Source organism: Fringilla coelebs, assembly GCF_963513975.1.
Source record: "Fringilla coelebs genome assembly, chromosome: 2".
NCBI lineage: Eukaryota > Metazoa > Chordata > Aves > Passeriformes > Fringillidae > Fringilla > Fringilla coelebs.
Window position 1 is genome coordinate 5,876,313 of NC_140029.1, and position 69,946 is coordinate 5,946,258.

A 69,946-nucleotide genomic window follows, 5' to 3' on the forward strand; every position below is an offset into this window, starting at 1 on the left:
TATTTTTAAGAAATAATCACGCTATTTCAGGAGTCGATTCAAAGCTATCCACGAAGAATAACAAGAGGCATCAGGTGCCATTTCTTGTTGTGAGCTGTGACTGGACCTGTGATGGTCAATAATGACAAATAACCAGAGGAAGATGAAATTCCCAAACACATTACCAAGACTCTCAGCAGAGTCTTGATGTATTGTAGCACTTTCCAGCCAACGCATACATCTTCTTTTACTCTTTGGCAGCTCTCCGAAGGGTTTTTTTTCTTTTGGGTCAATAACACACAATTGCAGTCACTTCAGAACCTAGCTGCAACGGTGGTGCCCTGTCAGGGCACCCACAGCTTGGGCCAGCATGCCACCTCCAGGCACTGCCGCCTGTGGGGCTGTCACAGGTGGCATCTGTGGCTCCACAAGGCTTTCTGAACCCTCGAGGAAGGGAAGCTGTCACACAGGTGGGATGTTTGTGACAGTCCTGGCTTCCCAGCAGGATGTGGGCAACTGTGGGTGGTTCATGGCATGGCACAGGGAGCATAGTTTGTCCACCCCACTGTACTAATGTAACCCGTAAACCACATCACCCAGTGTCAGATCCAGATGTCTCCTAAACACCTGCAGGAATGGAAACTCCACCACTTCCCTGGGCAACCTATTCCAATGTCTGAGCACCCTAAACCTGCGAAAAAATCTGAATCACCTCTGCATCAGCTTAAGGCCATTTCCTCTAGTCCTCTCACTGTAGGCTTGGGGAGACTGGCCCCCACTTCACTACAATCTCTTTTCAGGTAGAAAATGCTCCTTTACTGTGCCCAGTTCTGGGCTCCTCAGGACAGGAGAGGCATGGAGCTCCTGGAGCAGGTCCAGTAGAGGGCAACAAGGACAAGTCAGGGACTGGAGCATCTCACTTATGAGGAAAGGCTGAGGCCTGTTCAGGTTCGAGAAGAAACGACTGAGAGGGACCTCATTAATGGGTATAAATATCTAAATAGGGGCTGTCAGAGCCTGGACCAGGCTCTGCTTGGTGGTGCCCAGAAAGCGGACAGAGGCGAAGGGCAGAAACTGATGGTCAGAAGTTCCACCTGAGCATGAGGAAGAACTTCACTGTGCAGTGACCGAGCACTGGGACAGACAGCCCAGAGAGAGTATGGAATGTCCTTCACTGGACATATTCCAGAGCCATACGGTAACGACCCTGTGCCATGTGCTCTGGGCTGGCCCTGCTTGAGCTCCCTTCCAGCCTGCCCCATCCCGCGCCGCCCGCAGTGCCGGGGCGCGGCGCACGCCGCTCCCGCCGTGTCCGAACCCGGGGCGGAGCGGGCCGGGCCCGGCGCTCGGCGCTCGGTGCCGTTGGCCCCGCCGGGCGGGGCGGCCGCGGGGGCGTGACCGCGTGCGCCGTTGGGTGTGCGGGGGCGGGGGGGCCGCGCCGGGGCTGCCCGCGGGTGGGTGGGAGCCGTGTCCCCTCCACAGCCCCTGGGAGCGGGCGCGCCGGCAGGCGGCCATTGGGAGCCGGCCGGTGCCCGCCTCCCCGCCTGCCTCCGTGCCGCGAGGGGTGTGTGACAGGCGGGCAGGGCGAGCGCGTCACGCCGCCCGTGCTCCGCCCCTCGCTCCTGCTCCCGGCGCCGCCACCTCGGCCCGGCGCGGGCAGGCGCGCGCGGCGCAGCCATGGAGCCGGAGTGCCGGGTGCTTTCCATCCAGAGCCACGTCGTCCGCGGCTACGTGGGCAACAAGGCGGCCACCTTCCCCCTGCAGGTGAGCGGGCGCGGACCTGCTCCTCCTCCTCTCCCTCCGCCGCTGTTCCGCGCGGGGAGCCGGGCGGGCGGTGTGACGGCAGCGCTGCCCGGCGAGCTCCGGTGCTCGAGCAGCTCCTGCCAAGCCGGGGTAAGGTAAAGGCACGGCGGGGAGATGCCCGCACGGGCGCCCTCCCCGCCCGCCCCGGTGCCGGCGGCAGTGCCCGTCCCGGGGTTCCGCGCACCCCGCGGCCGCTGCGGCTGCGCCTCCCGCCGGCTCCGCGCCGCTCCCGTTAACGGAGCTCCTCCTGGGGCTGTGGCACGGCGAGCTGTGCCAGGGGAGGGGGAGCCGGGGGTGCTGCCGGTGGGTTTGCTCGGCTCCGCGCTGCCTGCGGGGTGAGGGCGGCTCTGCTGCCGCCAGCAGGCGCATCCAGCCGGGGTTCCTGCCCTTTAAGACAGTGTCATCGCCGTGTCCCGTGTTGGGGACCCGGGGCACCGGTGTCCTTGTGCTGGCACCCAGCTAAACCTTGCCTCCCTTCAGGGGCGGTGGGGCTGGGTGATCCCCCGGCCCGGATGGTCTGGGGAAGCCGTAGTGGGGTGTAGGGGCCACTTAATGCGTGTGCAAGGCAGGGCCAGAGGAGCTGCCTGGCATGGCCCGGGGCTCGAGGGTGTAATTGGATCTTGGCCTTCGTGGCTGTCATGTGCCGCCTTCAGAGTTGTTTGTTTGGATCTCGCCGGTGGTGGCAAAACATTGGGCGGACCTTTGCACTGTTGGTTCTTTTGGAGGGTCTGTGTCCTGAAGGGCCGATGTGGGGCCTGCCCATCGGGAGGTCTTTGTGCCTTTACTCAGGAGTGTCGGTATGGAGCTCTCGGAGAGCCTCATTAGCAGTGCACGCTGTGCTGTGACATTGGTTATCTCGGTGTGTGCTTACAAACGGTGTAACTCATTTGACTAGACAGGAGAGATGATGTACTCTGATAAATTATGCTAGTGAGATCAGGTCTGCAACAAGCCACTGTCACACCCCCGTATCACCATCCAGTTATAATGTAATCAAGTCTCTTGAAAATTAATGTATGGTGAAGGGTGATGTATGTGTGTAATCCAAGTATTGTGGAAAAATACAAGTATGTAGAGCTCCAGGCCAAAAAGGTGATCATGAACTGCAGGTCGCCTGTCCTTCCTTTCCTAACAAAATGATCTCGAAATTGTACTTCTCCTTTCAATTTCTGTGTAGCAGAAGAGAGCACAGTAGTACTTATTCCAGAAATCTCCAGTCTATTAAGCTGTTCTCTCTCTCCATTCTAATTCTCTGTCAAAGGTAATCTTTACTTTTCTGTAGCTCAACCTTTCTGTGACAGGTAAGCTGTGTAACTTGGCAAATGGGTTCCTGGAAAGTGTTTTTAATTCCTTGGCTATGATGGTATAAAATATTGCTGGAGTTAAAAAAACCCTGTTGTTGGTGTAGCTGGGTTTTGTTCAGGAAGCTGTTGCACTCACACTGTGTAGTATTCCTCAGTGTATAGTGTAACAAGAAGTTTCTGGAGTGGGAGGAAAAGAAATTTACTTGGGGAGCAGCCAGACTCCTGCCACTGCTGGCTGCACTTGCAAATCCTATGTAGGCAGCCCTTAGTGAAGCTGTGCTCGTTGGAAAGTTACCTAAACCCTTGTTTTGCTAGAACATCAGATGGGGCAAGGTGCCCAAAGTGAAACTTTGCTTTTCTTTATGAAGAGAATTACAAACCTGAGTCTTTCTCTTATATTGTTGTTATATAGCCGTGAAAATGATAACCTGTATCTGTTCTTGAGGATGGGTGCAAATCTGACATGCTTTTATTTCCCATTCCCTTTTTTTACTTTATTTTTCTGAACCAGTTAAGTGAGGCTCCCTTTAGAGCTCATCACTATTGAGTTAGCAAGGCAGGGTATATGTAGATATGTCTGTGTGCTTGTGAGGTCTGATGGGCTGAAATCCTGACACAACAGTTCAGGAATCTGCATTTGGACAGCAGCTTCCAAATAGAAAACCTGGCATCGTTTCACCTGCTTTTTGCAGACTTATCCAAAAAACATCACTCATGTTTGCATGACCCGATCTTTGGTGGAAATCTGTGACATTACTATCAAGAGCAATCTGCACAGAAGGGAATTTTTTAAGATTTTTTTTAATCAGTTGGTTGCATTTTGTCAGGCTTCCACTAGAGTAAAAGCTAAAGTATTTAAAATGTAGGTATGTGGAAGGACTTCTATGGACTGTGTTGCAAATGCTTTCTATAAGGCAGCACAGCAAAACATAATTAGACCATATATTAGAGCAGTCACAATAAAGGAAGTAATAGAGCTAAGTGAGAAATATTAGAACTCTTTACATCATTTCAGGTTAAAATACATTTAAGTAATGAGGCAGTCTAGATTAACTGATAGGTCATAGAGGAAATGTGCACCTGGATTTGCCAGAGAGTGAACTGCCCTCAGCACTGCTTTGAATTCTGCCTTGTGAAGAGTTTAAATAGTTTCTACTTGCATGATCTTACTATCTCTTTTAAATGTTCTGAAAGTAGTTCTGAATTATTTTTAGAATAGTCTTAAATTATTCCACAGCTGTGTATTCTGAGCTTTTAGTATCAAGAAGTGGTTCAAGATTGTCCAGCATTGAAGCGAGTAAGAGCAGTAGGGTGTACATTAACTTGGGGAGTTGCCATTGGGAGTCAGATAAGTTATTTTAAAACACAACAAAAAACAGTTTCTAAGTTTCTAAATGTTTCTAATGTTGACTTTGATTTGTCATAGTTTTTATTATTATCACCATGATATTCAACTTCACTTTTATCATATGTGTTTTTTTTTCTTTAGAGACATCTCTTGGCTCTTAATTTTAAGTATAATTTTATCTTGCCCTTCCTGCCCCAACTCTTAGGTAGGCAGAATGTGGCAATAAGTAAAGGGAGCAGAACTGCCAAGTAGAGAGTTACAGTCCTCCTCAAACCACAGAGGATCCAGAAGTACAAGGTGATTTCTCCTCTGCAGAGGTACCTCATTCTGACCAAGAGGAAAACTTTGGTTGGCAGTGGAATTTAAGATTCATATACTGCACCCATCATAAAATCAAGTTTTGGAAATCCGTGTGTCAGTCTGTGTGCTCAGTTCTTGGGGCCTCCATGAGCTTCCAAGAAAGAATTTTGAAAGTATAAGGAAGGGGCAAGAGAAAATCCCAGCCAGTTTTACCTGGGCACTGGACATTTGCATTTGGTTGCCACTGGAATAGTTCATACCCCTGTCTGCAAACCAGAAAATGTTGATCTCTGCTTATGTCTCAGTAGCAGTGATGGTTTGGGGTGGTTTTGTTTGTTTGTTTGTTTGTTTTGTCTGCCCTAACACTCATGTAATATGAGAAAATCATACCTCTGTTTTGAGTATTTAATTCCTGACTTCCTTTTATATCTACTTATCTTGAAGAGAGAGCTAAAAGCTGAGACAAGCCCCATTAATTATTTGTGTCTGGAAAATGAAATTGTCTGTCCTAAACTGTAGAAACATAAACAGTTTCTACAATACAGCATTAAATGGCCTTTTGAAATCTATTACATTATTTTATTTTCCTTTTAACTTTTTTTCTCCTGTTAAATGGAGATAGTTGTCCAGGTATTAAAAAGGACTGATGGTTCTCAGACCAGTTCTCAGTAATTGTCCTCTGGAAAGAAAACAGTAAGTCTACATTTTAAGCTCCTTCATAATTGTAGAAAAGATGGAAAAACAACTTTGTTCAGTACTGGTGATAATTTCTAGATGATAATTTCTTTGATATTTGTGGACAGTCTTGAACTGTCCAATATATGCTGAGACCAAAACCAGTATCAGTAGATCTTTGCTAATTATCTACTGCCTTAGCAAAAAAGTTTAAGACTTTTTTTTCTTTATTTTGTTGAAAAGTATAGTCACATGGCTTAAGGATTGTGTAAAAAGATTAAGTGCATCTCTTATTTAAGATGACTCTTTTTCTTTTTCAAACCCTGCTATTGTGTTAATAGTATGAGTCAGAAGAAGGATGAATCAATCAAAAGTCTTTACAGAGTAACAATAAGAAATGTTCTTACTGGATAGCCCTAATCTTTGTTACAGATCAAAGGCTGAAAAAACCTAAACCTTAAACAAAAAATAAATACAAAGATGAAAGAATGCATCTGGTCTTTGTAATACCCAAACATTGTCCTAAATTGCATATCTGAAACAACAGTTATTGCTCTAGAGCCCTACTTCAAATGAAGCTTGTGGAAGCATGCTTTTTTCCCCCTGACTTTGTACTTTTAATAAAGGTAGATAAGGGGTGAATGAACTAAAAATAAAACCAAACAAGCCAAGACATAAGAAAATTGACAACCTCTCTGGGAAGGCTTGTTCAAAGCTGTGTAAAGAGCATTTGCTTCTTATGTGGTGGTCAGCACAGGTAGCTGCAAAATACTGGTGAATACCTTGCACAAAGTGAGGCTCTGAAAAAGACTTGCAATCCAAAAAGTCCAGAGGAGGTGGCTCCCCCAACCTGGCAGTGTGGATTTCTGGGGAAAGGCTTTACCAGACCTTTCCAGAAGTGCTTTTCCAGATCAACCCAGCTCAGATGTACTTGAGAGAACTTTGAACCTCTCAGAAGATTGCAGGAGATGGACTTTCCACCTGCATGGTTGACCAGGAGGGAAGGCAAATGGGACAGGACTGGGAGGGGATAAGTGTCACATTCATATTTTCTGAAAAATCCCTTCACCCAGGATTTTTCTCTTGGGAAGCTGAGAAGCCTCAGAGAAAAAGGGAAACAATAATTATTTGATTTGCTTCTCCTGTGTTTGGCTGCTTTGGAATGTGGTTGGACATTTTTTACCAACAGGTGATTGTTTCATTGGTTTCCTGTGAATTATTTTGACTCATTGGCCAATCAGTGCCAAGCTGTGTTTGGGCTCTGGAGAGAGTCATGAGTTTTCATTATTATCTTTTTAGCCTTCTGTAAGTATCCTTTCTGTATTCTTTAGTATAGTATTCTTTAATATAGTATCATAAAATAATCAATTAGCCTTCTGAGAACATGGAGTCCAATTCATCTTTCCTTCCTGCCACGGGGCACCCTGCAAATAAAACAGATAAGAAAGTAGATTATTACTCAAAACAACAGCAACAACAACAACAACGAGTGTCTGTGTCACTTTCAGCTCCTAACGTTGCTTTGAGATAGACTAGACTGAGGCTGCTGGGGTCTCACTTTTGCCTAACAATAGGAGTTTATGTTTGTGCACAGCTCTAAACAAAGAGACCTCAATTTTCTCTTTGAACTCCGAATGGAATCTTTTCAGCTACGAATGCAAAATAATCAGCTTGAAAAATTAGAGTTATTTCAACCTGCCTAAAAGAAGTGCCGCTGGGGCTGCAGATGTGCTGTGGACACTGAAGGGCTGGGCATAGCCTCTGATGAGAAGAAGAGTAGGACTGACTGAACCATCCTCATCCAGGGTCAGCTCTGTGTGGCTGTGGGGTTTCTGACTGTTCCTGCAAGCCACTCAGTAGTGGCAGCTTGTTAAATGAGCCTTTGTCATGAAAATGCAGAAATGCTGAGGGATGTCCACACAGGCTGATTGTATAACCCAGTTGTAAAGCTGCAAAAAGCATTTTAAGACATGTTAAAAGTTATTGTGCAGTGTATGTGTGGAGCCAGTTGACCAGTTGGCATTTTAAATTTTTCAAAAAGACGGTGGTAAATGGTGATTGATGATTCTGATAATTTGCTGACTTTTTCGTAGTAAATTGGGGAAGTTTGAGCCATGTGGATGCATATGCTGGTATTTGACACAACAGTTACACCGGAGTGTGTGTAGTGATGTGCAGTTAACAAATAGTTTTTGACAGAAATGTAATCTTTTCATCTGTCTCAACACAGCAAAGAGAAAAGATGAAGGAGGATCCCATTTGGTGCCTACAAGTACATGCAAATATTTGATTTGAGAGGAAGCAAAAATACTTTACCCTGATTCACCCACTGTCTTTGGGGAAAAAAAATGAGCTGTCAAGAAATTGCAAATCTTATTAAAAGACTGGAAAACCTTGCCTAGAGGTGGATTTGCACTGTTAGTGTGGGGAGTATAATATACTCAGAGACTCAGTAGCAAGTGTTTACTTACTTAAGGCATTTTTATATTAGGAATGACCTTATTTTCTCTCTTTAAGTCTTAGAGGTTTTTTTAAAAAAATTTTTAGAGTATTTGATGTCTTATTTCTGCTCCAAATTATATCTCCAGATGAGAAAATATTTTTTTGTGTATAAACAAACAGGGACAGATAACAGAGGGAGAGTGATCAGGTTTCTGGGGAAAGAAAAAAAAGCTTCAAATTAAAGTTAATTTCATGTTAAAATGTATGGAAATGTATTAAAAACAAAAGTGTAGTTTGAAATAATAAAATTAATCTTCAATTATATATATATATATGCAAAATGTACAAAGGTACACTTGAGAAAAACAGGAGGCATACTGATAGTTACTGATAGCTCTCTAAAATGTTTTTTAAGTAAATTGTTGTCTTTTATTGTTCACTTTTTCTGTTTATATCCAAAAAATGATGGCCACTTTTCCTTGAAAAGCATATTTAGTAATTTTAGATAAGGGATGCAGCATTATCCATGGCTGACTGAACACATACCAGGCAGGTATTTTTAGCTTTTTTAGGCTGAACGGATGCAAGTGGAAGTTCCACTTCAGTTGCTCGTGTTGTATGGAAAACAGGCTGGAGTTGGTGAGGCAAGGTTAATGTGAGGAGCTGGACATTAGTCTTGGGACATAAAATGTCCATTCTTCTGAAATTACTATATGCACTAGAGTGTTCAGCTGCATAGTAATATGTACAGAGGAGAAAAAAAATATATATATGATGAGCCTAATGTTTGAAACATGCCAGGAAGGTCTGTGCTGATAGATAATATGAGCCCCAGGAGAAGCCAGACTAGTTCATCATCTTGTGGCTTGGCAGCAGTGAGGTGACTTATCATAGCTAAAAAAATATTGCTGTGCTGAACTACCTGAAATTTTTCAAGCCTTTGTTCAGGACTCGTATTTGTTCATGTTAATTCATCCGTGACACCTCCCAGCTCCAGCTCCCTTAACATCTGGAGCAATTATCCATAGAGCAGGAGAGAGAACTGAGATACCAAAACCTCTTCTGTGGTTCATTTAAAAACCAAACAAACTTCTCTTCACCCTCTGTCATCCTTTGTAAATTTTAAGCATATGGAGTAGTTTGGGCTGAGTAGAAATCCTTGCATGGTGATTTAATTTTGCTGTCTTGGGAATGCAAATCACCTCTTCCCAGCTGCATGTGTGGGATTGAGGAGGTGCTGGAGCACACACTGGAAAATGGAAAATCTCTCCCCTGTGGCAAAACAAAAGCTGGAGGGTTGCTTTCTGATCTATGGGTGCAGTTGCTCCCAGAACCAGCAGTAAATGGTTTTCCTGACCTGCAGAACTCTCCCAGTCTGGCTGCAGCCCTTCCCCTTCTCCCTGCTGTGGAGTCCACTCACCTTTTACCTCTCAAAAGAGGATCTGTGTGGAAATCTCCAGCAAGAATGGCACAGCTATCAATGACACTATTAAGCTGAAGGGAGGAATCCATGACAGTCTGCAAGAACAGTGCTCATTGGAAACATCCAGAAAAGTTGGTCTGTCCACAGTATCAGAATACAGCAATATTTTTTCTCTTAATTTTGCAGATTGCTAGCCAGTAAACCCAAGAGTATGTTATCTTTCATACTCCCCCTTTTTTAAACACTAAGTAATTTAGGTGGTTTTTTTCCTAAATTTTACCATGTTTCTTCATACATGGCAATTTTGCCTCCATCTTCTCTGAGGGGAAAGAAAAATAAAATGAGTTACAGCAGAAAAATATTGTTAGCTAAATTCTCAAAATTTAATACTGTTTTGCAGAATTGTACACTGGATGGTCATGTATTTAGTAAAGTCTGGCCTAAATCTAGAAAAAAATAAATATATGTATTTTACCAGTCTGTGTACCTTACGAACCTGTGTATTTTATTACCTTTTTTTTTTTTGATGGGGAGTACTACTGCTTAAGGTTACACTGAAGGAAAACTTTTTCCATCCATCTTCACTGTGGTTACTCTCATCTTTCTGGCAGGATACAGCCCCTGGCTCACAGGGGTGAGCACCACACTACCTGTGAGAAACCATCAACACAACTCTGAGCTTTTAACAAAAATGAAAACATAAGTTTTCTAAAAAAACAGCTGTTTTGTTCTCACTGTAGTTAATGGAAGTAACATTGTGCCTCTCCCTATTCATACAACAACCAAACAAATCCATGGCAAGCTGGTGTTTAAATTTGAGACATTTTATATTGTCACCTGTCCTCTAGGATACTGAAATCTGCTGGTTTCAGTAGAGAAGCCAGATTGAGAAATGCTGCCAGCTGGTCCTTCCACCTGCACTATTTTGTGTCCACTTCAGTGCTCCAAGGAAAGTCATTTTGTGAGGCCATGTGGTAAACTGCTCTGAGAAGCCACCCAGGTTATAAATGACTTGGCAGAAATGGAAAAGAAGAAAGTGAGGGTTTATTTTGTGAGCCAATTTCTGATCCAGTTCCCAAACACAGCCCCACAGACAGCTCTTTTGGCATAGCTGAGGTGCCAGGCAGGAGCAAGCCCCAGGCTCCTGCACATGGTGTCTGCTAAAGGAAACATTTTTCAGAGTGCTCTTCTCTAAGACATCTGCTTGCTCTGGAGGAAGTGGTGAGACATCCACAAGCTTCATTCTTCCTGTCTATGACCTTGGTCTAATCTTTACATGATGTGGCACCTCCTTCAGGGAGCTGTTTCCTGTTCTGTTTCTTCAAATATCTCTTACCATGCAATTTAATGTCTAAACCTTTGGTAGGAGAGTGGGATCCATTCATAGTTCGCCTAAGGAGTCCACATAAAGAATGTGCTGGATAAAACAAATCTCCCTTGTAGGATAACTCTACCTCAGATGTACAAAATGTGCTTGCCCACACCTTGCTAACGGACTGGAGGTTAGGGACCTGGCTAGCCAAAATATGAACAGCAGGACTAAAAATAAAGTATAAAATCAGAGGAAAAGAATGTGCTGTGGGATCCTCCTCCACCATTTCATTCACAAAACTAAAAGAGATAATTCCCACGCCTGTTGAACCTATGGCTGCTGTCTGTGTCTGCCTCTCCTTATCAGTGTTTGCAAACCTTCTCGTGTAGCACTGCAGGATTCCAGCTGGCAGGAGTTTGCAGTGACAGTATGGTGTTTTTGTCAAATTACTTCCAAGTGTAGTAGGAAGCAGCATGAAGATAATGAATCTGAAATCTGCAGTGAACCTACTTCTCCATCTGAAATCAGTATCTGAAGTCACTGTTGCTTGACAGTAAAAAATGTGTTTCTTGGGTGGAAGGCAAGCAGATACCCCCAGCATCACCTTGTTCTGCTATTTTTATGTTTGCCCTTTAGTGGGAAGAATGAAGGGGAAAACAGCAGCAGAAACAAGTTGTTTTCTTGTCTTTTATTTGCCTTAACCTTTTTAAATGGGTGTCTTGTGGATCCATCAGTTGATAGCACTCCAGATGGCAGCAATGGCCTCCTGCCCATAGAAGGGTCAACAGAGGAGCTCTACCAGAAATCTTTTGACCCTGCAGTCATCTCAATCCCAAACTAGAGCTGTTGTGATGCAGGGAGTAGTGCTGAGGAGGGTGTGTGTCCTGCAGGCACAAGAGGCTGTTTGTTTGAGTAGCCTGTGGAAATGGTCATGATGTAGAACTAGGAATTTCTTAGTGCTGAATAAAATGGCTGATGGGAATTTTGATAAAGGGATTTATTTTATGTCATCTGAGTGCCTTGCATTGAACAGTTAGTAGTGCATGTCAATCAGTCTGTCCAGGTGCAAAGAAAAATTAGTGACATTGTGGTATTAGCTCTGAAGTGTTCCTGTGGCTCCAAGACTTATTTGGAAAAACATCTTCAAGGCATTATTGGATAATCTTGAATTTGGCCTAATTACCATTCAGTAAGTACTTGCATTGCAAGCCTTTTCAGAAAGATCAAGAAATTATTTGAGAACAGATTCACTGCAGTCTCAGGCTGTTCTAGTCTTTTCTGTTCAGTTGGTCATGATATTACAGCTAGATCAGCCCATCAGCAAATTCTCAGTGAGTACCAATTTTGCCAGAGCACTGTGACAAAAATTGTAGTCTGCTCTGGCAGAAGAGAGAGGATTTGTTTTCTGCTCCAGTCTTTACAATGTCCTCTGTGGTGTCCAGTGCTGAAGTCAGCTTATAAATCCTGAAAATGTGTATGCAGTTGATCACAGGTAAAAATGGGGTGTCACTGCAGAAACAAGCCCTGTTTCAGTGCCCAACCATCCTCTGGGGGAAGAACCTTTTCCTAATACCCAACCTAAAACTGCCCTGACACAACTTCAGCCATTCCCTTGGGTCCTGTCACTGTCACCACAGAGCAGAGATCAGAGATCAGTGCCTGCCCCTCCTCTGCCCCTCACTGAGGTCTCCCCTCAGTCTCCCCCAGGCTGAACAACCCCAGTCCCTTCAGATGCTCCTCACAAGGCTTCCCCTCCAGACCCTTCACCATCTTCATAGCCCACCTTTGGATGCTCTCTAATAGCTTCATATCCTTCTTCCATTATGGTTCATTTTTCTCAAGGTCATCTGGTGTATATTTTTACTGTCTGTTTTGTAATTGTCTATTTCTAACCTCAGAATTTGCAGTGGTCTGTTCATAAATCACCAATAATATGTCAGCATCCCTGTCCCCAGTTTATTTGCTCTAGTATTTTTATCCTGGCACAATATCCCAAATATCCTAATGATTTTTCTTTGCAGTGCCTTGTTAAGTGCTGCACAAAAATACAACTATATTATAAGTACAGAATTCTCTTAGATACTTAGTGTGCCTTATTAAAAGCTCAGAGAAAAAAGAGATTGGGTTAGTCAATAGCAATTTCAGTTCAGTTTATCAGCCCACGCCAGCAATTATTCCTGTTCACTAATTGTCAGGACATGCCTTTTCTTTTTCCCAAGTTCCTATTTCTCAAACTGAATTAGTGTTTTTACTTTTCTGCAGCCAGTACAATGTATGTTTTTTTGGTTCAGCAGCAAATGGAAGGAGATGCAATTAAGGGAAAGAGCTGGCACATAGTGAGAGGCACAAACTGCAACTGGGAAATTTTTCTTTTTCTCCCACTCCAAATCAGTTTGATGACAGAAAATCAGCCTTTAAAAACAAGTTTCTATGCCATATCCAGGGGAGTACAGTGCAGCAGTGATGTTTACTGGAGCTGCAGTGATGGCTGTGTGAGATGAACTTCCAAACTGTAGGATATTAATGCAAACAGCTTGTGATACAATGGATGCATAGAGCAATCCATGGTTTGACACAGAGGCTTTCTTATTGCAAAGTATTGCTGCCATTACTTGGCAAAAAACACCCCAAACCTCAATTACCTTGTTTGACAGGGTAATTTTAACAGTGGTAGTAAAGTTAATTCTGTTAATGTATTCCAATTAAGATTGGGTTTAATATATGTAAAAAAATTGGAAGGAATAGAATGGATTTGGTTTCTGTGATACAGCAATTTTTTTTACACAAATACAGGCATTCCTGGCTAGTTCAGTTTGTGAACTGTACATATGCTCTGCTAAAAGTCAGCAATTTGGAGCCTTACCACGAAATTTCTTGAACATTCCTAATAAATTGTGTCCAGTTAAGTCTTGGTAACCCCCATGGTTTATGTACATCTTTGTGCTATAAAAATTTGTCCTTTGACTGATGCCACAGTTGGGATAAACCTCACAGGCTGCTAATAAAACAGTTGGGGTAGGGGGAAATATTTGTCTTTTGTGTATTTGTATATATTTGAGATGCAAGATTTGCTCTAAAATATTCCCTTTTTTAAAATGCTGCCGTGTGCTTTAAATGGTGTAAATCAAGGTACTCCCCAGTGCTTGGAAAGTTTGGCTTTGAAGCTGAGGACATTTCTTTTCTTTCTGTAGTGCTCCATGGCTTGTCATATGCTGCCATAATTTTTGAAAATTAGGGGCAGCTTCACAGTGTAATGGTTAGAGGACGGGATCATCTCTCTTACGAGGACAGGCTGAGAGAGCTGGGTGTTTTGATTCATTTTGATGATGTCTGTTATACTTTTTTTAGTATTTACTCCTACTTTGCTCTAACTCATCAGTCTGTTACCATTTGTTGGCACAAAGGATGGGACATGCCTGGCTTGGATGTTTTATCATTTGAATATTAATTAGAAGAAGAGTCATCTTTTTTCCATAAAAGTTTAACTTGCAAAAAAAATACCCTGCTACAAAGCAGAGGAGTTGAGGTGCAAGGAATTTAAGTGTTATAATTTAAGGAATTTAAGTGTTATAATAAAGGCTGCATTTATTTTGGGGACAACTGGATGTGTGAAAGTCAAATCCTCATTTCAGCAGTGGAGTCTCAAAGGTTCTCTTCTGATCAGGAGAAGCTTGTTCCTTCTTACCTTTTAATAATTCTTCTGTGCCCTTTTCCTGTCAAACTGTGTTTCCCTTAGAGATAAACTCTTCTTTTAGAGTTGTGAGATTTTAACCTATGGCACATTTGTAGCTCAGATAATAAAAAAATCAAGATGCCTTGTGTTCACAATAGAAGAATTTGTTTGAATGACTGGCTGAGCTTGATTTACAACTTCAGCTATTTACACTTTGCCTGGATTTGTGGTTTACAGACTGTTTTGTTTGGGGATTCAGCTGCGAAAATTGGTTTGGGTGTGTTCTGGTATGGTAAAGCTAGCGTTTTCCAAAATTAAGAACTTTGAAGGACCTGAAGATTTTGGATGAAGGTCTTGTCTTCATTCCATTCCATGAGATGTAGACAGCAAACTGTGACCATGTATCAGGAACATAAATGCTATGGAAGAAACATGTATGAAGGTCTACACAGGGTAGTTTTAAACAAATTTTGGCTTTTTTATTTTCTTACACTGTTATTTTTCCCCCTGCCTTTTCGTCATTCCAGATTCTTTCCTCTAACTTGAGCTGCATTACTGCTTCATGGTTTTAATTTCAAACCTGAAAATGAAATACCTCTTAGGACACAAAGCAAGTGCCTTAAGAGGGCAATATATACCAGTCATGTTGCAGAGCAGAGAGGTGGTTTTAATTGAATTTCATTCTTGCAGAACTAGGTCATTGTTCTCTAAGGTTGTTTAAATTAAGTATAAACTAAAGCATTCTAGTTAAATTGGTCCGCTGGTCACTTAACAGCAAAGGATGTATTATTTTTACTGTCAAAGCTGGCATAATAGTGTAAACATAGAGTACCCCTGGGCTTTATCCTTAGAGCCAGAACTTTAGGTTGGGGAGTTGCTGGTGGTATTTTGTGTGATTTTACACATGGAGCTCTACAATGGATAAAACTGAGGTTTTTGTAGGTAATTGTGTCACTGATGAGGGAGTGACCCAGGCTGGAAGGGACCTCAGGAGTCTCTGGCTCAAAGCTTGGACAGCCCTAAGTTCAGCCCAGGCTACTCAGGGGGTTTATCCTCCTTGGGTCTTGAAAACCTCCAATGACAGTAACTCCCAGAGCATCTCAGCCCCCTCTAAGGCCCCTTTCTCTGAATATGTACATATAATGCTTTGGAAATGGGGAAATATTTTTGTTGTGTTTTTTCTAATGTTTAGTACCCTGAAAACCACTAAAACTTAGTTCAGTTCAGATGTTTCTGTAATTCAAGTGACAGTTTTTCTCACACACTTAGGAGATAAAAGATATTTCTCTCTTTAAAAAAAAACCCACCTTTTTCCTCCCCAAACTGCATACAAACAATGAAAAAGGAGAATTTCTTGAGTATTACAAAGTGTCTGACATTGGAAATATGTCTTTTTTCCCTGCAGGAGCATAGTAAAGCTGCAATACAAATTTAAACAGAAGCAGTTCAGTAACAGCTTTTCACATTTCTCAGAGTAAATAAAATTATTAAATGAGAAATTATATTAATGTTTACTCTGAGGCAGAGCTAATCTTTGGAGTTAACAGTTTTCTGACTCAAGTGGTGTTAATAATCAGATCCCAAATAGGATTAGGAGGTAGAAATGAATACCTTTATTTGTCTCCAGGCCATTGGTACATAATGTAGATTACACAAATATGAACATAAAGGTTGGCAATCATTAAAACTGAATTTCAGATGTTGCATTTGCTTTAAAATCTTCCTGCTCGTTTCTCTGTTGCTACACTCACAGTTTTCCATACTGTGAAATGATTTTCTTCTTGTTTTTCAGCTTCCCTTTTACATAACAACTGAGGCTCTCAGCTGGAATGTATGTTTGTAATATTTGATATCTAACAGTCTTAGGCAATGGTTTGTCATGGTGATGAAGTAACACATTTTAGTGTTTATGTGGTTGAAATGTTTTCTGGAAGGAATGGGAAGAGAAACTGTAAATTTTAAACAGAGCTGTGTGATCAGCACAGTGGCAAAGTCCAAAGGGTGGCATGATTAGAGTGAACCATAACTGCGATCCAGCTGTTTATGTAATTTACCCAATTCAAGACATTTTCTGTCTGTCTGGGCCTTTAGGTTGCTCTACTAGTGAAACAACTGGTATCTCCTGTAAAATTTTGATCCTGAAGGAAACCCATTTCTTGGCTTTTTATTTAGAGCATAATGGCTGGATGTAAGTTCAAATTACTTCTGTGCTTTTAGGAAAACTAGGCTGTCTATCCTCTTTTCCAAAAGAGCCAACACCTTTAGAGGCTGTCCAAGTATTTTGCAGTCTCTTCCTTTCTTGTGTGTTGATTTTTCCCTTGAGTATTTGCTGCTTTTAGAGGTGCATTTGGGTAGTTCTCTAGACCACAGCCCTGCCCTGGTCCCACTTTGTCTTTGCAAGGCTGGGAAAGCACTTGGGGGAAGAACTGGTTGAGATTTGTTCCTTCCCTTCAGTTACCTGTGGTGAAGAATTCAGCTGAATTTGATGTCATGCATAATGTGCTTTGTGCTGATTGTTTCTTCTCATGTGTTCTGCTCTGGTGTGTGTATTTGGATTTAGTCTTGCAAATATTTTTCTGAAATGTGTCACTCAGATCTGCCAGCCAAGCCTTCCAAGCACAGAACTCCTCCAGTTTTAATGTTTTGTGATTTAATTTTAGAAGTATAACAGTTCTGCCTCTTTTATATGAAGATACTTGAAAAATACGTTGAATTTGCCCATTTTCCTTTAGGATTTCAATTGCAAAAATCACTGTGTGATGTGATCCAGGCAACTATGGTTTGGGTCTTAGGAAGAACAACATTTGACCTGTGCTTAGACTGCAGAGAGATTTAGGATGGACTCAGCCATCTTTTTCCTTGGAAAAGCACTTACCATCCTTACCCACACTGGCTCTGGGTTTAGATTTGCCCAAGGTTTCCTGTTCTGTGAGCAAGTGATACTTACACAGGGTGACAGCAGAGTGTGGAAATTTGGAATTGTCCTCTCTCCTCTCCTGGACAGCCTGTAGGAGAGCAGATCATCCAGGTCAGGGGATGTGTGTCCCTGGCAGCTGGAGCCCTTGGACAATTGCAGAGTGCCTGATGTCACCTCATTCCTCAAACCAGAGCCAGCAATATCACCACAGGACCCTTGCTGTAAGGAGCAGGGAGGGAGGCACAGGTATGGGCTAAATATAGTGCAGAGAAGCAAAAATCAAACATTAAAAGTGCATTTCATTGTAAGCTCGGTCCTGATGCTGATCAAATAGGACTTGTTCTGCCACAGGCAAACTCCAAGTGGGGTGAGTCCTTCCGTTTATTTATTACAGAGGTACAAGGAACACCTGTGTGTACACAAGCAAGAAATTTGATATATTGAGTTTAGTTCTGTTTTGAATATTTACTTTCTGGTGGTTATCTGAAGAAAAGGTTGTTTCTTGCTGGTTTATTACAGTAGGAAAATTGTTATATCCTACTAAATACATATTTCAGGTCACAGTTGCTACTTTTGTGTGCAAACATGAGAGATTGACTCTTTTTTTAAGTATGATTTGTCTCTTTCAATTAATTTGCTCCGATCTCAGTTTTCAAGTTCTGTACATAAAACCACAATGTATTTCTAATTAGTTAACTTTCAATTAATATTTATTAAACATCTGGTTTGAGTAGAAATTTTAATTAATTTAAAAAACTCTCAAAACCAGTCCTTTTAGTTAGATTTGGCCAAGGAATTAAAAGTGTAAGTATGTATTAAAAAGGATTAACAAGACATCTTTGGAACAAAATTCCCTTTGTAAGCAAGGAAAGTGTCCATCAGTCAGTGCATCAGAAACTGTCTCTGATGTCCTTTAGGTGTGAAGGATGACAGTCACTAGCACTGGTTTTTAACTGTTGGTTGGAGGAAGAAAACAACATTTCCTTATCCACTAGAAACTATCAAATTGCTAAAATGAACTATGCAAACCAAAATAAAGACACCATTTTTTCTCTAGTCCTAGAAGAGGTGATTGCTGTGAAAAGCTGCTTTTATCACCTCAGTCCTGTTTTCAGGTTGTCTTCTGGTGACTAAATTCTGTAGGACTTTTAAATGCAGTTTGCCTTGAAAACAAACACAACTTGGCTTAACGTGGCTTCAACATTCTTTTTGATTATTCTACTACTAATGCTAAGCCTAGGCCTTTGTAAGCACCTTTATAAAAGGAAATGCTTTGGGGTAACTGTGAGTTATTTTAAGGATTGAATCAGGTTTCAAAATTAGTGTGTTAGATTTCAGTCACACATGTTTATTAAAAACAAAACTTTAGAGGAAACTGGAAACTGTGACAGAGTAGACTAATACCAGTAAGTGATTTTCATTGAGACCTTGAAAGGGATTTTTTTTAGCCTGTTTTGGACTGATGAGAAAAGTGAGAATATCAAGGTCCCTTGCAGAATCTGAGCTGTCTGTGGCTTTTCATCCACTCTCCAAAGCATTTTATTTACTGTTTTACCAAGAGTACAGCCAAGCTAACGTGGCACCTGTCTGTCTCCAAGAGACACAGCCTCCCTTGTACTTTTCCATCTTTTGGTCGAAGCAGATTAACTGGCCAAAACAAACCAAAAATCCCTAATCCTGTGGCAAACCTGGCTGAGAAATCAGATGATAACTGGTGCTGGGGAAGACACAAAAGAAGGACTGCTTGTTTTGGTGGCCATCATCTGGGACAATGCTGACTGGTGTTGTAGAGCTGCCCTGCCTGCAGCAGTTGTGCCTGCTCTCCTTCCCTGAAGCACTGAGTGAAAACCTGATTGGTCAGTAAATCACTGCAAGTGTGTTCTGTAGTCTTAGGGTTTTAGTAGTTGGAGAGACATGATCTGAATACTGCAGAGAAAATGAATTAATTCACACTTATTGCCAAAATACTTAATGGAAGTAACAACTTAGGTCTGTTCATTTACAGGGAGGGGAATTGATTAGGGGGTGATAATCTGGTTAAGGGCCATGTACCCTTTTATTTGCTTGAAAAGCATGTCCAGACATCAAGGTTAAGGTCACAACAGTGTTGTCATGTTCCCAACTGTTCAGTTCCTGGGATTTTAATAAAATCCACCAAGATGAAAGAAGAACATGGGAGGAGCATAGGTGCTGAGCTTAATTTGAACCTGGTCAGGTTGAGGTAACCCACCATTCTGTGTACCACTAATCCAAAATTACTTTGCTTTCTGGTGAGGAAGGAACAGAAACCTTTATTAACTATTGAAATAAAAGATTTATTCTACAAAGAATAAATCCTGTGTGGACGTAAGCTGTGAGACAACAGAAGAGTAGCACCTGCAGGCAGAAGGAGCAACCTGTCACAGCACATAGCTTCACCTTGTAGCCAGGTATTGGAATGAAGGGCTTATCACAGGGAAGGTACAGGCACAGGGAAAGCCTGATGTCTGGCACCAGGCACCCAAAAGGGTTTTAACCTGTGTGAAGGAGTTGCCTTCATGACAGAAAGGGAGAGGCGTGAGTCTGGCTGGAAAACGTGACTGGAAAAGCTTTGTTTGCTCACTCCCCCCTCCCAGCAAATTGCCTGAAAGAGGATCATGCACAGTGGTGCATCATTCCTGTTATCTCCCAGTGTGACTCACTGAGCCATACATAGCAGCACTTCTTTTGAGGAGATTTCTTACTCAGAGCAAGCTGGATGTGGAAACAAAGACTCGGCTGTCAGACTGTTAATGTCACTTTTGCATTAGAATTCCTTGCATGACACATAAAAATGTCTAAAAATGGCATGACTAGCAGTGCCTGTCTGTATTAAACAGGTATTGTCAGGTTAAAAATGCTCATTAGTTTTCTCCTGATTGGATGCTCTTATTTTCATATTATTTATATATTTTTGGGCAACAAGAATATTTGTGGATTGTACTAGGAAATTATTGGGTATTTCAGTATTTGGATTGCTGGTAATGCAATGTAGCAGGTGGCTTTCAGAGCATGCTTTAGGCTTTTTTTATTCTGTGTTTGTTTCTCCCTTGTATTGCCTAATCATACCCCAAATTAATTCTCTGTGACTTCTTTCTATTCTCTTTTAGTTGTAAAGGAACTGGTTGTGACATCCAAGTATGACTTTTAGTATTGATCCCTTTTAAGATCCCTCTGTCATCCTTTTAGAAAAATTGGTTTTCTGGAATGCCAACAGCATCGTCCCTCCATATTGTGCATTAATTTAGTACCTTGTACTTCTTTTCTTGCCAAGAAATGCCAACCAAGGCTTTCTTCAAGGTTTCAGTGCTTGCTGCTGGAGCAGCCTGTCTGGCCTTATCCCCAGATGAACTCCAGCCTGAGCATCCTGAGCTGTGTTTTTCTGGTTCTGTTGCCAGTGGCACTTTTGTTCCCTGTTTGTTGCTGTAGTAGAGCACTGTGCTGTTTGTTTGTGTTGCATGTTTGTTGACTCAGCTCCCAAGATTTTTAAGTATGCAGTGGCAATCCAGGGGTTCTTTCCCTTGTTTTGTGATGTGGGTAATGTATTAACAAAGTTGTGTTAGTAAAAGAAATATTCCTGTGTTCTGTTACAGGTTTTGGGATTTGAAGTTGATACGGTGAACTCTGTCCAGTTTTCAAACCACACAGGTAAAATTTTACAGATCTACCCCACAGTCCCTGAACTCACTCAGCATGGGGCTCATCTCATCCCATGGTACTGGAGAGGACACTGGTCTTATGTAAAGACATAAGAGTCTTTGGGAGCCACAAACCAGTTAAAGAGGACATTTGTCTTATGTTTTCACTCACATTTTCACAATATAGGATGGAAATGTAATTTTCATGTTTTGATTCAAGTCTCCCAGAAGCCTGAATATCAGAGTAGGATGGATGTGGTAATGTCCATTTCTGCCCTTCAGAGAGTGAGTTTCTTTTGTTAGGCAGTGATCTATGTCTTGGTTTGGAAAGACAGGTGCCTGCTAAAGAAAGCAGGAGCCTCCCCTGAAATGGAGAATGCAAACCCTCCCCACCCCTCTGAATTGCTATGAATTGTAAATTAAGGGGCTCTCAGGCAAAAGATATGGGAGCAGGAAATAACAGCTCTTTAATAGGGAAGGGGAAAAAAAGTAAAAGGATAAAATACAACAATGCAATACACCAGAACAACGCTGACAGAGTCAGAACTCAACCTGACACCCTGTGGATCAGGGTGTTGGTAGCAGTCCAGTTGGAAAAGGGGCTGCAGTCCGCCTGGAGTGTCAGGCATGGTTCTCTTGGAGCAGGGCAGTCCTGTAGGAAAGGGGTGTATTCTCCCTCTGCAGATCCGTGGAAGCAGAAGCAGCTGCTGCTCCTCTGGGGAGTCCAGTAGAGAAGAGCTGTGTGTGTGTCAGAACCTCCAGGTTATATCTGGGTAGGAATGCTTGGCTCCTCCCCCTGGGCTCACATCTCACAATGGGATGTTATAGTTCTTATCAGCCATGTGGTGACATTCAATAGCCTCTTATCAGCAGATTATGATCACTCAGGAAGAGAGATAAGGAGAATTTCCCACTTGACACAAGACAGCTGCCATACAGAGTGTAATAGAATACATCTTGCCTTGTAATCTGGAACAATCTAATTAAGTCAGATAGTGAAATAACACAAATACAGCCATTTACACAGCCAGGCATGTGAACAAAGGTGTGTCTTCAAAATGGTTTTCTTTGAATTATGGCTCTATGAGAGTCATAGTCACGTTATCCAATCAAACATCAGAAAAATGAAGAAGTAGATGCAATGTTTCGTCAATATGTGCCCATTCAGGTACTATCCCAAAATCTCATTTTGGTGGGAAGAAAGGCCTTAATACCTTTGGGTATATTTTTATTTAAGCTCTAAGCCTGAATGCAATGCCCTCATCCTAATATGTTCAGACTTCCTAATACTCAGAGTGCAGAGAACTTAATTTTTTTAAAAGAAAGCTGAAATTTGTGTTTATTTTAGCAATACCTTTCACCCATAAAGGAGCTCCAAGTGACTTGCTATTTTTGGATCACTGGAGACTCATGTGCTCTCTTGGTGGTGGCAGGTTGTTGGAGGGTAGAGCTACTCTAGATAGAGAAAATCTGTAGGTGTCTTCAGAAAAACAGCTGGGAGTAAATTCTGGCTTTAGCATCTTGGAAAAGAGCAAAAGTTGTTTCTGACAAAGAAAAAAGAAGGCAAAAGTTGAGGTATTTTTTTAGTATCTCTACAGGTGCAGCTCTATTAATAAACTACTAATTTTGAACCAGAGATCAGAGTCTGTTCGTGCAGCTTTCAAAAGGTTGTGAGATGACTGTCATCAGTCATCTCACAGGAATTTAGTTTCACCTTGGGAAGAAAAAAATTAATGTTTCAAAGCTGGCTTTAAAGCTATCTCTGCTTGTTGAGGAAGGGCACAAAAAAGGTAATAATTACACAAGGGAATGAGGCCTTTCCTGGCTTAGGCAAAAATCTACTTATTTTGCTTGTACCCTTTGGCACAGTACAAAGGTTCTCTTGTGTTTTTCAAAGATACTTAGGTGTGACTTCTGTTTATTTAAAGAATTTATTTAGTTTTGGAGTTTGGGATTTTCTGTTGTTTAGTTTCAATAGCTGAGTAAAACTGTTGTAATCTTCCAGAAATTAAGCAATTTTTTCATGTCAAATTATTCAGTGCTTGAAATGCATGAGCACGTGTTGTTTGTTGGCTTTCTGTTTCAAGATTAAATCAGCTTTATAGGGCACTGCAAGAGCTTAATAGAGGTTTTACAGACCATAAACTGAATGTGTCTGAAGGTGGGAAATTACATTATCAGTAGGGTGACCAGTTTATTAAAATAAAAAAGATTTAAAATTTGTTTTTAATGATATCACAGCCAAGGAAAGGTTACCAGTGTTTCATTCAAGGTTTGGCAGACAGTGGAAGGAACATTAAATTTGTGGTTCCTCCTCCCACATGAAGACCAAAATGAGCATCCAAAACCCCAAAAATATCTCAAATATCACAAGTCTTTTAAAATACTAGAACTACTCCTGATGTTTAGGAGTCAGTTATTTGTTTTGTTTTGTTTTTCTGTGGTTTTTTAGTTTGTTTTGTTTTTTTTTTCTTTTTGGTTTTTTGTTTGTTTATGGGGGTTTTGTTTGTTTGTTTGTTTTGGGGGTTGTTTGTTTGTTTGTTTTTGATGCTGTTGTTGGGTGGGGGTTTTTTGTTAGTTTTTTTTTACTGAATCTGTTAAAAAATCCCAAAGTTTGCCACACAACCTCATGGTTTTGGGAAGCAGAGCTTGTGTTTGGCACTGTCCTGCAATACACAGGCATTGTGTGCAGGGTGAATGGGTGAATTGGTTTTCCTATAAAAACAAAATTTTACAAGAACCATTTCTGTCATCATCACTAAAGCTGGAAGACAAACTCCTCCTTCAAAATCTGGCTGTGGACTTTAGTTTCTGGAAGAATGCCAGAGGAGCACAGGTAGAAGAATGTGTGGGGTTTGGACATGGTATGCTTTCTTTCCTTCTTCCCCTGTTTTTAAATTTGGAATCAGCAGCAAATAAAATGCAGGGAGAATTTATGACTAACAGACTTTGGTGAATCATTATTGCTCTTTTTTTGCCCTGTGTACAAATTAGTAAGATACCACAGGCCTCTTTCTGCTGACTCCTGCTCAGAAAATGCAGCTTTCTTTAGTCTCTGATAATCCTGAATTTTGGAAAATGTGCTTTGAATCAGTGCCTCTGGGAGAAGAGTTTGTCATGTTGCTTCGTGAGGAACTTCAGTGATTAGAGTGACTCACACTTGAGTGGCATCATGCTGCACATAGAAAATAAAAGAAGCTGTCATGCAGCCTGTTCAGACTGTGCTCTTTATGCTATATTAATATACTCTTTGCAGAAGCATCTCCTCCTATGATGTGCAAAAATAAAAACCTAGATGTGTTTTTAATTGTATAATTGATATTTTTTGGGTTGCCTTTTTAATTCTTCAGTGATTTCCAGTTCTGTTTCTCATCGGTAGGTTAATTTTAAACAATAATTTGCTTACTCTGCCATCCAAATCCTACCTTTGAAACAGCTCTGGAACAAATAGCCTGGGTTTTTTTTTTTTGTTACTTTTCCTTTTATTCTTGAGCACGTTTGACTTCCACTTAGTGGGTGTGTAGTAGGTGGCTGGGTTGGCTGGTAGGTCTAACACATGAGAAATTACAATGATATCTTGATGTGATTGTGCACAGTCTGCCTACCCAGGTGATTCATTCACCCCTGTGTGTGCAGGGCAGAAAGAAAAGATCTCCACTTGTGCCTGACACTGATAACATTTTACTCCCACTCTGTGACCAGCTATAAAAAAATCCAGTGGGGAATTTGGTACTTAATTTCTGGTTTTTTTGAAGGCCTCCTGGTGGCTACAGATGAGTCATGTGTTCAGAGCAGGTTGTCTGCTGGAGTGTGCAATGTGAATTTTGTGACACAGCTGGGCCCAGATTGCCTGTCCATCATGAGCCTTAAACACTACAACTTTCTTCCTTTTTCCCATGTGAAATTCTTCATTACTGGAGTCACTTGGAATAGTTTTGCAGGGAGCACCACAGGAAGAACTCAAACCTCAGAACAGAATGTTCTGGGTTGGAAAACAAAGGAATTTCACATGCTTTGCTATACTAAAATGGTAGCTTGTTTTTCTGTTGCTGTGTTGGTCAGTTGGGGTTTTTTTTCCCCCTTCTGATATGCCTGGTAATTTCATTTTCTTTCATCCTTGTTTTTGAAAGTAATTAAGAGGATTATAAATACACTCCAAAAGAAAAAAAAAAAGGCAGAGGAAGGCAAGTATGTAAATTCATCTTGGGGGAAGTATTAGCTATCTCTCTTGGTTGTGGTTTTTATTGCTTTATTTATTTTTCATACGAATGGACGAGGACATTTCCTTGGAGACTGATGAATATGTTCATCATTTTAGTGACATGAGGTGTTGTATCTTACTTGTTTGTCGTTGCCTTATCTGCTAAAAGCAAATAGATAGCATGTAATTGCAATAAAAATAACCCAGGCAGAAGGGGTGTAAGGTTATTTAAGTGTTTATGTTCATCTGTGTGTTTAAAATTATTACAGTTGTGGGAGATGAATGCAGTCTGAGCCAAGTGGGGTTTTGGAGAGCTGTGTCATGATTTGCAGGGTTCTCTCTGCTCTCTCAGACCAGCACTGAGGGGAATTGTTTGGTGGTTTTGTACCCAAAACAAGGAAGACTCAGCTTTCTTCCTTTCTGCCCTTCCCCTTTCAAGATAGTCCCTCTTCCTGGAACCCCACCCTCCAGTTCACAAAAACCTTTTTAAACATGAGTAACTGGCTTTTTCATCTTTCTGCTTTTTGGTGTTACATTCTGCCAGGAAAGCAGGATAAATGCAGGGTCATGGGATTTGCCCCTTCTGTTTGTCATGTTACATGAAATTACCCTGGGGAAAGGGCATGGGGGGTGGTTCTCATCTTGCTGCCAGTTTTGATTTGGTTTGGTGAACATAATTCAGCTCCTAGTGACATCACAGTTCTCTGCAGCTCCAGTGAAGGCATTCCCTTTTATTTTTAATGTCTCAATAGCTGGGGCTTCCCTGAGAGCTTCCCTAGCTTTGTTTTTAACTCTGGCTGTTGTATAGTTAGACTTCAGGTTGTGTTACACATTACCAGATAATTAAAAGGATCCTCAAGTTACCTGTGGAAGTCATTGCTGCAGAGCTCAGACAATGTCCCTGCCCCATGTGGGTGACAGCAGCTCCAGAGATAAGCTGGGCTACTGCCTAAAGTTGAGTTTTTGTATTTATTTCTCTCCCTCAGTGGAGGATCAGTGTAAATGAATCCTGTGCACTGACCATTTAAGACAGCTTGACATGGGAAGGTGAACTTTTAGTGAAGTAGTGAATTTACAGGGTCTTTGTAGGAATGGCTCCTGATAGTATCCAGTTTGCCTGGGCAATCTTTCATAGTTATTTTTATGGCAATATGTAAGATAAATGTTAGCATTTTTGATTCTGGGTGAAAAGTGCCCCCAGTTTCCTTGGTGGCCCCAATGCAAGGACTCTATTTTGTCCCTTTACTGGATTTTCAGTGCTACAGAGGCTGGGGGAGAGGAGAGGACAGATTATTTCTGTGTGATGCTGCAGATGTGACACAACAGATATCTACATTAGTGTTAAATAAACCAAACCCTGGATTTGCATGCACTCAGGTGTTCTTCAGAACAGAAATCCCTTACTTTGTCCCTTTCTTCACAGGGACTTTGTGAGCAGCATTTTCCTGGGTGGCTGATGTGAGTCAGGCCCCCAGCCAGCTGGCAGCAAGTTGTGTTTTAGAGGCTTGGCCTTTGTGAGCTGAGGAGAGCAAAATGATCCATCTGCTCACCATACCGTGGGTCTGTTTGCATTCACAAGAAGGAAATCTGAAAAATGTGCTTATCCCAGCCTCCAGACACCTTTTGGCAGTCATTCTAATAAGTCAGTTTAGAGTGATAATCAAAGCCAACAGTTTTCATCACAGAATTTTCTAACTGCAAGAACAGAAGTTAAAACAAACAAAATACCATTGTCTTTACACAGGGGAGGTGTGGGAGAGGATACCTCACTTAACCTTCCATTTTTCCTAATTCCAGTTAATAAAAATATAAGCTTTTTAACAAACTCTGAATTTATGGAGATTGAAAGAGTTAAATTGTGGATGCCTCATCCAATATCCTGGAGGAAGCCCCATTTTTACATCCAGAGGAGTGTTTGGTGCCACCTAGATGGGCAGGCTTTGATGACAAGGTGCAAGGTGCATTAATGTTTTTCAACAAATGTTTAGATTCTGTTAAGGGAGATCTTTTTTATTTTCCTTGGAATTAATTGGCTGCCATGGACCTTGGTCTGCTGTTTGCTGAAATTGAGTTTATCCCAAATAACTTCTCTCAGCTGAGCATATTTGCTTGTAATTCTTAGAGATCATTCAAGGATATATGGAGTATATGGGTATTATTTATCTGTTTGTAGTGTCTTTCTGCTACTCCTTTCCTCCTCCAGGATCCTCAGCACTGAAGCTGTGCTAATTTTGGAAGAAAGTCTGTCAGGTGGCACTCTGCCTTTAAAGACCACCTGTGGCAGTGTTCTGCTGTGGTCACTGTGTTTGTGACATGCAGGTCCCACTGGATGCTTTATCTGATGGGTGCAGGCCTCTGTCCAGCCTGTTAAGATTGTCATCTGACTGTCAGTATTTCCTTTTTATATATATATATATATATATATATATAGTATAAGATACAAAAATAGATTATGCTGACACCCTCCTCCAGTGAAATCTAAAACATATGTTTTTCCTCCTCCACACAGGAAAGGGATAACTTACAGAAGCTCCATGGGAAACCTTGCAGGAGCTTGTGTGTGCTCAGCTTGATTTGCTGTTAAACAGACACTCTCAGACTGCAGTGTAGTCACTCCAGCTCCTTTGGGAGGCAGAGGTGCTAAGGAGAAGTTGAGCACACAACCTGTTCTGCTGACAGAGCTTTCATTCAGCACCAGCATTTCACAGGAGGGGAGGTGAAAATGCTTCCAGTGCTGGTACTGGATGTGGTCCCTCCATGTGTATCATCTGTGTGATGTGAAACAGAAGATCCATCTCCTGAGAGATGCCCTGGTGTTTGCTTTGCAGGCTATGCCCACTGGAAGGGTCAGGTGTTGAATTCAGATGAGCTGCACGAACTTTACGAAGGGCTGAAGCTGAACAAGGTCAACCGGTACGATTATGTGCTCACAGGTAAGAAGAGCTTGTTCCCTGCAGCTCCCAGCAGATGGAAACAGGGCTGAAGAAATGTAAAACATATCCCTCCTTGTTGCAAGCCAGGCAATTCAAATTTCAGCTGTATGTTGTAGTGTGAGCTGGCTCGTGCAGAGTTCTCCAGCTGGGAGGTTGTAGCTGGGTAGGTAAATTGATCCCCTTGTATCTTTTACAGACTTGTACAGGCCAGGCATGTACAGGCTCACTTCATATTTTGGGAGTGCCTCTACTGGAACAATGGATCAGGAATGTCAGAGTATTATTTTTAAATTCATTAGGAAGACATGATTTTAACCCTTTCTCCTTAATCTGCAGTATTAGCACTCTGTGGTACTGCAGTATGATTTTATAAACAGTTGTCTTGATTTTTTTTCTGTCCTTGATTTTTTTTACTTGATCTTTAAGGCTTACTGCTTTGGACAGTGAGTAAAGTATGAGTAGAGTTGGGTCTTTGCTTTGACTGTCATATCTTTGATTTTTTGCTCTTGTTACTGTGTAGATCATCTGTGTGAATACAATTTTGCAGTATTTTCCTCTGCTTGCACTAAGTGTTTATAAATACAAGCAAAGAGAACTTCTTGCAGAATACTTGATAGAAAGGAGAGATTCTACAAGAAGTTTTTAATAAAAATTTCTTCTCACCCAATTCCTGCTACTCAAAAGTAGGTTGCTGATCAGATTTCACCCCAGTAAGAGCTGTGCATCTGGTTTACATAATAGTATCAATTTCTTACAGCAGTGAACAGGGACTTTTTAAAGGTAAGCAGAAATACATCACCAGATTTGATTGATTTCCTGGCTTCCACATGTAGGAATGTTCTTTATGCTCAGGGAAAACTGGAAATTTTAAGTGCATGGGTCATAACTCCAAAGAGTTGTTCTGGCTTAAAGGGTGTGGCACATCCAAAGAGTTATTGGCAGGGTTTTTTCAAGGAATATCTCCAAAATAAGGCAGACTGAATAGCAAATAGATTGAACTAAGGTTAAGAAATAAATTTTGGCAAAAATGTGTTGTTTGTTTTTGAGAAATAGATAAACACTTTTTCTGTCCTGGAAGGAACTCACACAGAGGACATTTCCGGGAAAAAACACACTGTATTGTAGGAATTTTCAGGAGATATTAGTGTGCAAAATTTAGAAATAATATTTGAGTATTCTTATAGCAGAAATGTTCCTTTTTTATTTCACTTCCAACTCTTAGAAAAGACCTTTACTCCTTTCTTATGACTCGCAAAATGGATGTAAGAGATGAAAAATGATAGAAGGAAAATAAAAATCTTCAGCAAAAAGGAATTTGGGAGAAAAAGGGATTATTTAATTAATTTTAAATAGTTAATTAATAAAAATCTTTTAAAAGGATTTTTTGTGTGTTGTTCAAGTTTGTTTTAAAATCTCATTTGCTGCAGCCATTTTCAGTATGAACAAAAAGAAGGCACGGGTAGAAAGAGCAGTAATTTCTGAACATCTAATAACACTTTTTGTGTTTTAGTCTTCAGCTGCACTGTGGCTGAACTTAAAACCCATTTTTTTTTCCATTCAGGGCCAAAAGTCAGATTTTTCTCTTCAAACAGACATTCACTATTGTGCACAACTACTTTGTGCCTCAAACAAGCTGGATATGATTATTTAAACACTGAAAAGCAATTTATCAGCAGGTGGGGTTTGATTGTTAATTGTCTGATGATTGTAGATATCTCAGCTGAGATTAAAATTATTATCTTTAGGCCAGTTATACAAAGTAACACTCCATGTTCTGACTGTTAGCTATTTGTAGATCTTGTATTTGTTTCATTTACAGGAAGACACCCAAGGTAAGAGATAAATTGCAGTTCAGTGTAACTGTTTTCAACACCTCTGTCAGGGATGTACAGGACTATTATTATTATTATTATTATTATTATTATTATTATTATTATTATTATTATTATTATTATTATTATTATTATTAAACTCAGTATTATTTTCCAGCCAATCTGCCATCACTGGTTATTTAAAAAAATTTTTTCTTGACTCTTTTGACTGATTAGCAGCATTTCATGGATGAAGTCCAGCATTTTGGCAAAAAAATCTTTTCCATTTCCCTGCATCACCCAAGAATTGATCAATTTTTCATATTTAAAAAAAACTCTCCAAATTCTACTTTTTAAATGTATTTTAAAATATTTTATTAGAATGGACATTTCCAAGGACATTTGAAACATGCTACCTTGCTAAAAATAATAGTATTAAATCAGAGAATCACAAAATATGCTGAGTTGGAAGGGACCCACAAATAGTGAGTCCAGCTCCTGGCCCTGCCCAGCACTATCCCCAGAAAATGAACTACAATTAATTAAAATCAAATTGATAAATTCATAAATGTTGTTAATAAAGTTAATACATAAGTTAAGGAACATCTATAAAATTTAAAAAATAGTGATTAAATAAGAATATTGTGGTGCTAACATTGTGCATGGGGCCTTGAAATACAATAAAACTTATTTCCAGGTTATTTCACTGCTAAGCCTGAAAAATAGGACCTTTATTGGTATTTTGGAGATTGCTCTGAAATTATCAAGGTTAAATCTCTATTGCATTAATGTGTTGGACTCTATCAGCATGAACACTATTAATAATAAAAAATTGCCTCAAGACAGAGTATGGGAAAAGTATATGGAATTTTAAAAAATTTCTGTTTCCTGCATGAAAAATAATACTGATCAAAATACTGGTTTTATTAAAGGGAATGTTCTTTCCTTCTAGCCTGACATTTGTTCATATATGTTCAAGCATTTTGAAGTTAAATGAGCCTTTCCTATATAAAATTCTTAGTAAATGGATTTTTAAGGTTATACTTGTAGTTGTGCAAGCACTGTCTGAATTTGTATTCCAACCTGTTATTCCTGAGTCAACTACTGAAATACCTCTGTTCTAAAAATGCATTTATCCAAAGAATGAGAAGTCTGCAGCATTCCTATTTAAAACTAAAAACAGCAAAAGCATTCATGAAATTGGACTTCAAAGGTGTCTTTTTTTTTTTTTTCCTTGTAAGGGTATACAAGAGACACATCATTTCTTGCAATGGTGGTGGATATTGTCCAGGAGTTGAAGCAACAGAATTCTAACCTCGTGTATGGTAAGGATGTGCATTATAATCCTTCCTGCTCCCTCATTGAGGATGCTCATCATTGTCACATTTTAGGATGGAAACACTGTTCTGATGTTCCACAACAGTTCTGGTCTGTCTGGAGCCAGCTGGGCCTCCAGTGATGTTTCATTTCAGCTTTAGGTGGTCAGGGAGTTGGGTTTTTATCTCTCTATTTTCTGCCTTTCAGTGTGGTTCTTGCATTATGCCATCCAAAGGAGAGTGTGCCTTGAGGACTGGTTGTCTGTATCCAGGAAAAAATCAAATTCCCAGCCAGCTGCTGCAGCTGCTAGTTCAGAGGCTGTGTGTGCTGGCAGCTGAAGCCTCTCCTTGATTTCCAAGTCAGCCAGAGCAGGACAGGCTCTCCCATGTCACCCTGCCATGACTCCATGTCACATCCCAGAAATGTCCTGCTTTGCCTCAAAAGTTTCATGATTTACCTTGAACTCCAGGCCTTTTTTTTAGCTCTGCTGCTTTCTAATATTCCCTAGGACTGTCCAGGGAGCAGGAGGCTCCAGCAGCTGTTGTCACTAGTATGTCACATCAGGCTTCAACCTGGGAGAACAGGTTTCTTCTCTTGCCTTCCTTCCTCTCCTGAGTGTTTTGGGAATTTTGAACATACATAACCAGGCTAGAATTTCATCTGACAGGGCAAATCAGTGAGGATTTAGGGGGATAAAAAGCTGGGAATGATGGTTTGAGCTGTCATCTTCATGCTCAGTAAACAGTGTAGCCAGGAAACATCTAGAATGATTGGCAGGATTTGCAGGGTACTGTACTGAGCAGTGATACCTGACTTAAAATTAACAAAGCATAGGTCTTAATTAGCAAAATATAGCAGAGAAATCTTGTCTAGGTTTTGTTGCTTTTTAGCCTTTATTTACACTATTGGATTGTCAAATTCTTCATAGCCTTGTGTGAAAGCTGAAGAGTCTTTTGGAATCTGAGCAGAAAGAGACATCTCACTGTGTAGAGCAGGAAGGAAGTGGTCAGGTGGTGAGATCACAACGAGTCTTCTAAGATCCTGTATGCTTAATAAATAGATTCTAATGTAAAGAAAACATTTTTAAAATGTCAAACAAATTGCCCTCTTTTTACTCATAGAAACTTCCTGAAATACTGACATTGATTTGATATCTTTGGATTTGTGCTTCTTTTTGATCTTGCTTAAAGATCTTTCAATACAATGAACAGTGTTCCTTTTTGAAGTGCAGGGCTAGGCTGTTCCCATCCTCACTGAGGACTCTTGGAATGTGTTGTTAGTACTGCTGGTGATCCAGAAGCTGTGCCAAACATGTGTTAATATCATTACACCAAGTACTCTGGCATGAATTGTCTTATTTCTTTATTTAATACACACACAGCATTTTGCTGTGTACATTTGGAATATATTTTTTCACACTAAAGTAAAAATAAGGCTCTTTTCAGAGCTGTTAGCTTCTCCCAGGTTTCTCCCCTCCACATTACCATTCCAGACAACTTTTAAGACACATGACCTACTCTTTCAAAATTGGTAGCCACCAGATAAAAATTTCAGTGTGCTCCAAGAGCTGTGAGAGTGTGTAAGCTAGGAGGTGCTCAATGCTGTTCTGTAGCCACCACTGTTACCTAAAATTTCTCCCTCCCACCAGGATCTTTATAACTGTACCCTATTTCTAAACCTAAATTTTTTCCAGTGTGTGATCCAGTGATGGGTGACAAGTGGAATGGAGAAGGCTCTATGGTGAGTACTCTTCTGCTTGGATTCTCTGTGTAGTGAATGTTTGTGATAGAGAGGTGTAAAAAGATTTATTTTTTTTTTAAACAACAACAACAAAAAAAGGTGCTTTAGTTAAGTGTGGCTTTGGATCCCAGCATGAAGTAAGTTTGTACTTAAATTTCTTGGTTTTGAATGAGATTGGTATCTGGAAAGAATGACAGCTATCTAGTCCTGGGATTATTTCTGCCTCTTTCCTGATACAACAGAGGGTATACAGACCCTGTCCACAGGAAAATATCCCTCTGCTCCCCATCCCTGTCCCTCTGGAGTTCTCTCATCATCTGTCCAGAGCTGTGTTCTGGCTGGTAGCTTGGCTGCCACTGTCAGTCATCCTGGGAATTGACACAGCCCTGGAACCTAAATGAAGATGACTTTATTTCAGCTGTTGGGCTCTGGGCTGGGATCAGTGACAGAAAGGTTCCATGTGCCAATACCAGGCTGCACACTGACAAAAAACCCATTCATTTTTAATCAGAAATTTTTGAACATAACATCTTGGTTTGGAGGTAAGGACATGAGTGAGATGGGGCACTGTTTCCTGATGCTGCTGATTCACCTTGGTGAGAGAGAACTTGAAAGTTCCTTTCCCTTTAATGCTGCCAGTTTAGGTCTATCTTCTTAAAAATGGTGCTTCCCATCCCTTCCAGGGAAGAAAGGGCTGTTGGTGCCAGTGTCCCCAGCTGGAGGATGCTCTGCCACTGCACTTGCAGATCTTGGAGCTGTCAGGTTACTCAGTGGCAGCAGGAGTGGTGGTTGAGGGAGGGAGAGCTGCAGTCCCACATCTCAGACACTGCTGACAACTTCTGACACTGTTTTTTTCTCCCCAGTATGTGCCCAAGGATCTCCTGCCAGTCTACAGGGACAAAGTTGTACCTGTTGCAGATATCATCACTCCTAACCAGTTTGAAGCAGAGTAAGTGCTTATTTCTTTTTCTAGCCAAATAAACTTGTGGAAAAAAGCCGGGAACACTGATACCCCTTAATGTTATTTGTCTCAATATAGTGCCTTATGTATGTATGTGTTGGGTTTTGAGTTTTAGCTGTTAGTTTTAAGTGGTGTTTTTCAGATTACCTCAATTACTGCATGTTGAAAGCAATAAAAAATCCAGGAGTTATGTGACAAAAATATTTTTCTTGTTTTCTTCAGTGTCTCATTTTCATGATTATTTCTTATTATCACCAGAGGCCTCTTTTTAATCACCAGACAGGTTAAAAAAGTACCTTCCCCATCCTTACCTATTCCTGTGAACATTTTTATTATGTGCCACAATATCAGAACTGAAATAGTTTGGTTCAAATTCCCTCCCCAGCCCCCCCCCCCCCCAAAAAAAAAATTCAGAATTACCATCATGGCAACATCTCAGGGGAGCTAAGAATTTAAATGTCTCCTGCCTGTCCTGTCTACACAGCTGTGACTCTTTGGTCAGGAGATAATCTCTGGTGGTACAGCACAGGCTGTGCCCTAAAGGGGAGGGAGCAGCTACATGGGAGAGGGAGAGAAAACGCTCAGGAGGGAATTTTTGTGCTGCAGGGATCTCTGGAGGAGGCAGGGTAGGACTGCTGGGAGTGCACTGTGTCTGTGCATGTAGCTCTCAAACACTGAGGTCTGGGCCAGCAGACCGTGGAGCTCCAGATGGGTTTGGCCTGTTTGGTGCAGTCCCAGCTCTCCTCCTCTGAAAGGGCAAACAAACAGACACTGCCTGGAGAATTCCTGCTCTTTTAAGGCTTCTGTTTCATTCTCAGGTTACTCACAGGCAGGAAGATTTACACAGAAAAAGATGCACTGGAGGTAAGTGGGCAGAGGGTGGGGTGTGTGACATCTCTCTCTGCATTCCTGCCTGCAATGCTTTGCCTTCAGCCTTGGAGTCACTTTGGCCTCTGTCCTTGCCATGTGTTTATCATTAAAGCTGGAACACTTCAGGCACAAAAGATTTCCTGTTTTAGTGTCAGAATTCCAAAGAAGCTTCCCAAAAGTTTCTGTGATCCAGATGAAGGGATTACAGTGGTAGTGAGTACATCTCTCTGAACTTGCTTTCTGCAGTGAAGGAGGAGTGGCAGCAGCACAGGTGGCAAATACTCAGACACTGCCAGCTCTGTGGGTATCATTGGTTGGGGTGAAAACCCCAGGGGAACCCCAGGCATTAGGAACCTCTCTGAGGCTCTGCTGTCCACATTCTGCAATGCTTAGTGCGAGGACAGCTTTTCCTCATTCTCCCAGATAAATCCACAGCATTGACAGCTGCTGTCATTGCCATACAGAGCTGATAGATGGCCTGCAAATAAATTGCATGGAGGTGTAATGATTTGCCCTTTCACACAAAGTGAAGAAAATAAAAACATGTAGGGCTTGGTGGTGAAGGACAAAATAGAAATACACTTTTATTGATGTCTTGAGAAGGGCTGAGCTCTTTGTCTTGTTGGCTACTCAAGTGCTTTCATAATGGACTGATGTAATTCCCTTCAGTTTGGTTTTGAACTTCAAAAGAACACAAAATCTGTAAACAAGCAGCAGCTGCAGTGGCACCCTGGAGATTAGCTGGGGGTCTGTCAGCCCAAATGTTTGTTGTTTTTTTGCTGTAGCAACATCAAACAGCAAGGGTTGGTCACCATCCCTTCACAGCAGGAAGCAGCTACAGAGATCTCATCTCTTTGAATTTCCACTGCCCCCAGTTCTGCATTACCCCACTCTGCTGGGTGAGGGTGATGAGCTGTGCTTTGTGCCAGTAACAGCAACCTGCAACTCAGTTCTTCTGTCCTCATCTCACCACTGGAACCAGTTTTGAGAAGAACATAATTAGCTGAGCAGCCATTAGTTTTAAATTTGCATCTTTCAGCTGCAAACCTGAGTTGCATGTGCTAAACAGTTTTGCCAATTAGTCTTCTGACTGATTAATGCCATGGCTTTGATTTGTGATGGGCTTTAAAAAAAATCTCTCCCAAAGAGGTGGAATTATACTTAGAAATGGAAACATTTTTAAAGAAGTTGTTTGCAGGATATTATACTTTAATCTGTCTGTGTTTCCAGCTGCATGTCATATGTGGGTCTGAGTAATAATCCCTGCTGGAATTTGTCCCCTTTTAAAGGTGGTAGGAATTCTGGCATTGATTTCCATGATTTCATGCTTGCTTTCCTTTCCTTAACAAGACCTGTGATGACAGCAGTGTCTTCTAACATCAAATTAATATGATGTAATATTAATGTAGAAAGGACTAAGTCCTACAACTAGAGACAGTGGAGATTAGGGTCCTGGTGATTTGTGACTGTGAAATGAAATTTAGTTTCATATTCCTGCACAGACTGATGGTGTCCGTGTGTGCTGGTGGATTTACTGCTCCTCCAAAACCCCACTGATGTCTGTGCAAAGAGGTCTGACAGCTGAAGAAACTTGGAGGCTTAGGCAAGAAAGAAAAGCAATAAAGTATTAAAAACCAGCAGAAATAAATCCTTATCATTCAGCTGCTCATGAGTCATAGCTAGCCTGAGAGGGTTTTTAGTTAAACTCTTCTGGGAGAATTAATATTTTATCCATGTTTTATACCAAACTCATTATTGAAGTCATTCTTTTTTCTGTGAAATCAAAATCACTTTTGTCTGTAACAACCAATTGTGATGTCAGGAGTAGAGTATTAATGAGTTTAAGTGAGGAACACACAGAGTGGAAATCCATCTGCAGAGGTATATAATTTACAGCTGTAGTTTGGGGGTTGAAACAGAATGAGAAAAGAAGATTGAGATAGACACACTTCTGCCTCTGATTTAGCTGTTTTAATTTTTGGTAACTCTAAAAGTAGCAGCTAAATAAGATTTCATGACCTGGAGTTGCTGGCTCTCTGGAATATGCTTCAAGATGCCAGCTCAGGTGGACGTGTCTGTATATTTATCCTCTTATTCTTTTGATAATATGTTCTGAAAACATGATGCAGGCAAAAATTCTGATCACAGCTGAAACAGAGTATTCTTTCCAGAGGAGCATCCAAAGATAACACAAACAAAAATGCTTGTGTATTTTAACAATTGTGTACATTTAAATGTTGATGCTTTGATTCCCCTAGTTCAAAGTAATGCTCCTAATTCAAGTGGATTATTTGAATATAGACTGGTTTTTTTTTTCTTTACAAAAGATGCCAAAATAAGGTGTTTGTTAAAAATCCTCAGTACTATGAATGAAAGTTTAATCCACACATATTGCAGTCACTGATTCCTGCCTTGTTGTACACTGAAAGGTAATGGATATGCTCCACGCCATGGGACCAGAGACTGTGGTGATCACAAGCTCAGATCTACAGGCACCTCTAGGAAATGACTACCTGATTGCTCTGGGAAGCCACAGAAAAAGTAAGTGAAGAGCTCCTTCCTTACCTGTGCTCTCTTCTAACCTGTCTGTGCTTGCAGTTACTCCTTGAAGGAGGAGCTCCATCAGGCCCATCTGCATGGAAGGAGCACAGAGTCCTTAGTGAGCCCCTTGTCCTGCAGTAATAAATATCAGGAGTGGTGAGATGGGCTGCTCCAAGAGCTGAGTGTGTCACAGCCCTGGCAGGACTCTGTCCCCACCCATGGGACCTGAATAAGGTCAGCAGGACAGGAGGCTGGTGGCAGACAGGTCCCAGTGACAGTCCAGAGTTAGGGAGGCAAGCCTGGTCTGAGATGAACCTGGAAAATTCAGGAAGTGCCTCAGGAGAGCAGGGCTGTACACAGGAATATCTGCACCATGGCTCAGGTGCCCAGGCCTGAGCTTTGTGCAGCTCCTGGGCAGAGGAGGAGGAGGATGTCTGTCCTAGGTGAGGTTTACTGGGACTCTTGCAGCCCCTGGTACTGACCCTGGTAGGAAGGATGTAAAACAGGAACTTGGCATGTTTGAATGCTTTTGTTCCTCCCTTGATGGGTTATAAAAACACCCTCCTGCTTCTTCTCTATGTCCCCTTGTGTACTGTCAGAACACCAGGATTCACCTGAACACCAGGATTCACTGTGTGTTCACACAGTGTTTCCACCTGAGAAGGGCACAGTTATGAGGGATGAAAAATGAAGGTGGTAGCTCCCTCCTTCCTCTTAAATGAAGTATTTACAGTACAGAAGTTGTAAATGCTGTCCCAAGCTGGCCAAGTTTTGGAAGGCTGTGCCTTTCAAAAGAGCTGGTACAAAGTTTACAATTCTCCTTTATGTTCCAAACAGCAAAGGAATTCAAATGTGATGATGACTTTTAAAAATATTTCTTTTTAAATTCCAGTGATTGCTGTTGTATTAGTGGCTGGGTCTGTCATTTAACTGTGGATCTGTGTTGTAGCTAAAGCAGATGGTACCAGGATAACACAAAGAATTCGAGTGGAGTCTCCCAAAGTGGATGCTGTCTTTGTGGGAACAGGAGACTTGTTTGCTGCTATGCTTCTGGCATGGACACACAAGCACCCAAACAATTTGAAGGTGGGGGAGAAGTTACACATCTCTCTGCAAGTTTAGACCTTGTTTCTCTTGAATTTTTTAAAAAACTTTTGATCTGTGGCATTATTTAAATATTGCCTTCTGTTTTGGCTTTTTTTTTTTTCCTCACCTCAGAGAAAAAGCCACAGAATTTTCCTTTGGCCAAAACAGACATTATAAACAGTCATATTTCAGTTAGATTGATTTTGTAATTTTGCCAAATAAGATGTTGTTCTTTCTAGAGAGACAGACTGCATCCATGTTTACAATTACATTTTTTATCCTCACTTCATAATAAGCACTAAAATAATTTCTCCAATCAATTTTTCTGTTTCTTTCCCTTAAGGACACAGAGTCCTTGATACAATTATGATTTCTAATACCTCTTTAGGGAGAATTGCATAGCTGTCATTATGTTTGTTTTGTCAGTCATGTTTTCCTCTTAATAGCAGTGTTTTTGAAATAATATTAAGGAAAATTAAGTAATATTAAAGTAGGTAGCTGAAGTTTTACCTAACACTGAATATGTTGTTGCAGGTGGCATGTGAAAAGACTGTGTCAGCCATGCAGCATGTTCTGCAAAGGACCATTAAGAGTGCAAAAGGTAAATTAAATTCATCCAGACCTCGTTCCTGTGTTCTGTCTGCATTGGCATCAGAAGAAATATTCCAGGAGCTTTCTGGCTTTCCTGACTAAAGGCATCCCCTCACTGCAGAGGCAGGCAGAGAATTTACAGAATGAGATCTTGTTAGTTTTGTCTGCATGTTCCTGCTGTGTCCTCCAGGGCCATTTTTGACCAGAGCTGACTGCAGATGTCACTGTTTAGCTTGTGCTGGGTGACAATCGTGCTGACTGTGCCTGAGTCAGCTCTGCAAACCTGGCAGAACCCAAGGAGATGCAGAGTTTGGTGTGCCAAAGAGCTCCTGCTCCAGTGTAGCTCACCCAGTGTCCCTCTGAGTGTGTGTTTAGCACTGACAGGGGTTTATCAGCTAATCAGAGCTTCTTGGCTGTGTTGGCCCATGTGAGGAGTGATTTTTTTTCAGCTTCTCTCCCCTTGGAGTTCCCATCTTTCAGTTCTTAAGGAAATCTGTGGGTTCTCTGAGCATGTCTGTGTGACTTTCTAATTAAGAGCAGAGCTGTGTTTCTTTCCTGGAGAGAGGTGGGGGAAAGTGGTGATAAGAAATCAGTGCTGACCTGGATTTTCCACCTTGGAAGCCTTTAGCAGGGAACAATAAGGGGGAATGGGGAAGGGAGGCAGGTAGAGAAAATGGTGGGGTGACAGAACAATGTAACTTTGTAATGTAATACTGCTGTTTTTAATGACATTCTGATGTCATCTTTTTAGTGCAAGCTGGAGAAGGAAACAAACCAAACTCAGCCCAGCTGGAACTGAGAATGGTCCAAAGCAAAAAGGACATAGAAAACCCAGAGATCATAGTGAAAGCCACCGTGTTATAAAGGCTCCACGTCTCCAATAACGCACAATGTATTGATGTCCTCATTTCTTTCCTGTAAATTGTAATATTTGCCTTAGATCTGTGACAGAAACCTGACTTTCATGAAATAGTGCCCAGCATAGGCAGATATCCACTCTCAAACATATGTGCTGGCCTTGCTCAGTTTTAAAACCAGAACAGTTAGTGTGCATTGAAGCATATTCCCAGGTATCCCAATGTCTGTCAGATTCACTTAGTCCGTGTGATTACCCAGGGCAAGAGAGCAATGTTCCTGCCTTGCCAAAGACTGTAGATGTGAATTTGCTAATGGAATGCTTGACTGACTGGAAAATGTATTTCAAGATGGCATCTAGTGCCAATGGAGCTGGCTCCATGCTCCCTTTTCCTGGAGGTACCTGGGTACCTACCCTGGTATTCAGTATCTCAGCTGCTATGAAACTAAGCAGGGTTAAAGCTACACACACAGTTCTGCTCGTGTGTAGGAGTACTCTGAAGATGTTTGGCATGTTCAGTACTCTGAAGTGACCTTGAGGTGTCATTCATGTTGCTGATCTCTGCTCCTGTTTCTTGTCCATGAACAGCTGCACAGTTTCAGTTGTCACAGGTTCTGGCTGCTTATTTCTCATGTCCATGGGTGCCCACATGATTTTTCCTCCAAAAGCTGCTCCAGAAACATCTTCATCAAGATCATGCCTTTATTCAGTGCCACTGGTTAGAAGGGTGGCCTCTGAGGCCAGGTTTGATTCTTTTTTAACTAAGGGTAAAAAAGAAAGCAGCTCTTACCCTGGAAGCTGGCTGCCTTGATTTGTTCTTTGTGGGTGGATGCACTTAGAAGCTACATGGGCACTTCACTTAACATTAGTGAGCACTGCTGGCAGCCTCAGCAATGTGGCAAAAGGAGTATTTTGATTTAGTAAGATCTGGTCAGTTACACATGTTTACCAAATGCAGTGAAACAGAAAAATTAACTTGTTCATAAAGTCTCTGCAAGCAACACCAATTAGAGATTACAGAAATACATAATAATAATTATTATTAATGCACAATTCTGCTTGGTAAGGCTTCAGAACAGGATTTTTAATCATTTCAGTGTCCTGTGGATCATAGCACATACTAAAGCAGCAGGGCAGGTCTATGACAGGTATTGGACACTCACACTTGTGTAGGATTTCTGTATGGGATCCAGGCTCTTGCTTGTCCCAAGATAAAGTCCACTGTGGTGTTAAATCCAGATCAAGCTGAGGAGCTTTACTTGTCTCAGACTACACAAGGGGATGGAAATTGCATTTCTGATTGAGTTCCTCTCCTTCATTTGGCATCAAAAGTGAAAAAAAAATTATGTTACTTGAGAATTTAAGGAAAAAAAATCAGCAGGAATTTATCTACAAAATGGGACTCTACTGCCAGTTTTTAGTAACCACTGTAATGAAATAACTTTCTAGCAATAATAATTTTGGTGTTGTGCACAGTTGCTAAAATCAGCAGTCAATAACAGAGGTGTGAGCTCATGGCTGCTACCCAACCTGTAAGAAGATGTGACCTTCCTTGACAGTGTGTACAAATGTCTGATGGGAAGTAGGGAAGAGGGAACCAGGCTCTTCCCAGTGGTGCCCAAGGAAGTGATAAATAGACAGGAGCACAATTTAAATACAGGAAAATCCATTTAAACGTTAGAAAAATGTGATTCACTGTGAAGGCAATCAAACACTGGCACAGGGTGCCCAGAGAGGTTGTGGAGTCTCTGTTCTTGGAGACACTCAGGTGCTGACTGAACATGGCCCTGAGCACCTGCTCTACTTGGCCCTGCTTGCTCAGAGGTTGGAGCAGAAGATCTCCAGAGGTCCCTTCCCACCTCAGCCATTCCATGATTCTCTGAGCACATGAAACAACCTTTCTTTGCAGCACTACAGTTTTAAATTTTGTTCTCCCTGCAACACAAACTTCCAGATGGGGTGGAAAATACTCATAATAATATTTCCCCCTTTTTAGATAAGCTGCTGTTTGCTTGGGCAGCTGTGCCAGGAGGACAGTTACCTCTTTTGAGATACTTGTGTTCAGCAAAGATATTTAAATACTGTAGCTGGTGATATGTTTCAGCAGTTGAACACGAGAAGGATTTTAACTGTTTCTAACATTGATTAACCAAGTGCTGCATGCCATTTTCCAAGCATAACCGTGAGTTTATTAATCTTTTAAAATTAGACTATTTCATGTGGAAGTGTATAATCCCTGCTATCCTCTTAGGAAGAAGGGATCAACATCCTGAACTTCCCTGCCTGTACAGACAATGGTCAATGCCCATTTAGTAAGTGTGAGACAGCACAATTTATTTTTTGTTTATTAGAATAAACAGACTTCACAAGAGGATTGAGAGAAAGGCAAGGGCTGTTTTCTCTGAAATAAAGAAGCTTGGAATTTGGGAAGCTTAGAGCTACCTTGCAAACAAGATTTTAATTATAAACCACGATGAGCCATGATCTTGACATGAAATCCAAAGTGATATGTTTGTTGGAGCAGTTTACACCTGTCAGGTGTAATCTTTTCCCACTTCTTCAGAGAATGGATCTGTTCAGCAATTCCTCTGAATCTGTGACATACCCATGTTAAAAAAAAAAAAAAAAAAAAAGAAAATATTCATCCTAATGTGCTCAATTTGCAAAAGTTCTATTTCACAGTAGCTGGATCCTGTAGCTGCTGGCTTCATCTGCTTGAGTCCCTGAGGGCTGCTCATGTGATACCTGCTTTAAACTCCCACTGACCTGATCTAAATTAGGTCAGGTTTATATCTTCAGTGAAGAATTTGGCTTAACATCTCTTGCCAGGAACAAACATCAGAAATGATCTGTAAATATATTCTGTAGCTAATGTTTTGTAGCCACAGTAGGCTAACAGGTATTTTTGAATGTCAAGGTACACAGTTTTATTTGTTTAGAGTTACACAAAGCTCATGTGCAGAACAAAATTCAAAGACTCAGCACAGTCCTGTCTAATATTTCATTCCCTCCTCTCCTGCATATTATACCTGTCTCTTTTTCTGAGTTCCTGCTGTCCTTCTTATGCAGCTGTCTCAGTGTCAGGCAGTGCCCACTATTTATTTAGGGGCTTGGAGGAGACTGACCAGCATTGTCTGATTCACTTGCAAACCTTTAGTTAAAAATAAAAGATGAATCTAAACTAGCTTAGATCCTAACTGATGGCAGGAGAACAAGCACTTTAGCCCAGAGGTGGAGTCTGTAATAATGGATAACCTTCCCTGGCCATCCTGGGAGTGTGAAGTGTGTCACCCAGCAGTGCAGCCCTCACCTGCTGGGCACTGGTGGCTTCACTGCCACCTGTGTGAGCTCAGAGGCACAGGAGGCTTCTCCTGCTGCAGCACTTGGAGGTGTGGGAGAGGTGAATGCTTTGTGTCCACTCGACTGCCCTCACATTCTTTCTCCATTCTGGAGTTAATCTGTGTCAGATCCCCTCTTCCTGGAGTGATTTGCAGTGCCTGTGGCCACTGTTCAAATCCACCCACTCGTTTTTGGAGCCACCTGTGCAGGAGAGACCAAAAGTTGCTTACAAACCATTCTACTCTGGGCCTGGATTAGTCTCCACATGCTGAGAATTGAGATGTGCATAAAGACATTGTGCTAAAATCAGTGCTACTCACACTCAATAGAAACACTTCAGAAACCTGCAGTATGAATTGTTGTTTGTGTGCTGATTTTTATCTCAGATGGGGAGAAATCCATCATCCATGTGTTTCACAAAAGAATTGGAGGACCAAGGTTTCCATCTACTCATACTGCCTTTTGAGTATCTTAACTGTGTCTTGATTGGATGGTGTTAATTTGTTGTCTGAGACTGTTATGGTGATTGTATTGATTAATTTTATTTTAAAATATGTGGCAAGGAAGATTGTAATAAAAGCATCTACCTTTATTATACTGTGCACACACAAATTGTTTAGATCCTATTTTTAAATATGTTAATCATTTCAGAATTAAACAGCACAAGAATGGTTTGATAGTCTTGCTGAATAAAGTGGATGTAATTAAATGTTTCCTTAGTTATGTCCTAGCATAGAGAAAGGGTAGGTAATGGAAGAGAGCACATTTGTGCCCTGTAATCATCTTACTGTAAGATGTGGAAGTGAGTAACATCCTTGTTGTCTTAATTTATTTTTTTAAAGAGGTTTCATGGGAAGAAAATCTCTGGTATTCTGCACCACTCCCTTGCATCCCTCTTATTTGTATGTGTAGGACCTCATTGTGCTGTGCTCTTTTTTCCTGCAAACAAGGTGAGAAGAGGGGCTTGGAGTAAGAACCATAACTCATTTTGAGATCTCTTCCTTGTGCAGCGTTTAACTGCACTGCACTCACTGAATTTTTACCTTCACCTTGTAGGGCAGAGCACACAGGGCTGTAGAGTGGGAAACAAATGTTCCTCATGTGGGAACAGGAGCTTCTGCCAGCACTCAGCAGTGTCCCTGCCAGCGTGGTGGTTTGCAGGAGGAGAGCAGGGATCCAGGTTAAGGAGAGCAGGAAGTGCTGTGTCATTCCACTTGTGTCCTGCAGAGGTTTGGTTTCTATTTATACTGAAGAAAAAACCACCTCTCCCAAGTAAAGGTTCTTGTCCAGGTGAAGAATGCTTTTAAAAGCTGAGACATGTTCCAAATTCTGGTCACTCTGGTATTAAAATATTTCTTGATAAAGGGAAGCAGATCCCTTTTACATCCCCTCGCTGCTTTACTGGCTGTAGTCATTGTAGAATGCCAGGATTAGATATCCAGAGAGCTGTTCTTCCTGAAGGCACATGTTCTTCATGTTCCTGGTAAGTGAGAGCCTGCTGAGCAGTTCTGTAGCTTTCTAAAACACCTCCATTAGAGACATTTGTCAGCCATGGAAACTGAGCTTTGAGATGTTCAATCACAGCCCAAAAATAGCTATTTCAAAGAAATGAAAACTCTTTAATGTGCATTATTGTCAATAAATGAGTAAAGCAGTGAGTTTGTACATGCATGCAGGAGCAGATTTCATGTACACCCCCAAGGTTCAATCAGCCACTGGAGGAGTGTGCCCTGAGCAAAGGGCTGCTGCTGCCAGGGCACTGCTTCAGGAGAGACCCAGCAGTTCTCACCATTTCCCAGAAGGGAGGAATGTGGTGTGGCATTCAACAGACAGGGAAAACTCCCATCTGCTTCACCAGGAACCCAGTGCCAGGTGACAGCCCCAGTGCCACCAGTTTGCTGCTTTTGCTGCTCTGACAGCAGAGGGCCTCGAGGCAGGTGGGATGCTCCTAAATGTGCACATTCCTGATTCAGTGCCTCCACAAATAATGGTAATAAATCCCCCAGCGTGCAGAGCAGTGAATAAGGCAGCACATTATTCAGAGAGAGAAAACCAGCAATATGAGAAGGCTGTGCCATATGTTACCACTGAAATCACACTTACCTATTGCCCTCGTGGTTGCATTGCTGTTTAGAAAAAAAATCTGTGTGTAGAAGAGTGTAATTTATGTACTCTGTGTGTGTGTGTGTGTATGTTGAAGCTTTATTTGCAATGTGGTAGGGGTGGGAAACAGAATTTGGGGGCTGGCTGAGTAGGCCTTCAGGATGTGAGCAGAAGGTCTTAAAGAATTATATTTTTATAGATTGTGCTGAAGCTTTGGGTCCCAGCCACACGTAGCCTTTTCTTCCAGAGAAGTAAAATGGTTTGGAAAGAGAGTCAGGTGGCTGTAATATAGTAGGGATAGTACAACCCCACCAGCCCTGGACAAACTGAATAACTTAATAAAAGATGCCTTTTTAAGTAATATTTTTTTAGTGCTGAATTGTTAAACAAAGAAATATTTATGAGCAAACTTTCTATGTACTTAAAAGTTTGTGTGGTGCTTTGTACTGACTAGGTGGACCTGTTATCTGTTTACACATCTTAAATGATTGTCCTTGAGGTGTGTGTAGTAATTCAACTACTCTGTGCCAGAAAAACAATGAATTTCTGTGTAATAGCAAATGATTTAATTTCTAATGAAACTGTAGGCTTTCTAGTGTTTGTGTATTTTTCTGGTTGGCCATTACAAGTTGTATCCTTCCTGCAGTAAGGCTTCTACCTTGTAGAGAGAGGCAATAGGATGGTAGATAACCATTGTATAAAAAGAAAACCCTAAATATTGCTACCTTATCCACCTTAAAATCAGGTAAGCTTTGTGGCACAAGCCTGGAATTTTGCACCAGAAAGAAGTTTCAAATACATCTAGGTCAGGTTAAAAATTGGGTATGGGTTTGTTTATTTAACTAAATAAGACAGGGACGTCTTAAAAGTGCTTGATAGCAACATGGACAAGGCAAGAGATGGAACAAAAATGGCTTGTTTCATTGTATGGAGCTGACCCAGCTAATTCACAGCTTGTGCACAGGAATGGGGAAAGTAAAGATTTCTCCTTGTATTGTGTCAGCTGTAATAGCGTGAAGAATTTCAGTTGTTTGTTCTGAATTCAAATTCATAAATACCTTTCAGGAGAGATGAGTTTCTGATAAAATCCCATTCAGTCAAAAGGCAAAGCTGCTCACAGGGTTCAAAACCAGAGCAGGATTTGTTCATCTTGCTAAGCATAGTGAGTCTTTGTTTCTTATGGCTGGGAGACCAGGGCTAAAGCACAACTGTCCAGATTAATTTTTTTGATTGAACTTCAAGGTCTCTGTGAAAAGCACAAGGGTCTGCATCATAAAGGAGTTTTTGGAGCATTGTCCTATGATAAATGTCATTACCTACCAGAGCAGTTGATGATTTGGCAAAACTGAGCATCACTTTTTATGTCCCTTTTAATTTAACATGGCAGCATCCTCACCACTCTTGTGAATAAATCACCACTGCGAAAAGTAGAGGAGAATTTATCCTGAGTTTTTCTCCCGAGAGTTCCCAATTTCCTGGATGTGTTAAAAAAGAAGCACTTCTGCTTTGCTAAGTTAGCAGTAGAAATGTCACTGAAATGAATAATGCATTGCTGAGGAGGGAGGCTGTGGCAGGGAACAGCAGTGCTGGGGGTTTGTTGTGCCTGGCTTTCCTCCCCTGGGAATGTGTGGGTGCAGTGTCCCTGTGCTGGTGGCAGAGGGACTGTTTTGCCTGCATCCTCCTGTGGGGGAAATGTGGAGGAGTTACTCTGAGCTGAGGTTGGAGCTGTTTGCTTTGTTGGGCAGTTCCATCCCAAGGCTGTGGTTCAGCACAGCTCTCTGTGCACACAGAAGCTCCTGGTGCACAGCCCCCTGCTTCCCTGGACATGGTGTCATTCCCTTAGATTTCTTCTGCAGGCCATGGAGAGCCAGGAGACTCTGGAAGTGCATTATTCAGATGATTCAGGCTTGGCTTTTGTGCTTTTGGGAAGAAAGCACAAAAGAGAGAATTACCAGCTGCTGTGGTAGATCTAACTTGTCCATCTCAGCTACACCACAAAACTGTGCCCTAACCTTCCTCTCCCACCATCTCTGCTGTCCCTAATTTGCCTCTCCCCATAACAAGGGAGGTAAAATCAATGGGGAATTCATCCAGCCAAAACTCCTGAAGTTTTAATCTTTAGTTCCCTTAACCTCCTCATGCTGGGAACAGATGAGTGCCCATGCTGCTGCTGGAGAGGGTCTGGGAAAATGCAGCTGCTCAAAAGGAGGGAGAGTGGAGTTGTCTCTCCCTGGCAGTGAGGTGCTGGCTGAGCAGGACCTAATTGCAGAGCTGCATGGTTAGTGGTAAAGAAAAGAAATCTTTGTGAGTGAAGTACTTGAAGGAAGAGCTGGTGATTCAATAATCAGAGTTTGGTGTTCTCAATCCATCCCATCCCCAGTGTAGCAAAAATATTATAGTACTAAAAAATTTGGTGTGGCTGTTCTTAATGATCTGTGTGATGCTTGTGCCTAGCAGAGCAGAAAATAGCATTGAATAAATCAGTGCTCTAAATAGGGAATGTAATGGGGAGATCCAGGTGGAGAAAATGTCCAGTTTGTTTTCACAGCCCTTGAATGGTGTCAGAGTTGTCCAGATCTGCCTCTTTTCCTTCCCACCCCCTTTAAGCAAGAAAAAAATGACATCAATAAATCTATAAATAAATAGGGGCAGTTACCTGAGAATTTATGTGGCATTAATACTCATTTTCATCGACAGATTGATGAGACATTTCACCCCAGAGGTCTCTAGTTCACAGGGGCTTTCAGAGGTGTGATGGAGCAGAGCAGAGTCCTTGGGACACAGCTGTGACAGATGGCATTGGGATGCCACCTGCAGGCTCTCCTGTCCTGCATTTGGTACAGCAGTGCCTGACAGCTGCTAGGTGTGAATTCATGCCTTGGTAGGGAGGAAACTCGGGCTTGCTGCTGGAGCTGCAGTGATGGGAGGAAACCCTGGAGAATTCAGCACCATCCAGGGATGCTGCCATTTGCTGTCAGGGTTTGTTGGTGCAATGCATCCCCTTTCAGTGATGTTTTCTTTCTGGGAGATTGGCAGCCCATACACTGCTTTAACATGCTTATATCTGGCTGAATGTGGAAAACAAATCAAGATTGTTAAAAATGGAGGGGAGGGGTAGCTATGAATTTGCCTAGGACCTATGTGAGTAGAGAAATATGAGATTTGTCTCGAATTCTGAAATAATTCAGTATTGACCAAATGAGTGCCATGTCTTCAATGGGCAGTAGCACCTGGAAGAGGCCAATATTTAGGGTTTTTGCCCAAAGCACATTTAGCCCTGCTCTACTGTTTAGTGAAAACACCCAGTGCAGATGCCACCAGAGCCTCATCTCATGGAGTAATGCTGTAATAAAGAATGTGGTTTTCTTGTGCAAGTCTTGACCTCTTCTTATGAAAATAACACACAACTCAGTATTTTCATGGTGTATAAGTGAAATGTAATTTTTTTTTTTTCAATAAAATACATTTCCTTTCCTAAACATGGGTCTCTGTATTTTTTTCTTGGTGATGTTTCTCTTTCAACTCTAATGGAGCTTTGGCTTTTTGTGTCTTCTCCCTGCACATGTGAGCCACAGCTCTGTGCTCTTCCTCTGAATCCTGACCTTGCATGATTTCTTTTTCCTGTTGAGCTCCATGAGGAGTTCCCTGTTCAGCCAAGCTGACCTTCTGCTCCACGTGCTTGACTCAAACCACAGTGGATTAGTCTGCTCCGGTGGTTCTAAAAGGTGGTTCCTAAAGTCTGACCTAAACCCTCAGAAGCAGATTCTGAGTGTACTCCATTAAAACAGCTCTTTGCATAGCTTAAAATTTGCTCTCCTGCAGTCCAGGGTAGCAGCTGCCATCCTTTTTTCTCATTACACTGAATATTTCATACTCTGTCATTTTGCTCTGGCCATGGCAGCCAAAAACCACTACATCCCCTAAAGTCCTGTGCTTAGCCACAAAGAGCAGGTCTAGGGGGGCATCTTTGCCATTGTCTCACTGTGATAAGAATTTACCTCCTACAAAAGTCAGGAGTTTCCAAGATCTGGTCATCTTGGGAGAATGATATTCCCAGCTGGTCTGGGAAGTTGAAATCTTCCACAGGGATAAAGGTCCAGAAGCTTCTCCTAAGTGCCTACAGAATAACTCATTGGTGCTGGGCCATCAGTAATGAACACCCACTGCAAATTTCCTGTCTTTTCCATCCCCCCCAGTCCCCACTGCAAGGCTCTGAACCACATCATCACAACCTGCAACCTCATCACAACCTCTGCCTTACACCTCTCCTGACCCTGTACCCTCCATCCCAGCACTCCCAAGGTGGGACACATTCCAGGTGTCACCAAAACCGGATATCAGAGCTCTGGGAGCTGCCCAATGCTTCCACTTCAACTGTTTGTTTCTCCTATTTCTCATACAAACAGCAGCTGGGGAAGGAAGGATCTGAAAAGATTTGAATATTTTAGGGGAAAGTGCTGAGGCTGCTCCCTCTTCACAGCCCTGTGAGAATGAGCAGTGAAGGCACTCAAAGAGCCACTTTTGTCAGAGGTGTTGGCAAGAAGCAGGTTTTAATATGAATTTATGAGAGTTCAACTTTAATCATTAGAGTTCAGTGGCAAAGGAACTCTATTACTTAGGCCATGGATGAAGCACATGTAAGAAAATCAGATTAGAGTCAATTTAGGATGATTTACACAGAGACCAGAGATGCAGAAGGGTAAGTGGGTAAAAGATACGGGTACAGAAAGATAAGGGTGCAGAGGGGGTTAGCAACTCTTAATCATCAACTAATTTAACACCTAAAAAATGGCTCAATAGGATTAGCTACAATTATAACAGTGACTTAATTATAAATCCATGATAACATGATCAATTCACATGGGTGCACACAGGCAAAGAGATGCACACATCAGGTTTTATACAGAGATGTGTCCAGAGCTCCATCCATCTGTATGGATGCTCAGGGCTCCATCCAGCCTGGAAGTGTTCAAGGCCAGGCTGGATGAGGCTCTGAGCAACCTGGTCTGGTGAAAGATGTCCCTGTCCATGGCAGGGGGTTGGAACTAGATGATATTTGAGATCCAACCCAAACCATTCTGAGATTCTGTGGTATCTGTCTGTATCCCTCTATATCTGTATTTATCTACATACCCCAGGGGGTCTGTGAAGAAAAAAAAGGAATGTCTCCTGAAAAAAAGGAGGTCACTGGGGCAGCCAGGTCTGTCACTGGGGCAGCTGGGAGAGCTGAGGATCAGGAACTGGGTGAGAAACACGGCTCTTGCTGTCCCCTTGGGGCAGGTTTGAGTGGTGCCGTGGTGGTGCAGAGACCAGACTGCCAGGGGGAACAAAATGTAAGGAGGAAAAGACTCAGGAGGTGGGTGTGACTCTGGGGAGAATTTTTGGATGTGACTTGGCTTCTGAGCAGGGAGTTCACCTGCGACAGAAAGGCCCATTCTGCCTTTGAGCTCTGCATGCCCTGCTCATGCCCCAGGAGTGCTGCTGAGGATGAAAGGGGCTGGAGCCTCACATCCCTGTCCCAGCCATGAACTGTGACTGCCCAGAGCCCAGCCCTCCCCATGGAGCAGGCTGGTTACCCCTGATGGACTTCTTTTCACCCCTCTTTTCCTTTGCTTAGTAAGTTTAGTTGCAAATACAGCAGAAGATCATTACAGGCCACATAACCAAGAGGAATTTTAGTGAAATAACAAAAGCTACTACCACCTCCCTATCCCATTGCCCCCCCAAAGACTAGTCTGGATAATAAGCATAAAGGCTGAACAGAAGGGTAATAGAGGAGGTTGGCAGCCTTTTGATTCAGGCTGAATTATGAGTCAGGTCCCACAAATGGCTTCAGGAGGGCTGGAAAGCCACGGCATTATTCATAATGCTCATTAGCTGCCTGCTAGGACAAAGGCAATTAAATCTGCTGTCAGCAATACCTCAGCTGCAGGGAATCCAGGGAGGGATTTAACATCCCCCTTCACTGGTACCAGCATCCAGCATTTCACACCTGGGTCCTGGCTGATGATGCAGCACCAACACTTTCAGGTGCCTTCTTCAGCCTGGGGTCCTCCAGCTGGGGGTTTTGGGCTGTGCTGGTGACCAATGTGAAAAACGCCAATCACTTGTTTTTAAAATTTTAAAGGTTTAGTAGTGATAAAATGGTTATAAAAATAGTAATACAATTAGAGTAATAATAATTTAGACAATTTGAATTAGGACAATATGAGACAATAAAAGTAAAGAGTTATGGATGGTCTGGGTACCTTTTTCTGGGCAGCACAAGCCTGAAAAAGGACACACCTTAACAGAGGATTAACCCTTAAAAACAACAGCCTGTTGCATATTCATACACTTTATACATGATGCATCAATTCCATTCAAATAAAGGATTCTGTCTGGTCATCATCACCTTCTTCCTCCTAATCCTAACAGCACCTTGGAGGCGGGAAGAAGTTCAGTTCTTCTGATAAGAGAGCAATAAATTCTTTTTCTCTGAAAGATTTAGATGTCCTGTGGCTGCTGTTTCGCTGTAAGTCCTTTCTTTAAAAAAAGTATCCTACATGGCATAGTTCCTATTTTAACATTTTTTATAACCTAAAACTATATTGAACACACTACTTAAGACAATTAACACAGCATTACTTTTTAACACAACACATATAATATTCATTTTAATATGTGCAAAAAGCCAATCATAAAATACGCATTTTTCACACCAACAAGGCTGCCAGAGTGCAAAACCCAACTCTATTAATGCCAGTAAAGGTTGGGCTTTGTGTTTAATATTTAAATGACAGTTTGCTAAATCACTACTGCAAAAAAAAAACCCAGGTGCCCTTATCAGTAAGAGCAAACATGCCCAAATAATCTAAGGCACACTTTTAGAGGTCACCTGTGTTATTCCCTGGATCTGAATGATTCTTTAGTACTCTTGAGGCTTTTTCACCCCCTTGACACAATTCAGGTTCTTGCAGCAGACAGAGAAGCAGCATTGGCTGCCACAGAGGTGCCTTGGATGGGTCGGGGTGGCAGGGGCAGGGACAGACAAAGTTTTCAGGTGTGTAGTGAAATTTCCACCTGCTGCTGGTGAAATGCACATGGCTCAAAGCAGCTGAGGGGCTGGGTTCAGAGCTCTCCCTTCAGCTGCCAAGGGAGCCCACAGCGAGCTGTTTCAAGGAGCTGATCCTGCTGGAAACCACAGCCAGCCAAAAGTGGGATTGCTTTTCAGCTGGATCAGTTTCCTGAGGCATCAGGCTGCCAGGAATAGAGCAGGGGCAAAGGGCTGGAAGGAGGGCACAGATATTTAAGAAATTGCCTCGGGCCTTGTAAAGACAGACAGTGAGATCCTCAGTTCATACAGACAGATAAACGAGGTTAAGGAGTGAGTGGGTTGTTTCTCTTGGCACCAGGGACATGGGGGTTTTGGAATGATTCTGGAGGAGGGAGGTGCCTTGTCCCCCAGCCCTGCCTTTGGGGAACACTCTCAGAGAGTCTGGGTAGAGCTGGCTTACCCCACCACACTGCACAGGGATTGTTTTATTGCCTGTCAAAGGCTTCCTGCAGAGCACAGGAAGGAGCAGTGGTGAATAGCTGGGCAATGGTGCAGCTGCTGATTGATGAGATCAGCAGGAAATGTCTGACTTCACCTCTGCCATGGTCAAACCTGGGCGAACCAGACCTGCAGAGCACCTGGCAGGGGAATGGATTCCCTGTTCTGTCCCCCTGCTCCAGGGAGAGGGAGCTGCTCCCTCTCTGCTCCCCCTCCCCAGAGACCCCCCAGGAACCCCCCAAAACCTGGGCTGCTCTTCCCCCTCTGAGGTGGGGGTGCTCCTCCCTGCCTGAGATGGATAAACCCAAGAGGTGTCTACTTGGAAACCCAGAATTGTTGAAGGTGAGTGGGAAAAACCTTTTGAAACTAGGGCATGGTGCCCTGGAAATGTGCAGGAGAATATCCACAATGTTAATTGGACAAAAATGTAAAAAGAAGGAAAAAAGGTAGCCTTAAAAAAGAAAAGTCTAAATTTTGTTTCTATATGTTCAAAATAAAGTTGCCTTTTTATGGCGTATTTAATGTAGAAAATTGATTTTTAAAATTTATTATAAATTTTTAAAATATTTATTTATATAATTTGTATTAAGTTTATATTATTAATAAAATAAGTGTTTATTAATAATAGTTATTTATAATTATTTATATAGTTATTTGTAAGTGTTTATCATTCTTTCTAATAATATTTATTTATAATTATTATAATGTTTATAATTTATTACCTAATATTTTTTTTTGTTTATTTCAAAGCTGTATAAAAATGCAGGGGAGTCATTTGCATTTTTCTGGTCTATCATGGCAGTGCTTCACTCCCTCCAGGCAGCCCAGCTGGGCAACTCTTCCAAAGCACAGCAGGACAGTGGAGTTTTTTTCCCCCCCTTGTTAAAAATGGCCATCCCCAGGCCAACCCCACCTACCCCTTCTCCCTTCCTCCCAAAGTCTCTCACAAGCATTTGAACTGAAGCTGGTGAGTTTTCCCCTGAGAAGCGAATGACTCTTCCCAGCCATAAGAGAAAATTGCCCCAACTGACTGAGGAAGCTGCCCCAGACTAAACAAAATTAATCTTAAAATGGCCAATTGTCACTAGAATAAAGATCACAGAAAAATGAGGTTGGAAGAGACCTCTAAGATCATCGAGTCCAACCTGTGCCCCAACACCTCAGCTGGACTGTAGCACCAAGGGCCATGTCCAGGCTTTTTTAAACACATCCAGAGATGGTGATTCTGCCACCTCCCTGGGAAGAGCATTCCAGTACTTTATTATTCTTTCTGTGAAGAATTTTTTCCCTAATATCCAACCTGTCCCTTCCCTGACATAGCTTGAGACTGTGTCCTCCAATGCAGAAACACAGGACAAATCAGAATAAAGCAAAAGGCTCCCCTCCTTTTGAGAGAGCTCCCTCCAGTCTCTCTATCAGATTTGACCTTGCTGAGCAAACCCTGCACAAAGCTTCAGCCCCATGGGAAATCCCAGCTCCTGCTGGTGCTGCTGTGGCAGGCTGGGAGTGCTCATCCCTCCCCAGGGTGCTGGCTACTCAAGAATTCCAGGCTGTGCTTCAGCAATTAATGGGCATTCTCCTAAAGTGCTGATTTTGAGGACACAGGACAGTCCTGGGTGCTGTCCTGAGCACAGGAGCTGCAGCACAGAATGAGAGCCCTGGGGAGGAAGACAGAATTTGACCCTTGGAAAGCTCTTTTATCCTTTTTGCATCCCTAAGTGACATTTTAAATTAGGTGCTACACAGCCCGTGGGGGCTTGCAAAAGGCCAAGGGAAGGCTGAGAGAGGAGATCTGCAAAGTGGCTCTAAAATTAGGGGACTCAACCCAAAGCATTAACTCATGACCTCAATGATTATAAATTGATTTTGGTCTTGATTTATTATGAAATGACTGGGGGTTTCTTCAATTTTTCTGGAAGGCTCTTACCCCACCTCAGAATTGTCAGCCTGGGGAAATCTTTTATAAGCCCCGGGGAGGGCAGAGGGAGCAGCCAGAAATGATCCCAATTTGCATCATCTTGCCAGTGCCTGTATGAGCACTTGGGAGTTTCTTCACAGATCCTTGTTGTTACTTTGATGATGAAATCACCCAAACCTCAGGTTTGCTGAAACTAACCCTGACAATCTTCAATAAACAAAGGCAAAGGGAGTTGAAGATTGGATATCTGGGATCTTAAATTTATGACCTTTCAAGAGTGTTGGAGTAACCAGAAGATAGAGAGGAGATAAAGGCCTGGAAATTTGGAAACTCTCTGTTTGAGAGGAAGCTGATGAAAGGACTAAAGAATGTGGGCTGGATTAGCAAGAAGAGCAAGAGATAGGACACCTCTTGGAGCTCTCCAATCTCCAGGTTTTCCATACTCAGAGGATGGCCATCAAAAGCTGACAAGGCCTGGGATGAAATTCCTCACTCCTCAAAGCTCCACCCTCACCCCTTGAGAAATACCAAGATGTTTGAAGTATTTAACTGAACTCAAAAGGGATTTTTAACAGGAATGCCTTCATATATTGACTCCTTCATACATATATTTCTCTTTATTTTTTTCCTTTGTGTGTGTGCATGTGTCGATTGAAATCCCTATAGCAAGTATAGTATAAACATTGGGATCTCAGATCTATAATTAAATCCCTATTGTGACTGCAGTAAATCCTATTGATTCCCTCCATAAATGTTTAGTCAATGATTAAGTGCTGCTAAATAAAGTTTTTTTAGAGAAAAACTATTGATGAAGTCTGAGACTAAGGTTGGACCTAGCTCACCTAAGCTTTATCAGGGGTTTAGGGGGTAAAGGAGGGTCCTCTCTGGTCAATGGGAGGGTTGCCCTTGACCTTTTGCATCTTCAGTCTGTGTGTAAATCATCCTAAGTCAATTTAAACTCAATTTTCCTTTGTGTGCTTCATCAGTGTAGTAAGCAATAGAGTGACCCTTGCCATCAGATTTTGTCAAGCCCCACTTTCACAAATTCATATTTAACCTATTTCTGCCAATACCTTTGGTGGTGAAACTTTGAGCAACCTGAAACCACTAATGCATAACAAATCAGCAGAGTGGGCAGGATGGCAAGAGATATCCCTGATTCCTTACAAAAGCATGGAAGGAATCCAAGTCCTGAACCCTCAGGAGGGTGCACTTGTGATGGCTGGCACGACTGGGAAGCTGTGGGAGAGCACCTGAAGGTGGCCAGGGATCACACACAGGAGGGAAATGGAATTGTTGGTAAAATGTTAGGCAGTTCCTGAAGGATGATAATAAAAGGGAACAGGAGCTAAAGGAAGAAATAGAAGGCAGGAAAGCAGCTGAGTTGTCACTGTCTTTGAAAACTGGGCAGAAGAAAACGGGGAAAAAAGGAGAAAAAAACCAAAAAGTTGGAAAGAAAGTTTGAGGTGAGGAGTATGCAGGGTCCTGATCCCCCAGACACTGCACAGATTAGAGAAATAACATCCCCTGAAGAATGGATGGAAGAATACAGGGGCACCCTGGCAATAATAAAAAGAGGGAAGACAACATGGAGCCAAACTCAGAATAAAACCAGGAGAGGCTACAGGACCTCAGGGTGGAGTGAGAGAATCAGAGCCCAAACCCCACCCCATTCCATCTGACAACAAGCAGGGTGACATCCTGAGCCGGTGGAACAGATAAACTGGAGAGAAGAGAGCACATTAAATCCTTGAGTGAGCTCCCACAGCTGGTACAAATGCTGCCTGAATCCAGGCTGTGCATGCTATTCCCTCCTGATATTCCCATTTCAGCAAATGTGGATCATGACATGCTAAAGGCAATAATTAACAGCCCCTGCTGTACTCAAACCTTAACTCAGGGGCCTGTGTTTGCTTCTTTCTCATCCTTTGTGGGATTATTTGGCAGCAAAAAAACTCCAATCCATTGTTCAGCGCAGCCTTTCCCTCATTCCTGAAATTCCCTAGGTTTGTTACCTTCTGCAGTAACAGCCCCCAGTGATGTAATAACATCCCAGAGGGTCCCAAGAGTGTTAGACAGCTACAGAAAAGGGAAAAGAATTGCAAGTCATGTTCCCTGAGCTTTGCTGCTGTCTGTCAATAGAGAGCAGCATTAATGCAGTTCTTTGTCCTTGTAATGTTGATATAGCCCAAATTTAAATCTGAATTTTTTATATTCCTGCTCTCCCATGGCCACCCTTCAGCTTTACCAGGGCAAGTGTGTCTATTTGGGGGCAGGGATTTTAAACCCTGTTGCCAAGCAGGTGCCCTGATGTGTATTGCAGCTTCTCCAGCCTCAGAGGGTCCCTGACTTCTCTCTTTGTGCAATCACCTTTGCCTGTTCAGGATTCATTTGTTGTCAGGCACTGGTAATTCCTATGAGGAGCATTTAGTCTTGTTCTCCTTGAGTCACAACCATCCAATTTACTGTAATTCTTTAATACATTCCTGAAATTTCTTATTTGACATTCTCCACATACTCCTCTCTGTGTCCCAGCACTCATCACTTCTAATTCAGTGACATTTATTTGCCTTCCCTCCTTTTCCTGCTTTGGGGAAAACACAGTGAAAACAGAGAGAAGTGAAGGCTCTGTGAGATGCTACATTTTTTCCCCCATTGTCATTTTGAATTAAAAAATAGCCACAGGGCAAAGAAATGGTGATTTCTAATTTAGTGGTAATTTGCTAAGGAAAAAAAAATAGTAATTGGTGCTGTTAAATGTTAAATTTGTTATCTGTTTAATTACTGTTAGCTGGGTTTCTTGAGGACTTCATTATCTAAACATCTGGTTTTAGAGATGCAATTCTTAAGGTCTCAGATGCTTCCTGCAATTATCTAGCTATGACTGAAGCTCATTAGCATATCCCAATAATCAGAGCAAGGCAAGTCAATTCCTTCTGTTCTGCAAAGCCTGAATGATTAATGTGTTATCTGGGTAAAGGACCACAGGGTGGGAGCACTCCCTGCCTGCCGTGGGACACACATTGCTGTTTGCTCCTCCCCTAACACAATGCTGGGCTGCAGCTCAGGCAGGCTCCCAGCCTCTCCCAGGGCAGCCCAGAATCCATCCTGCAGTGTCAGATTAGCTACTTTCATCAAATCTCTACAAATCTGGGCATTTTAATCACCTTTCCCTCAGATCTCCAACGTGCATGATGGGTGAGCTTCATTGCTGGAGTCTGCACCAACTCATCCCATCACTGCATGCCTGGAGAGGATGGGGCAGTGTTGGCTACACTGGGGCATGAAAGGTCACTTTTAATTCCTGCTTCTCCATCATTTCACCTGGCTCTCTTGCAAGAAAAAGGCCCTTTCTCAGCCACATTCCCTGCAGGGCCAGGTTACCATTTCAAGGCTCTTTTGCATTGCTGTGCTCAGCCCAAGGGGCTGGGGAGTGCTGTGAGCCCAAACCAGCTCTGGGAGGCTTCTGGCACCCTGAGTGTTACTGACAGGCTTTGAAGCAGGAAATCCTTGGTAGGCTGAGCAGACACAGCCCAGCTGTCAGTGCTGGCTCACCTTCTGCTGGTGAGACTGTTTGTGTGCTGCTCTCCCTCCTTCATCTTCACAAGTGGAACTGCTAATTACCTCCTGCCACTTGTTATCCTGGAAATCCTGACACCTTTCTCACCTGTCTCTTGGAAGTGTGGTTCTGGGGGGGTATAGTGAGAGACCATTTTGATATCCCAGGGACGATTTGACCCTAAATTACTTAAAAGTACTTTCAACTCTACCCCCATTTTAGCAGATTTCCAATATACTTTAACGACCTACACCCTCTAATGATAATTTCCCCTAAGATTTCATTTACTGGAGGAACTTCCTTCAGAATGCTAATATGGACAGAAGAGAAGAGAGCAGCTTTAATCTGTTCATTAGCAGCAGCAGTCAGTGGCAGGTAGCACAGGCCACTGCTCTGCCTCTTGATGCATGTGCTCATTAACAGGGTAGAGCTTAGACCTTTAGTATTCAGTGTTGTTACAGGCTGGATGGCTTCCTGACTTGGAATTCAAACCCTGTTATCCAGGGTTTGCTGGCCAAACTGGGTCTGGTCCTCTTGATGGGTTTAGTTAAGGGAAATGTTGAGGATTCTAACCTCAACATTGTGCAGAACTCTTTTTAGCTGAGTGTTTTTTGGAGGTAGGGATGTGTAAGTGTATGTACGTGAAGATGTGCAAAGGGGTTGAACAAGCTTTTGTGACCCAAGGAACAGAACTCCTTAAAGGGCAGGAATTCCAGCTGGAGGATATTTAGCAGGAAAACTTGATGATTTCTCCATCAAAGCAGGACATTGTGTGCTTTTGTTAACAAATAAACTGGTATCAAGGTCATCTGATGCCGGTCTGCCTCTCTCACACCTAGAATAGTATGAGCATCTCATTTGATCAAAAAGGACAGCAGATGGAAAAAAACCTGGAGTGTTGGATATCCAGGAGCCTAACAGCAGTCTGCTTTACTCAATGCTGAAACCTCAAGCTTTTCCCAAGACATCAGTCAGAGGAATAATGCAGAGGCAATGATACACCCACATCCAGGAGGGCTTCTTCAGCCAGCTGAGGATGGTGACTTCCACTAACTGATTCAGGGATCAGCTGGGGAAAAGGCTGCCTTTTACAAAAAAAATTATCTTTTCCAGCCAAGGATTGCCTCCTCCCCCACAAGTCTGCAGGAGATTTTTTCCCAAGGTGCTCTGAACTCTTGCTGTGAGAGCACAGACCGGGCACCGACTGCCCGAGGGGGAACAAAGGGAATCCAGTGTCGCTGGAAATTTTCTTACCTTGTAAGAAATTAGCTGGACTTAAATACCCAATGAAGCTGCCATGAAATCTGAAGCATTTATCACAAGAGCTCATTTTTTTATACCCCAGGCACTTTGAAATGAAAAGATTAAAGTAAAAGGTTTTGTTACATAAAACGAACAGCGCTTTCATAACTGGGTTTGAGGTACAGCAGCTACTTTGGAAGAGCCATGGTGGATTCCTCTTTTCTTTTCTGCCTAGTAAGAACCCTTGATGACCTAGCCCTGGCTCCATGGAGAGTAGATGTCCCACCCTGCTCCTGCTGGCATCCCTGGGAGCAGCTGTCCCCCACCACAGGGTGACCTGCAGCTCGTCTGCAAGCACAGACCTGTGACTCCACCTGATCCAAAACCATCCTTCTTTTTATATCCCCTGCTTCCACACTCTTGACAGAGGCCTGCCAGCCACCAGGGCTTTGTTTACCTGCCAGAAACCTCCTGTCCCTGCCAAGTTGTCCACAATGAGCACTGGAGGCTGAGCCTGCCAGTGGTGCCTCGGGCACAGTCGCAGAGGCAGTGCCACAAAACCTGGCAGCTTTTAGAGCAGGGCAGCCTGGGCAGCTTCCAAATGCCTTTTTCTGTGACCTCTGCAATGTTTAATAACAGGTCTTCTCATCAGTGTGCACAAATATGGGGTTTTTCCATGTTTTTATTTTTTTTTCTTTATAAGCCCAGCCCGTGTGCTCTCAGAGCAAAGCATAAAGATGCAGGAACCCACGGATGGCTGCTCACTAGGAAATGCAAAGGATTGACCAAAATTGCTTCTGCCTCTGCCCCCATCCCCTCCCCAGCCCACCTTTCTCCCCTTCTATACCCCAGTGGCTACCGAGGCTGCCAAAGCTGCAATGCTCAAGGCTGTGCCCAGACCTGCTCTGAATAACTCCCAAAGATTGCCATTTCCAGAAACTTCCCCAGGAGCCTCCACTGCACTCCACTCCATTTCACCTGGGTGTGATTAGCAACATCTTTCTGTCCTCTGGAGTAAAAGGGGCAATTCCCCTCCCTCCTAGGCCGGACTTTAAACACCTGAGGGGTTTTACATCTCTGCTTGCCTAGGCTAGAGACCCAGGAGAGGATTTGTCTCTCCTCATCAACCCCTGCCTGCTCCTCTGACCTTTCTTTGCTGATTTCTGCATTTTCACACATTCTGCCTTCCTAACGAAGTGGTGCCTCTGGAGAAGGAGCTGTCACCATCAGGCCATTCACAGGGGACACCTCCCTCCCCTTTTCCCAGGGAATGCCCCTGCAGAGCATCTCCAGTGGATGTGAATGAGCAGAGTTTATGGCAGTTCAAGCCCCAGCCTCAGACACAACAGGCTTTGTTCATCACTTTGCCAGATGGCACAAACCTGATGCACTAGTATTCCTTTTTTGTCCCTTGTTTTTCATTTTTCCCCCACCTTCTGGGTCCCTAAAAGCATCTGTCTTAAGACAGAGGTGCTTTTAACTTGCTAAAGGCTGTCTGGATTTATTTTTTTTTCCCTACCTGGAAAGGAAATGTTGGTGCTATTATAATCTAATGTGGAAATCTGCCATTGGATTCAGTGGGGCCAGAACATTGAGCTGTATTTTAATAGGGTTGAGCTATTTCAATGTACAAAATGATTTTTTTTTTTTTTTTTTTTTGAGGAGAGCTAGCTAAGTGAAACAAAACAAATCATGTTCTTTCAAAAGTGAACTGGTCTTGTGTGCCTGTGTGGTGCATATTGGAGAGCTCATCTTTCAAATGTACAGTGACTACAAGCTGTTTTTATATATGTTATCTACTATTCTTATAAAATCACCTTTGGCTCTCCTGGGGGATAACCAGAACAAAAGGTAATTGTTCTCCTAAGATTAAAACTGTGTATCTCAGGAGATGTTTTTGCAATACATTTAAAAGAAGAATAAAAAAGAATGCCAAAACAAAATGTAAAATCAAATTACCATTTCAAAATCATTTCCTAATTTCTGATTCAATAGCAGCACTTTCTTGTTTTCTGAAGGAGAGGATTTGATCAGGAAACTTTGCATGAGGGTCTGTGGCCACAACTGCACAAAACTGACTTGTTTCAATGGATCCTTGTCTAAACAATGAAAGATCAAAACTGACTGACCAGGTACAGAAATATTTGCATAATGAACTGAGAAAATTCTACAAATTATCAGAATTTGTAGCTATTTTCTGATACTCCTTTCCATTACTAAAATATTTAGCAAGGTGAATGGAAACATTTCAAATGACTTCCAGAAAATTCCTATGCTGCTGTTTGGAAAAAACCCATGAAAGTTCCCTGACTGCCAAAAACAAACCCAGGGCCTGAGTCCCTGGAGCAGACAGCAAACTGCAGCAGCTATCAGCAAACAAAGCCTGAGAAAATAACCTGTTTGCCAGACTTTCTCTGAGATTCATCTCTTTTGTCTCAGGTAGGAGTCAAGGAACACTTGAGCAGAGGCAGCGAGTCACCCTCACTGACACTGGTGGTTCTCATCCATCCTTTGGGGTGCTCATTGATCTTGCACTGAGGGAAAGGCCACACGAGTGCTGCTCTCCAATTTACTAAAGCCATTCCTCTGACACCTTTCCCCAGCACTGAAATCAATGGAGTGGCTGCAGATAAATATGCCTGAAGAAATTTAAAAGGCAGGAGGAGGGCTGCACAGTACATTTCAATCAGCTACTTTTTGCCATTAAACCCCGAGGTGAAGGAAGCAATCATTTGGAATCCCGTGTTTCCTTGGTGGGCAGCATGCAGGAGGAACAAGGCTGTTTTTTCATCAGCACAGAGCTCAGCAAGTGTTGAACCAAGCTTTTATTAAAACAGCTGCAGGTTATTTCCCACACAGATCCTTTCTCCAGCCTTGGACCCACACTGGGTTCCTGTAAATGGATGAATTATTCCCTCTGTCCCATGGCTGTGCACAGGGAGTCAGGTCATGCATGCCTTTTACTCAGGCAAGCAGGATTTGTCCTGTTCCCTGGGAAATGATGGCTCATGGTAAGAACAACGCATTTCCTATGGGGGAAAGTTGATTTTCTGAGGGGAGAGCTGATTTTCTCTGGTGTGGGGCTGTGTTTTGGGTCTGTGCTGGAGGCAGTGGGGACAGCACAGGGGGATTCCAGCAGCTCTCACACAGAGCCAAGGCCTCTTCTGCCCCTCAGCCCAGCGAGGACAGCGAGGGGACACTGCCACGGCCCCAGGGATGTCCCACACCGCGGGAGCATCGGGGATGGGACAGATGGAGATGAGAGATCTCTGCAGGCAGGTCTTGGAAGTTGCAGTTTATTGCAAAGGGCCTGGGGGCAGGGCCCTGCTGGGAGCGGCCAGCCACAGCTCGGAGCAGGCCCCAGAGAGGAGAGGGGTAAAGAGGATGAGAGGGTAAGAATGTAAAAGGGTAAGAGTGTAAGGGAGTAACAAAGGTAAGAGAGTGAGGTTCCCGTTACAATACCATAAATCTTCTTCTGTGCTGAATATTCTAATTCTCACTAACCAATCCAGTACAAGATACAAATCCTATAGCATTTACATACAGCCTATAAGAATCATCACATTACCATACTGTGTTACATTTTAAAACCTAAAAACTCCTCTTTGGAGCCCTTCTGCCAAGCTAGTAGGGTCTGCTCTGGCCCTCGGGCCTGTCTGCAAGCAGAGGGTGTTGTTTCATTAAAGGGGATTGTAGCAGACACTGAGATGGCTGAGGGCCCGTGGAGGATGTAAGCCTGAGATAAGGACATGCTGACTCAGAATAGCTAAGCCTGGAGTCTTCACTTAGGTCCTCTGGCCTAGCTTATCGCTCTGTGACCCTATAGACTAGTTTCCCTAACCCTTACAATTGGTCAGTTTTCAATCCCCCCTAACCCTACATAAGCACCACCCTGGCCCATTCTGGGTAGAAGAGCTTCTGTCGGAACCCTTTGCGAACCCTGCAAATAAACCCTCGTGGAATCTCTGAGGCTGCCTTCTCCTCTCTCTCCGTCTGCTCTGTGGATGCCACTGAGGTCAGCATCTTAGCAAGCAAAGAGCTGATAATCACTGAGCTTGCTAAAGGTGTCAGGCTAAGACAGCTCTTAGGGCTCTCGGCCTGCGGAAGGCTGAGCCGTCCAGCCCGAAACTGCTCGCCTGAAGGAACCCTGGTCCTCAGAGATCTCACTATCCGGCTAGAAACAGCCCAGTGGCGTTACACAGGGGATTTCCTTCAGCCAGCCACACCACTGGTTTCCAGTTGTTCAGTAACTAAGGGATCTCAGAGCTTGCTTTCATTTCAATCTCACTTATAGTTTCCATATTCTCAAAATCTTTTGCCAGGCAATCATGTTGATAAGGCTTTCCTGTCTCATCTTCCCCAGCCCCACACCATATGGGGCCATGCTTAGCATGGGGGAGGAGGAGGAAGGAGGGGTTAATTCGTCTTCCCAAGTCACTGTTAGGTATCCCTGCATTGTGATGGAGTCCTGAACTTCTGCCTGCCAAGGCAAGTGGGGAATGAATTTTGTGCTTTGCTTTGTTTTCCTGAGCAGCTTTTCCTGTTGGACTGTCTTTATCTCAACCCAGGAGTTTTCTCTCTGCTACCCTTCTGATTCTCTACCCCATCCCTGTGGATTCTTTCGTTTCTTTTTTTTTTCCTGAATTCAGGATTAATGTGTGAGAAGGTATTACTTGTTTGGACTCAGATGTTTATTAGTTCTCTTTATATTACAGTCTCACAAACTGTGAGTTCCATATAACTTCAATAACAAACTACAAAATGGAGACATATTTCTCTCTCTACAGGCTTTTTAAAGATAAGTTGTTTAACTAAGAAATGACACTTAAATTATTTTTACTTTTAACTTAATAACTAACCACTCCTGGTTCACAATGCTGACTTTTTAATCTAATTTCACAATATAACTTAAACCCATGGAGAAGAAGGTGAAGAAGGAGGATTAGTTTCTGTCTTAAAACTTCTATTTTGCTTTATATATTACTATATTCTAAAACTTTAAACTCTAAGTTTTCTACCATGTGATATTACACACTTCTATTCAAACTCCACACCCACCCTCCCAGCTCTATAATTCAATTTTGGTCGTTTTCTCCACGGCCTCAGGTCAATGCAATGTTCTCTTGGGGGTCAGTGCCTGGCAGCACAGAAAGTCTAAAATTCTCAGTAACCAGGGTTCCAGCACATCCCATCTCAGGGGAGTGAGCAGGTGGCTGTTTTGGGGCTGCAACAGACTCCACAATTCCTCCTCAATGTGACTTTTGTCCCTGGTAAAACACAAAGAAAACCCTTGACACTAAATCCCAGCAGCAGGCAGTGTCTGGCACTCACTGCAAGCCCTTACAGGGGAGCTCACACTCTCTTTTAAATTACTGAATACTGACTACAACACTTAAAAATAGGGAGAAAAACATGGGAGCATCATAGTTTTTGTCCCTACAGTACCCACCTTCAGGTCCTCTCTTTCCTATCCAAATTTTGAGGCATTTAGGCAGGGTTCCCATCATGAGCAGCCTGACAGGTGTGTTCTTAAAGAGCAACCTGCTTGTCTGCATTTCCCTCTTCTCCCTCAGGGAGTGCTGACTGGTAAATTCAAAATCATTGTTTTTTCTTTCTTTTCCTTCTCCCTGTTTTCTACCTCCTGGTGCAGCACAGGGGGCCTGGGGCAGGGACCAGCCACAATTCAATCTCCATCCCCTGCTGTTCATACCTTGTGTCTTGGTTTAAAAAGACAGTTATTTGCTTAAGGAAGGCAGGAGCCTCCCCTGAAATGGAAAATTTGAACCCCCTCCCTCCAGATTATTATAATTTTGAAACTAAAAGGCTGTCAGGCAAAGATATGGGGGTAGGAATGACAGTTCTTTACTAGGAAAACTAAAAAGACAAATGTAGTAGTACAAACATCAACAAAAAATCACTGCCAGAGCAGTCGCTGTCCCCTGTGTGTCAGGGTGGGGGCACAGCCCCATCCCATGGGGGCTCAGCCCTCCTGCAGTGCCAGCTGTGGTTCTGCTGCAGCAGGATCCTGCACAAGGGGGGAGTTTTCCTCTGCAGCTCCAGGGCTGCTGGAGATGGGCCTGCTCTCCCTCTGGGAATGCAGGGCAGGAGAAAGCTGCTCCTCTGGGAATGCAGGGGGCAAAGGCTGCTGTGCTGTTCCAGGGCAGATTGTATCCAGGTAGGAATGCTTGGCTCCTGCCCTGGGCGCAGCATCTCCCCATGGGATGATGGAATTTGATCAGCCCTGCAGGGACACTCACTGGCCATGGACAGCAGAGATCTCCTGCAGGGAGGATGGGCTGTGGGAGAGAGAAAGAAAAAACTGCCCAGTGAACAGAGATAACTGCCCAGCTCTGACAGATGGTGATAGAGCACACACCCCCATTTCCAGCCTAAGACACCTTGCCTTTGTGACAAGGCATTTGTAACAAGGGGGAAAGGAAAGGAATTTATCCTCTTGGTGAAAATAAGGGAACAAGACAAATAAGGACAGCACAAGACTGGAGCTTTGACTGTCCTGGCTTCTGGGCATCTGGGAGTGTCCTTTCAGAGGAAATCTGTTTCTGAAAGGGGGAAACTGTACAGGTGTGTGGGAGTAACTATCTCCAGAAGCAATACTAATTTCATTTGATAAACCTTTTATTTTTCAGGAATTTTGGGAGGGAGGAGAAGGAAGAGGTGTGCTCTGTGTGCTGATAGGATGGTTTCCAGTGTCTGCAGTATGATTTTTAACAGGTGAGGACAGCATTATGGTCATGGCATGCAAGCCAGGGACTGACCAAGAATGATTCCTGCTGCAGATGCTGGATGTGTGTGTTTGCATTCCTTGGAGGATCACAGACAATTCCTCCAGTCAGAGCTAGAGAATGTCAGTGACATATTGTTAAAAATCCGTTGTGCTCTAGTAAAAAGTATTTTGGCTCTTCATCCTTCTGGGATGCTCACTCTCCACCCTTATTTTTGTTGGTTTTTTTTGTTTGGTTTTTTCCCTAGCTTCGTTGGTTTTGCAATTTTTCTGTTAAAAAAATAAAAAAAAAGAGAGAAAAAGAAGTTGAAAGCAAAAGCTGTGAGTTTCAGTTAACTGGACAAAACAACTGTTTGTCCCTACTCTTTAGCAAGGTTCAAAGAATTCAATACAATATATTGTATGGAATGTATTATATACGAAATATTCAATACAATATTCAAAGAATTGAGTGAGGTACGTGGAGGTGATGGGTAAATTGTTTCTCACATCTTTTTCTTTTTAAGTACTAAAATGCACCTGGAATATAAACATTCCAAAGGAATGTCTTTGGAAATGACCTTGGAAAATTTGAGATGGGCACAGGTACATTCAATAATGAATGAAAATTCATGTTCTTATTTGTGCTCTTTCTTGGGAATTGAGATGGGAAGGCATCTGTAGGAATAGCTGGAATACAGATAACACTGGTAACTTGTTTAACCAAATTAATGCAGGCATGGAATAAGAAGGCATTGATTTCAAAATTTTATAGTTGAAATCATCACATCTCTGCATATGTTTTGTATCCCCTGAGTCACTCCTATTTTTCAAGCACACTATTAAATTAAAAATCCTCCAAATCTGTGCAAAGTCTGCTTCAGTCTGGGGAAGATGTAGGGAAGAAGAGGAATGAGGAAGGGAGAAGAAAAGGCCTGGGATAACATCCAAAACTATTTGGCTACAGGATTCTCCATCTGCAAAAAGAAGAAAAATGTCCTTCCAAAGTGAATAGCACACAAAATGCTGAATGAAGTGAGCATAAGAGGCTCTCTCAAATTAACGATTATTTGGTGAAAGGAGTCAGATTTTTCTGGGCTGGAGGGAACTGGAATGCTAAAAAAGCCTGTTGCCAAATATTACATCTGGAAACTGCTGCTGAGTATTTTGTGGTGATCTTTACTGAGGTTCCATGGCAAGCTGCCTCCTGCTGTGAAGACTGGGATGCTGCCCCAAAAACTGACTATAAAAAGATGAATTCCAATGCTCACAGACAGGTTTTGGGGTGCTCTGGGCACTGAAAGTAGGAGAAAAACAGTAGTTATCCTCTTAGTGAAGATACAGCTGTATTTTATCCTCCAAGACATGCTGAACATGGTGCTGCTGAGCAACTGGTTTGCACAGATCTGCACACTGGGGGTGTTTGTGTGCACTTTTCCAACCCCAGAAAATATTAACATTGCAAAAAAAAAAAATTGTGAATATACCCTAAATCACAGAGTTTACAGCCAAGCTCATTGCCTTTGAGAAAGAGGTCAGTCAGTTCTATGGATGAAAAGTCAGAAGCAGCAAGTTATGTTTCTCCTTGGGAAGTGTTACTGCCCCTCATCAGGATCTGCTGCTTTTCTCTGAGGAGCAAGATGATAAAATGAAGCTGTGCCCAGGCTTTCATTCACAAAGCTCTGTTCCACTTTCAGTTCTGTCTCAAAGCCTGGGGTATGGATAGGGAAGAATTCCTGCCTTTCTCAGAGCTCTCCTTTAGTTTTATTTTAACAATGAAGCTTCAGGCACTGCCACAGCAGCTGCCCTGGCCCCATGTACCATCTCTAGGGCTGTGCAAGGAAATGAGGAGGGAAAAGGGGAGGAAAAGGAGATTTCTGGAGCAGCTGCCTTGGCCTGGCTCCCCATCAGCTGCTCTTGGCAGCCTTCAGATGGGCTCAGCCATGGAGAGCAAGAACTGGAGAGCAGAGTCTGAGCCAAAACCAAGGGGACAGGTCTCTGTTTGCATTGCAGGGTTGGGACAGAGCATCCTTTATCTCAGGAAAGCCTTGGGGTGAAATATGCCCCCCACCAAGAGGCAGGCAGAGCAAAGGCTGCAGGGTTGTGTGCTCTGGCCAGCTTCCCCTCACAGCTCTGCTGAGACTCAGAGGCTGTGGCAGAACTGCTGTAATTGGTGCACTCTGGAAAATGGAGAGGCTATAAATAGCCAGAGCTTGAAGTGGAGGGCATGTCAGAGTTGGGGTTTCTTTTTCAGCACTACTTGTGATGCACAGAATACTAATTAGTCTGGGAAAACAATATTATTTGGTCAGAGAGTTCAGTAATTGCAGCGTACTGCCTTTCTTTTCTCTACCTCCCTCTAAAAATCTCTTTCTCCCCCTTTTCCCTGATTTCCTGACTTGTTGGTGCAGATCAGCTGCCAATTTCAGGTGGAGGAAGTATCTATTTTAATTGCCTCAGGTTTGTCTTCTGTGCCCCAAGTTGGTCCTTCCCTTGCCTCTTCCTTTGTTGGTGTCTCTGTCACTTGGCGTGATTTCAATGGTTCATGCTCCCCTCACAACCACAGCTATGATGCAAAGCTATGAGACTTAAATATTGTTATACATTTTGGTGTGTATTTTTATTTAATCAGCCTTCTGGTTTTTATTTCCTCAAAGGGTTGTAACATTTTTTCCAGGCTTTTATCATTCATTTCAGTAAAGTGATGGTTTGACTGCTCTCTTTCCCTTTGTGTTACTTACAGGATTTTTTGTGTTCATGGTGCCTCCCACCTCTCATTGATGGACTCTCTAAAGTACATGATAAGAGCCATGAGGTGCCTCAAACACATCCCTTGGTGGCTCCAGAACTGCTTTGGCTTCCCCTAGCCTGGCTTCTCTTTCCTCTGCCAGCACATTCATCCTGCCACCCACCAATCCCAGTTAATCTTTTTACTCCTGTATTAGAGTAATACAGTGAAAGGGCAAAGAAAAATCAATGAGAAAATCTTCACAAGCCATCAGTAAATCAGATGAGAGTCTCAGCAAGGCAGTGAGTAAAGCATTTAACAGACTGTATGAGCTTTTTCTCCTGAATTAAAAACTAATGGGAAATAATAACTGGAAGACTCTAAATTATCTGTGCTTATGTCTGGCCATAAAAATGAAGATGTGAAGGAGTCTCTTTACAAGGCACTTGGGAGGATGATGGCTTGGGAAGGGAAGTTAAACATCTTCCTACAATTAAACAACCCCCTCGGCACCAGAGCTGGGACAAGCCCCTCTCTGGGGCTGGAATTTCACCACAGGAGAGAGGGCAGCTCTAAAGCCTGGAGCAAAATCTGCTTGTTGTGGTCTCCAGGAGGTCCCTCAGCAGATTTGTTCTGAGCTGACAGAATGTCCCTCCACACCCAAGCCATGGCTGGGCTGTGGGTCACACACATCCCTGAGAGCTCTGAGCCGGAATCCTCCCAGGGAGTGGATTTTCTGCATGGAGCTATTTCTGTTTTAGGATGGGTGGGATGAGACAAGGTCAGCTCCTTTATTTCTCCCCCTTCTTCCCTCTTTCTCCCCTGTATTTTTTTACTCTATAAAAGTCAGTAATTTCAGAGCTGTGGAGGTCACACAAGTGTCTGGGCCTGAAGGAGGAATCGTTTCATTACTGGAGGGTGAAAAAAGTGTTAAGGTGCAGGTTCAGCTCCTCTGTCTCCATAAAAACTGCTTTATTTCCAGCTCCTGAGATTTTTAATGAAATTTTATGAGTCATGATACTTGCTGGTAGACATTACCTAATCTCAGTAGTTTATAAACTCA

General features: G+C 42.5%; 1 protein-coding gene across 1 annotated transcript; it reads left to right on the forward strand.

Annotated features, from left to right (window-relative positions):
• Positions 1 to 1,546: 1,546 nt before the first annotated feature.
• Positions 1,547 to 43,787, forward strand: PDXK (pyridoxal kinase). The gene is made up of 11 exons (XM_084226563.1): positions 1,547 to 1,743; positions 20,788 to 20,842; positions 27,862 to 27,966; positions 31,019 to 31,102; positions 32,788 to 32,834; positions 33,698 to 33,783; positions 34,614 to 34,659; positions 37,095 to 37,206; positions 38,156 to 38,292; positions 38,827 to 38,893; positions 39,635 to 43,787. Exons 1-11 carry the CDS (start codon positions 1,657 to 1,659, stop codon positions 39,745 to 39,747), a joined length of 939 nt encoding a protein of 312 aa, XP_084082689.1. The 5' UTR covers positions 1,547 to 1,656; the 3' UTR covers positions 39,748 to 43,787.
• The last annotated feature ends 26,159 nt before the right edge of the window (positions 43,788 to 69,946 follow it).

Bases quoted from the DNA above. Each gene is read 5' to 3' on its own strand.
- PDXK (XM_084226563.1), top strand. From the start codon at position 1,657: ATGGAGCCGGAGTGCCGGGTGCTTTCCATCCAGAGCCACGTCGTCCGC. The intron at 34,660-37,094 runs GTAAGTGGGCAG...GTACACTGAAAG, and splicing joins CAGAAAAAGATGCACTGGAG to GTAATGGATATGCTCCACGC. The intron at 38,894-39,634 runs GTAAATTAAATT...TCATCTTTTTAG, and splicing joins GACCATTAAGAGTGCAAAAG to TGCAAGCTGGAGAAGGAAAC.